General features: G+C 31.2%; 2 protein-coding genes across 3 annotated transcripts; one reads left to right on the forward strand and one right to left on the reverse strand.

The window, feature by feature from the left end:
• Positions 1-30,248: 30,248 nt before the first annotated feature.
• LOC112281392 (aminomethyltransferase, mitochondrial) lies at positions 30,249-32,492 on the reverse strand. The gene is made up of 4 exons (XM_024517854.3): positions 32,394-32,492; positions 31,809-32,246; positions 31,372-31,640; positions 30,249-31,081 (listed from the first exon to the last, which is right to left on the reverse strand). Exons 2-4 carry the CDS (start codon positions 32,235-32,237, stop codon positions 30,517-30,519), a joined length of 1,263 nt encoding a protein of 420 aa, XP_024373622.1. The 5' UTR covers positions 32,238-32,246; positions 32,394-32,492; the 3' UTR covers positions 30,249-30,516.
• Positions 32,493-38,875: 6,383 nt separating this feature from the next.
• LOC112281621 (uncharacterized) lies at positions 38,876-48,039 on the forward strand. 2 transcript variants are annotated; one of them, XM_024518295.3, is made up of 21 exons: positions 38,876-39,700; positions 40,161-40,282; positions 40,471-40,606; positions 40,881-41,069; positions 41,247-41,456; positions 41,643-41,801; positions 42,046-42,132; positions 42,267-42,390; positions 42,840-43,022; positions 43,214-43,352; positions 43,637-43,723; positions 44,040-44,124; positions 44,375-44,524; positions 44,722-44,765; positions 44,887-45,151; positions 45,272-45,460; positions 45,672-45,812; positions 46,235-46,645; positions 46,755-46,982; positions 47,204-47,293; positions 47,626-48,039. In XM_024518295.3, exons 1-21 carry the CDS (start codon positions 39,455-39,457, stop codon positions 47,812-47,814), a joined length of 3,474 nt encoding a protein of 1,157 aa, XP_024374063.1. In that variant the 5' UTR covers positions 38,876-39,454; the 3' UTR covers positions 47,815-48,039. The 2 variants fall into 2 exon arrangements, with proteins under 2 accessions (XP_024374063.1, XP_073389591.1); XM_073533490.2 differs by having other exon boundaries at positions 39,368-39,700; positions 40,464-40,606.
• Positions 48,040-53,921: the final 5,882 nt, after the last annotated feature.

Below are 53,921 nucleotides of genomic sequence, written 5' to 3' on the forward strand. Positions count from 1 at the left end.
TTTAATTGATTGATAGATTAGAAACTTAGTTAATTAACTAATCACATATCACATATATTAGTAGCTTACACAACAAGCTAATTATGTAGCATCCATGTAAAAAACTTGCTTTAAAAGTCAAGATACATGTCATAAAAAGTCAACACATTTTTGGAGGTCTTATAGAACGTGGCCACATAGATCCTAGGTAGATAGTATATATAGAGGCAAGACTAAATCCTTCTTCATTCTTGTCAATTCTTTTCTTTATTTCTAGTCTAGATTCAAGAGTCTCTAGTTTCTTTGTTTTTTTGACAATAGCCATTTTAGTTTCTTTTTAATATACATACTTCTTTATTTTTTGTTTTTTTTACCTTTTTTTTTACATGAATTTCATAATTTTATGCATCTTCTTTCAGTTTATGTTGTCGTAATACATGAAGTCTTACTTGAGAATGCTTCGAGTACCTGGCTGTGGAAGGTAGAATAGAAATTGCAACAACAAAATCCTAACTTTAATAGAATATTAACTAAATTCTAATTAGACCATAACAATGTTAAGCAAGTTTTAATCAAATTCAAAGAAACCTCAAAGGAATTACAAAGAAATAACAAGAAATCTTAAAGAAATATTAGAATGATCACAAATATATCTCCAATACATCTCAATTCAATCTTAATTTAATCCTAGTTAAAATCCTATTGGATTTCATTCAAATTTCAGGCCAAAAATTAATTAAATTTTAAATTCTAAATAAACTCAAATAAAATCCTAAATCCTAAATTAAATCCTAATCAAACCTTAAATCCTAAATCAGACCCTAATCAATCCTAAATCAAACCCTAATCCTAAACCAAATCCTAACCAAATCCTAATCCTAAATCAAATCTTAACTAAATCTTAAATCCTAAACCAAACCCTAATCCTAAATCAAATCCTAACCAAATCCTAAACCAAATCCTAACCAAATCCTAACCCTAAATCAAATCTAAAGCAAATCCTAATCAAATCCTAACCCTAAATCAAATCTTAACCAAATCCTAAATCCTAAACCAAATCCTAATCTTAAATCAAATCCTAACCAAATCCTAGCCTTAAATCAAATTCTAATCAAATCCTAAACCAAACCCTAACTAAATCCAAATCCTAAATCAAATCCTAACCTAGTTTTCTATCAAATCCTACTCTCTAATTTACAAAAGAACCTTCGGGTTACTGTAGGTACTTGTTTTTGTGCCTCAAGGTCTGATTTCAACCTAGGTTGCTAACCGGCCCTCCTTGAATAACAATATCTAGTTTTTCTAGGTAATTTTTGCTAGAATTTACTTTTAATTTCTTCTTTAAGATACTTATATTATTTATTTTTCCAATCTATCTTATTTTACCTTATTTATGACTCTAAAAAGTAAATAGAAGTTACTTTTGTAAAAAGACAGTACTACTACTAAAAGTTTTACTATCTTCCTATCTTTTATTTATATTTTTCTACTTTATCTTTTAACTTGGCTCTTCTATAATAAGATCCATATTATCATCTTTCACCATATAGTCATGTTAGAATACGACAATGTCTTTGATAAATTCACAAATATATACTTACAATATTACAACTTTGTCTTTTTTTGATTAAGAATAGATTATTCGTTTTTTTTGATAAGATATAAGTATATTAGAAGTTTCAAATTATCCTCTTCTAAACTAATATTATTCTTAGAATTTTTTTTGTTTTCAAGTCGTTTTTTTTTTTTTATTTTAAGTAATATTAGATATTTTTTTCTAAATTTTATCATGGCAGAGCTTCTTGAAATGAAAAGTGCAATGGCACAAATACAAGAGCAATTGAAGGAATTAATGCTTGTGATACATCAACCCAATCTATTGCCATCAAAAGCAACAAAAATAGTAGGAAGTGAAGATACAAACATGAATAGAGCTACTTCAATATCTACACTAAATTATATCCCTTTTCTTATAGTAGAACATCTTTCTTGTGTTAGAAAATCCAAAGTTGCCTTACTTGAGAAGTTTGATGGCATAAGATCCAAGTTTTAAGGATTTATTAGTTAAATATAATTTTTGATTAAAATTTAATTTCAAAGCTATTCAATGCCAAGATTACATGTTAAATTCATTGATATACTTTTTTAAGATTTGATATCATCATAGTTTATATCTTTTCTTTAATGATAAAATCCAATATTGGATAATTTGGAGGCTTTTTTGGTAGAATTTTGATCTATGTATGAAGAACATGATGCAATTTGTATTGCAACTAATAAATTTTGTATCTTGTAATAAAAAAATTGATTAATGATATTATATGCATTATAATTTTGATAACTAGAAATTGATATCAAGTAGGATGATGCTGCTTTTATCAATGAATTTTTCTATAAATTATAATATGAAGTAAAGAAATTGGATCAACTTATTTGATCCTCAGACATTAAGACAAGCAATTGACTTTGCTGTGAAGTAAAACAATCAACTTTTTGAGTTTTAATCTAAAAATCATGTAAGAAAATCTTTATATTATTATAATCCGATGACAATATTGATGGCCTCTTAATCAAAACATTTGAAAGTAGAAGATATGAAAATTAATGCGGTACATTTTAAACCTCTTATTGAATAAGATAAGACTTGTTGACATTTGCGAACACTCTCAATTCTCGATAAACAATGTATTATAATTCTCTTAGTCATATCCATACTTCACAAATATCTTTAATTATCAACTTTCGAATTCTCCACTTATAATTGAGTATACAATAAATTCAATTTCTCATTTGACATCATATAAATCAAATCTTTCTTTTATTAAAAAATTTTAATTCACATTATTCAAAATCTATCCATTTCTTTTTTTTTATATAAAAATAAAAAAATGAGAGATAGCACCACGCTTACCTTAGCTCATGACTATCATAGTTTGGACATGTCTACTTCTTCTTCAATTGATTTATACTTACCTCAAAACAAAGATTCCAACCAATATTTCTTACTTAATCACTTTTTTTGACTAAATCATCCATTCTACTTCTTGAATTGACTACACTCTGGATGATTAATCAATTTTACTAATATCTAACTAATATTCTATAAAAATCAATTTCTACCTATTCTACAGGAAGCTAAACACAATGCTCAATATTATTGAAAGAAACAACACAACTACAAAATAAAAAGTACAAAAGGCAAAGATGAAAAAATATCAATAAATAAATTTATTCAACTACAATAGGGATTATGCAGCTAGAATCTCGTACAAATGAAGGTTTTATTCTCTCCCCAAAATCATCTCTTTGTTTTATAATAGAAGTACATTTAGGATCCAATAAGGACAAAGCCTCTCCCTTGATAAATTGATGAGCCTCAGCTTGTTTCTTACATGAATAGTTTGTTAAAAGCCATAGAATACCATTAATATAAAAAACTAAATCCGTACATGTAGAAGTCATAGATGGCCATCCATTATCTTTTAGAGATATTATTTATAAAATACTTCCTATAGATGTAGGAATAAATGGTCATAATAGTTGTATAATTTTTAACATAATTAGATCTCTCTCTAATTTAATTATTTTAAGTTTATTGTGGCTAAGAAAATATTATCTTTTAATAGATTAGATTTGTTATAAATTTGAATTTTTTTAAAAACATTATTAAGTATTTTATAGAAAGTCATGAGTTTAATGTAGCCAAACGTTTACTTATAGGCGCAAAAGTTTTTTTGCATACTACAAAATAAGAATTGTTTTTTTTTTTTATTTATTTATATCATATCTATTTTTAATGATAGAAAGACCTCAAGTAAAATTTCAAGTCAATATCAAGATTTATAAGATGTTTTTGAAAAAAAGAATGGAGATATTTTTCAAAGCATTATCCATATGATTGCTCAATTGACTTTAAAGAAGAAAGTCAGCCACCATTTTGTCTAATCTATAGTTTATCACAAAATGAGTTGACTGAATTTAAGAAATACATTGACAAGAACTTAGCCAAGAATTTCATACGCCATTTAAAATCCCTTGTAGGAGCTCTTATCTTATTTGTGAAGAAAAAAAATTGATCACTACGAATGTGCATAGATTATCAAGGACTCAATAAGATTACCATAAAAAATAGGTACCTTTTATTCTTGATATCTAAAATTTTTTATCAACTAAATTAAAGCTAAGATTTATATAAAAATAGATCTATGAGAAACATACAACTTGGTATATATTAAAAAAAAAAAGATGAATGGAAGATTGTATTTCAAATAAGGTATGGATACTTTGAATATAATATCATGCCTTTTGGACTCATGAATGTACCACCTACTTTTCAACATCTTATGAAGGATATTTTTTGTGAGTTTTTAGATGATTTTTTTGACTATTATTTAGATAATATTTTAATCTATTTTAAGAATATAAAATAGCATGAAGTTCATGTTTGTCGTGTATTACAAAAACTTAGAGTTACAAGATTATACACCAAATTAGAAAAGTGTATATTCTACATTACTCAATTTGACTTCCTAGAATATATCATTTCCAACAAAAGACCTATGATAGATCCAAAGAAGATTCAAACTATTATAAATTGAAACATTTTAAAAATAATAAAAAATGTGCAATGCTTTTTGAACTTTGTCAATTACTATCAAATCTTCATCAAGATTTTTTTTCAAGTAATGACCCTTCTTACATGTCTTACTTGCAAAGACAAACTTAATTGGAATAAAAAAATTGAAGTATATTTTAAAGCCTTGAAATTAGAATTTATTTTTGCACCATTTTTGTATCATGTTGACTTTTTTAAGGTATTTTTTATAGAAATAAACACATCAGATTTTGCTATGGATGTTGTTTTGTCATAAATAGGAAAAGATAATAAATTCCACCTAGTTACTTTCTATTTTAGAAGATTCTTTAGAATCAAAATTAATTATAAGATCCACAATAAAGAACTTCTTGTAATTATGGATTATTTTTAAGAATAAAATCATTATCTAAAAGATGCTTCTAGTCCAATCAATATATATATGGATTACAAGAACCTTGAATATTTCATGTCAATACATATTTTGAATCGTTGCCAAACTTGTTAGAGTATGTTTTTATCAAGATTTAAGTTTAATATCACTTATCGATCAAAAAAATAAGGTTTATTCGATGTCCTTTCTAGATATTTTTATCTTGTACCAAAAAAAGGAGATGCAACTTTTGATCAATAAAGGATAATTATATTGAAGCCAAAATAATTTCATCTTTGAGCAATGAAATCAACATTGATTATTGATTCAACTTTTTTCAAGCAAATTCAATTAAGTATATCCTCTAATTCTCTTATTCATGATATCAAGAATATTTGTTCTAAGTCTTGTGATACTTTCAAGTTGGAGTTTAAGAACAACCTACTTTATTTTAAAGGATACATATATATTCTAAAAAGAGAAGCACGTTTATATGTTCTTCAAGCATGTCACGACTTTCGAGCAATAAGATATTTTGGATACAACAAGACTTTGGAACTATATCTAGAGATTTTTGGTGGCTGGAAATATAAAAGACTATAAAAGTCTTTGTTCAATCATGTGACATTTGTTCAAGGTCAAAAATTCCTTGTCATCAACCTTATAGACTTCTTCAGCCATTACCTATTCTAGAACAACCATGGTCTTTTGTTTCTATGGATTTTATTATGGATCTTTCAATTTTGAGTTTGCATGATTTTATATTTTTGATAATAGATCATTTTATCAAAATAGAATATTTTGTACCATGAAAAAAATCTATCACAAGTAAAGAAACTACTAAGCTTTTCTTTGACAATATCTATCACTATCATGGATTGCCAAAAGATAATATATCAGATAGGAAGACTTAATTTGTATCAAGATTTTGAAGAATTTTTTTGAGATTTTTAATGATAGACATAAAACTTTCTTTGACCTTTCATCTTTAAACTGATAGATAGAAAAAAAACATAAACCAAGTTTTAGAGCAATACTTAAGATATACCATCAATTATCAATAAGATGATTGGACAACTCTCTTACCATTGGTAGAGTTTGCTTATAAGAATATGATACATTCTTCTATGCAACAAATACTTTATTTTTTACCAATTATGGTTATCATCCATGACTTGATACTTTTGACTTTTTAAAAGTTGATAATCCTACAACAAAAAATTTGGCAAATTATTTATCAGAGCTACATGCAACAATGAAGGTCCAATTAAAGAAAGCTCAAAAAAGACAAAAAATCAAGAGAGTTGTCTATTGAAAGAAACAATAACAATTCAATGTAGTTGGCAAGGTATGATTACTTTGTCATAATATCAAGTCTATTTATTATTGTGATAAGTTGGACAATTGTACACTTGAATATTTTTCTATTTGTGGATAAATCAATCTAGTTACTTATTGATTATATCTACCAAAGTCAATGAAGATCCATCATATATTCTATGTGTCTCTTCTTAAACCATACAAGGCTGTGAACATACTAAGAAGAAGACAAGTCCCACTTCTCCTTATAGAAGTCGACAATAAAAAAGAGTTTAAAGTAGAAGAAGTTCTAGATTCTAGGTGGTGCCAAAATAAGTTAAAATATCTTGTCAATTAGTGTGGATATAATATTAGTAAATGTACATGGAAGCCAGCAAAAAATCTTATAAATATAGTAGAAAAAGTAAAAGATTTTTATTAATGACATTTATCAAAACTAAGATGAAGGATAGCAAATCTTTGCTATAAAAAAAATACAATTCAAGAAAAATTGCATTCTATCTTCTATCTTTATTTGTAGTTTTTGTATAATTGTGGCATTAAAAAAATAGAGAATCAACTCAAGAGCCGTTATTTGATGATTGAACAAATAAAACATAGCAATTATCACAACTTTCAAGATAACAAAATAAAGATGAAGATCTTGAAGAATAACATATATTTCCTTGAATAGATCGTAAGATACAATGTGTTTGATATCACAACCTAAGAAAAGACTCTTGATGTTTGGTGATTTTATTGGAGATAGGCATGACTCTTGATGGAGTTACAAACATTTTTTTTGAAAGAAGTTATGAAGGTATCAACAATGATCAAATCACAGGGTGGTCTACTTGCCATAGAATGGAATATTACTAATCGTTGAGAGGACCTATCAACTACCTTCAAAGAAAACAAAGATTAAAGTATGTGACAAATATAATTTACTGCATCTTTGACTTCTTCAATATAGGATCACTACCCCTTATGGAACTCATGCCTAGAAGGAAAGAAATAATATTATGAATATATATGTATATATATATATATATATATATATATATATATATATATATATATATATATATATATATATATATATATATATATATATATATTTAATTTTTACTTAGATAATATAAATAGATAAAAGTATGTAAAAGTAGATTAATTTCATAATACCTTCTAAAAAAACTTTCTAAAAGCTTCTTAGATAATATTTTGACTTTATATGTGTTTATAGTTGTTTCATAGGTTAGAAACTTGATCAACAAGCTAATTACATATCACATATGTTGGTAGCTTGCAAGATAAGCTAATTATGTCGCATCTATATAGAAAACTTATTTTGGAAGTCAAGATATATGTTATACAAAGTCAATGCATTTTTGGAGGTCATATAGAATGTGACCACATAGATCATAAGTAGAAAGTATATATAGAGGCAAAAATAAATCTTTCTTCATTCTTATCAATCCCTTTTTTATTTCTACTCTAGATTCAAGAATCTTTATAGACATTCTAATTTCTTTTTTATTTAAATACTTCTTTACTATTATTTTTTTTACTTTTCTTTTAACATAGATTTCATAAGTTTATGCATCTTCTTTCAGTTCATAACTTTGATAAAAAATCTACATTAATAAGTTGAGCAATTGAAAGAAGCAAGTAGATTGATCTTATAATTAAATATAAGAAGTTTTGCTTCTACAAGTACAATAGGGATAAGGATTAATATGCTCAAGAAATTTGATGGAATAAGATCAAAATTTTGAAGATTTTTGCAAAAAATCAAGTTCTATCTAAAGTTGCATTTCTTCAAATATACTAATAGATTTACTCAAGTTGTATTTATAGACATACTTCTATCTAGAAATACTCTCTTTTATTTTGTACCTTTGTTGGAAAAAAATTCACTATTCTTTTATCATTTTAATTCATTCTTAGAAGTATTTATAGCCACATTTAGAGAAAGTGATTAAGAAAGAGTAACAAAAACTAACTTCTTCTCTTCACAATAAGTAATACAATCAGCCACCATATATACTGGTAAATTCCAAATCCTCACTTACAACATGGACTAGAATGAAAAACCTTTATCAATCAATTTTGATATGGATTGAAAAATAACATCAAAGGTGAATATTTATAATGCCAAAAGAAAAATCTTTGAAATAATTTATTGTTCAAGCCATTGCATGCGATAATTGAATATTTAAAAAGTATCAACAATAAGGACTTGGCTAGAAAGGAACAAGATGAATAATGATGGTAGCTCTAAAATTTTTAAAAATTTATTCATTTAAACCAAAATCAATGCAAATTAATATGATATATTTCAAACTCCTCACAGAGCAAGAAAAGACTTGACATCTTGAAGACAATTTTTACTTATATTGTAAAGAAGCTAAGCACATTATTTAATATTTTCCAAAGAAGTAATAAAATTTTAAAATGAAGAGCATAATTACCAAAGAAGACAATGTATTAAAAAACAAGTTTCTCTAGTATAATAAAAATTTTGTAATTGAGATCATCTATAACATCTAATAAAATTCTTATTCTTTATTTAGATCTCATCTTATTTTATAATAGATATGTGTTTAGTATCTAAAAATTACAAAGTCTTTATATTATTAGATTCAAGTGCTTCAACCTATTTTATAGACAAAGACTTTATCAAAAAATAAGAAATATCTTTAATTAAAAAAATTAAATCCATACATATAGAAGTTATAGATGTTCATTTGTTGTCTTTTGAAAATATTATCCATGAGATTGTTCTTTTAAATGTAGAAATTAAAGATCATAATTACAGAGTAATATTTAACATAATAATATCTTCTTTCAATCATATTATTTTAGGATTATTATAGTTTAAAAAATATAACCCTAAAATAGATTAGATTTCTTATAAACTTAATTTTTATAGTAATTTAATCTAAAATTTCATTAATTAAGTAGAAATATATAAATCTACTATATTCAAATCTTTACCAAGAGGTACAAGAGCTTTTATGCATACTACAAAAGAAAGGTCATCTTTTGCTATATATTCTACATCTATTTTTGATGATAAAAAGACATCAAATGGTATTCTTAGATAGTATCAAGATTTCTAAGATATTTAAAAAATAAATAATGCATATATTCTTTTAGAAAATTGACCTTATGATTGTTCAATTGATTTACACGAAAGTACTCAATTACCATTTGGACCAATTTATACTACTTAAATTGACTTCCTAATATACATCACTTTCAACAAATATCTAATAATAGATCCAAATAGGGTCCAAATTATCATAAATTGGAATATTCTAAAATTAATAATAAATATGTAATACTTTTTAGAATTTTTTAATTATTACAAGATCTTCATCAAGAACTTTTCTCAAATTGCGGCTCTTCTTACATGTCTATCATGTAAAGATAAACTTTAAAGGAATAAAGAAATTGAAGCATCTTTTGATGCCTTCAAGACACTATGTATTTTTTTACCAATTTTATATTGTATTTATTATTTTAAGGTATTTTTTACAAAAATAGATGCATCAAAATTTGCTTTAGATATTATTTTGTTACAAATAGGAGTAGATGATAAGCTCTACCTAATAGCTTTTCATTCTAAGAAATTTTTAGCAATGGAGATTAATTATGAAATCTATAAAAAAAAGCTTCTTATAATTATAGATTCATTTTAAGAATGGCATCATTATCTAGAAGGTATCTTAAATTCAATCATCATGTATACAAATCACAAGAATCTTAAGTACTTCATATCAACATGTGTTTTAAATTGTTGCCAAATTTGTTGAAACATGTTTTTATCAAGATTTGATTTCTAGATCACCTATTGACTTAAAAAACAACAAGGTTTGTCAAATACTATTTTTTAATATTTTTATCTTGTACAAAAGAAAAAAAAAAAAAAAAAAAAAAAAAAAAAAAAAAAAAAAAAAACTTTTGATCAATATAGAACAATTCTCTTAAAGCTAGTGCATTTTTATCTTTGAGCAATAAAATCAATATTGATTGCTGATTCAATCTTTGTCAAATAAATTCAATTAAGTATGTCTTTTGATCTTCTTATTCATGATATCAAAAATAATTCTTTTAAGTCTTATGATACTTCTAATTTTAAATTTAATAATAAACTATTTTATTTTAAGAAATAATTATATATTTTAAAAGGCAAAGTACAATTATGTGTTCTTTAAGCTTGTCATGATTCTTTAGTAGCCAAATATATTAGATAAAATAAGACTTTGGAGCTAATATTGGTGGCCTCAAATGTGAAAGGCAGTTAAAGACTTTGTACAATCATGTGATATTTGTTTAAGATCAAAAACTATTCATCATCAATCTTATGGACTTCTTTAGCTATTACTTATTTTGAAACAAGCATGGTCTTTTATTTCTATGGATTTTTTTATGTATTTTTTAATCTCAAGTTTGTATGAATTTATATTTATAACAGTATATTATTTTATCAAGATAGCATATTTTGTACTATGTACAAAATCTAACATAAGTGAAGAAACAACTAAGTTTTTTCTTAATAATATCTATCACTATTATGAATTATCCAAAGATATCATATTAGATAAGAAGATTCATTTTATATCAAGATTTTAGAAAATTCTTCTAAATATAGATATAAAGCTCTCTTTGGCTTTTCATTATTAAACTAATGGACAAATAAGATGGATGAATTAAGTTTTGAGGTAGTAATTGAGGTGTACCATCAACTATCATCAAGATGATTGAACAATTCTTTTTTCATTGGCAAAATTTGCATACAATAATTTGATACATTCTTCTATTTAAAAAATATTTTTTTGTCAATTATAGTTATTATCAATAATTTAACACTTTTGACTTTTTAAAATTGATAATCTTATGGTGAAAGATTTGAAAAATTATTTATCAGAGCTATATGCAATAATAAAAGTATAATTAAAGGAAGCTCAAAAACAACAAAAGATCAATGCACATACTTATTGCAAACAACAACCATAATATAACATGATTGAAAAGGTATAATTACTTTGTCAAAATATTAAGACTGCTTGTCTTTGTAACAACTTGGATTATGATAAGTTTGGACCTTTTTCTATTTGTAAATAAATCAATCCTATTGCTTATTGATTATATCTATTAGAATCTATGAAAATCCATCATATATACTGCATGTTTCTTCTTAAGTTATATAAGATAGTAAGTATCTCAAGAAAAAGGTAAATGTCACTTCATCCTATAAAAGTAGATAATAATCAAGAGTTTGAAGAAAATAAAGTCTTAGATTCAAGGCAGCACCAAAATAGAGAAGAATATCTTATAAATTAATATGGATATGATATTAATGTACGCACATAGAAGCCAACAAAGAATCTTGCAAATGCAACAAAAAATGTTGGAGCTTTTTATTAATCATATCTATCAAAACTAAGATAAATAAAAACAAATATGTACTATAAAAGAGATAAAATATAGGGATGATAGCATTCTACTTTCTATCCTTGTTTATAGCTTCTGTGTATTTGTGACACTAGAAAGATGAAAAATCAATGATCAATAGATTTAACTCAAGAGCTATCATTTGCAAAGTTATTAGATGAAACATTGCAATTGTCACAACCTTTAAGATGACGTAATTGAGATGAAGATCCTCAAAAATATCATGTTCTTCTTTGAATAGATGGCAAGTTATAATATATTTGATATCACATCCTTAAAAAAGATTTTTAATATTATGTGATTTTATTAGAGTTTGAAATGACTTTTGACAATATTTTAAATATTTTATTTGAAGGAAGTTATAAAGGTCTTAATAAAAATCAAATAATAGGGTGGTCTTTTCGGCTTGGTATGAAACACTATCAATGGTTAAGGAACCTATCAACCATCTTTGAAGAGAACAAAGATCAAGATATGTGGCAAATATAATTTGTTTATTTTGGATTTACTGAATATATGATGATTGTTATCATATCACATGAAGTCTTACTTGAAAATGCATCGGTCACCTAGTTGTAGAAGATCAAAAGAAAATCACAACATTAAGATCCTAAAAATTCTAGTAGGATCTCAAATAAACTCCAAATAAATCTTAACAATTCTAATTAAGTTTTAATTAAATCCAAAAAAAATCTTCAAGAAATTCCAAAAGAAACATAAAGAAATCCTAAAGAATTTTTAAAGAAATTATAAAGAAATCATAAATAAAATAATAAGTGCATCTTAAAGAAATCTATAAGAAATCTTTAAAAAATATTTTAAAAATCTTAAATAAATCTGAAATAAATCCTAATCAAATCCTATTTTGATTCTAATTGAAATTCTAATGGATCTTAACTAAATTCTAGGTCAAATCCTAACTAAATTCTAAATCCTAAATCAAATCTTATACAAATCTTAAATCCTAAACCAAATCCTAGACAAATCCTAAATCTTAAATCAAACTCTAGACAAATCCTAAATCCTAAACAAAACCCTAGAAAAATTCTAAATCCTAAATCAAATGCTAGACAAGTCCTAAATCTTAAATTCTAAATCAAATCCTAGACAAATTCTAAACCCTAGACCAAATCTAAATGAAGACTAAATCCTAAATCAAATCTTAACTAAAACCTAATCAACTCAAATCCCAATATCTATTAATTAAATCATTGATCTTGCTTGAAAATTTTAAAAACCTCTCAATCTCTTATTTAAAACAAGTATAACAAATTTGAAAATAATTGTATTTACCAAATAGAAGAAAAATCCTAAAAACTGCTCAAGAGTTCATTGGCCTCCTATTTTAATTTGAATATTGAACTTCCAATCCCAATATCTCTTTTTGAACCATTGAATTTCTGCCAAATTTCACTTAAAATCTTGCAAATCAAGTCTAATCTCTACACACACACACACACACAAAAAAAAAAAAAAAAAAAAAAAAAAAAAAAATCACTTCAATCTAATTTAAAAAATTCTAAATATCTTTAAAATACTCATTAATCCTCAAATTTTAATTTTTGAAACTTCTATCCACAAAAACTTTTAGAGTCTTTGATCTAACTATTTAATCGACCTTAAAAGTTGCATACACATTCAAAACTAACACACCAACATTCTATCCAAAATTTATCTATATACATATCACAAAATTTAAGAAATCCTCAAATGTGTAAACATAGTTTTATTTCTCAAAATCTAAACCAATCAAGAAAATTACTAGCTTTAAAAATACCTCTAAAATTAAGTATTAACTCAATTGACATAAATCTAATACTTAAAAATCTTTTTACAAATTTGTTCTTAAATCCTTGTGAGTCATCAAATCGACTCGTTAGTTATTTTAGAATAAAAAGATACATTTAGAGTACTTAGAACCATAATATATAGTGAATAGTATAGAAATATTTATACAAATAGAAAATTAAAATGTTAGTTGTAAAATTGGAGTCTTAATAAGTCTTGGAAGCAATTATCTTAATTGATTTAATATTTTTTATTTATTATTGAATTTTGAAGATTATTTACTATGGTCAATATTTATGTTGGCCTTATATCTATACATATTACTTATAAAAAAATATAAATTTTAATTAGTAGTTAGAAGAAGCATGAAAAAGAATCTCATGTATTTTTAGTTATTTATATAAAATATAGGATTTATAGTAGAATTAAATTAATTTTATTACTATAAAAAATATTTAAGATAGAAAATTATAGCTTTAAATTGATATTAGTATTATAAAACCATTATAGAAATTTTTAGAATTTATTTAGAATTTTTAGAAACTTTTAGAGTAATTTCCAAGGCTTTGGTAAAAATAAATTTTATCACTTTAGGAGCCATTATGAAAAAATGGAGCAAGATTTGAAGGAAATATTTAGTTTCTAGGCTAATTAGGTATTTTAAAACACCGTGGTGTAGTAAAAAATCAAAAATTATTGGTTTTATTGGAAAAAAATAGGAGGACCAACAGCTAATATGGTCCTTGTAAAAAAAGAGGTGCATAAGTTTCATATGGATTGTAGCACGTTGTCGTGATGTAATACGAATATAAAGTGAAATTATAATCGAAATTGAATTTCTAATTAATATCTAATTATCTTAGTTCAACTATAATTTGAAGTGTCTAAACATGGCTTTTATAAAAGCCTCTTAGGTTATTTTCTTATCTTAATAGTTAATAAGTTGAAAGTTAGTTTGTAATTTTATCTTCTAGGTTATAGAGACTCTTCTACTACCTTAGGAAGACCATAAATTGATAAAATCAGGTTAGAAAAGGTAAATAATTAGTATAGTTGGTACTAAGATTAAGTTGAGAGTAGGATTGGGCTAAAAAATCCTTAGAATAGGTTAGATTAATATCCAGGGATCGGCCGTTTGTGAGACATGGTCGAAATCAGATCTCTGGCCACAAAAACGATGGTCTAGGAAAAAATAAGGATTAATTTGAAGATCAAAGGATAGGATTTGAGAACTAGCTTGAAGTTCTTTTCAAAGGCATAAAGATTGTTTTTGGAAGGTTTTTGAGGACTTAGCAATTGTTATTCAAAGTCAAGGTTTGTATTGGTGATTTGGATTTTATATAATATAATTAAGGCTAGCAATTTTGGCTAGTTCATGCAATTGATGTAACATCTATGGTTGAAAAATTGAAACTGTTTGGATTATTAAGTGTACTAAGTATATACAAAAAAATTTGATAATCTAACGGCATAGTTTAGAGATATTTGGTTTTTAGCACAAGAGGGTTTCGGAACTTGGTAGTTGAGGTTGGGTAGGATTTCTATGATATTTGGAGATCTATTAGTTGGATTAAGGTAAAATTTGGCATGGTATTGAAGGACTTAAAGATCAAGCTGCATACCAATTTTGAGTCAAAGTTAACAATTAAAAAGGGAGAAATCACTGCTAGGATTTCTACTTCACTTTTCAAGTTGGCGGCCAAGTGACATCAGTGCAATTTTTGGAGGTTTTTTCACAATTTGTAAATTGGATTGGACTAGAAATTCTTAAGCATATAGAAGACTTACATTGACAATTGCATGCAAAATTTCACATCAAATGGACGATCAGATTGGATGTTATAGCTTATTAAAGCTCACTCATTAGGATTGGGGCTTACAAGAAAAATCTAAACTGCTTAAATATGAAAGTAACAAGGTAATTGAGATTTATGTATGGTTAAGGCTACTAAGAAGAGTGTTTCTAGTACTTTTTAATTAAAATTCAGATTATATTCTTTTCATATGGATGAAACCTATTAGGATTTCTTGGATACTTGTAAAACACAACTTCACCTTCCACAGCTAGATGCTCGGTGCATTCTCAAGGAAGACAACACGTAATACGACAATGTTGAAGATAGTTAGGAAGATAAGTCTAAGACCTCATAGCCTTTCTAAGACACCTATATACACTACTTGTGAGCCTTGGTGAGGCTCGAACACTTAATCTCTTAAGCAAGTTATCTTTGAGGTAAAAATTATTTATTTAACTTTTATTTATTTATTTGTTGTTTTTAAACCTTTATAATTTACTTATAATAACTCGGATTTATATGTTTCTTACACCATTAGAAAGATTAAAAAATCACCTTTTTAAAAATATTTCTTTATTTTTATTTTTTATTTTTTATTAGATAAAAATTTAGTAAATAGACTATGACTAGTTTTATAATGTACAATTATTTGATTGCACTTGTTTCACTTATTTTTGTGTTGTACTTTTTTTGTTCTTATTTTTGCTACTTTCACTTCATACCACTAATTATAAGCAATTCTTAATTGAGGCCATCTTGTAATTTGGATTGAAGAGTGAATTTTACACTCACAATCTTATTCTTTGATCTTCCAAAGAATCCTAGAATCACCATCAATGTGTGGTTTTGTGCCTCGAGGTCTAATTTCAACCTAAGTTGACAACCTGTCTTCTTTGATTATCAATTTTTTTCTTCTTAAGATAAATTTTGCTAAAATATACTCTCAATTCCCTCCTTCACATGCCTATATCATTTTATTTTCGAATTTACTTTGTTTTGCCTTATTTATGGCCCTACAAAGTAAGTAGAAGTTTATTTTGTAAACAAATGGCAATAATATCCTTTAGTTTTACTATCTTTTTAACTATTATATATTTTTTTAAGATAATTTTTTATAATATTTTAAAATAAGATCTTCTACAATATAATATTTTACTCTTTCTTTCATTCATTAGATATATTACATGACAACATCATTCTTTCTAGAATTCATTTCTAAAAAAAAAAAAAATATATCATGAATATATATATTTATTCTAATAAATATCTATATAATTAAGTAGAAGTAATTAAAAGTAGATTAATATCATAATATCTTCTAAAAGAGCTTGTTACAAGCTTCATAGATGTTGCTTTGATTTTATACATATTTGTAGTTAATTGGTAGGCTAGAAACTTGGTCAACAAATTAGCCTTGTGACATGTATGTTAGTAGATTGTGGAATAAGTTAACTATGTTGCCCATATATGAATAACTTGCCTTATAAGTTTAATCATATGTCTAGCAAAATCAACACATGTTGGAGGTCCTATAGAATATTGTTATATAGCTCCTAATTAGAGAGTATATATGGAGGCAAGAGTGAAGTCTTCTTCACTCTTATCAATGCTTGTCTAGTCCTTAGTTTTGTTTCAAGCCTTTCTAATCTTCTTGTCTTTGCTAATAAATATTTTAGTTCAATATGTTACTAACTTTGAATAATTTTTTAATATTTTCAAGTAATATAAGAATATATTGAGTTTTTTTTTTTGAGATTTATTTTTTTGGAAAAATCTAAAAAAAATGATTGAAAAAAATAATAAAGGCAAAATTCCTATCTTTATAATAAAAATCACTATCAACTACTATTTTTGCTGCTAAATTCCAAAATCTTTGTTTGAATTAGAATTCAAATGTTAAAATCTTTATCAATTAATTTTAAAAGATAATGTCAAGATTTTATTATTAAAAATATTTAAAGCAAAATCTTTGAAATAATTTGTTATTCAAATCATTTCAAGTGAGAATTAATTTTTAAAAAGATGCAAAGAACAAATATTTGGTCGGAAAAGAACAAATCAAGTTATGACTAAAATTTCTAAGTTTTCTTATCAAGACCAAAACTAATAAAAATTAATATGGTACTTTCTAAATATCTTATTAAATAAAAAAATACTTTAGGTCATCAAAAAATATTATACTTATATTATGGAGAATCTAAATATATTACTTAATACTATGTAAAGATATAATATAACTATAAAATAATGATTATGGTTATTGAATAAGATAATGTGTTGAAAAAAAACTTTATTTAACTACATTAGAAATTGTGAAGCTAAAATCTTATGTAATATTTAGTAAAGGTCTCATTTTCTTTTAAAAAACTTTACCTTAGCTTATAATAGATGTTTGTTTAGGATCTAAAAATCACAAAGTCTTTGCCTAGTTAGATTTAAGAACCTTAGCTTATTTTTGAAATAAAGATTTTATTGAAAACATGAAATATCTTTAATAAAAAAAATCAAGCTTATATATAGAGGTCATAGATAGCCAAAGTTTTTCTTTTAGACATGTTACACATAAAACTATTTCTATAGTTGTAGCAATAAATGATCATAATAGCTTGGTAATCTTGAATATTATTAGATATTTTTTAATTTAATTATTTTAGACTTATTATAATTTAAAAATTTGATCCTTAGATAAATTAGATTTCTTATAATCTTAATTAATTCAATAGTATAATTAAGATTTTTAATAACTAAATAAAAATTCATAAGTTTAATATGACCAAACTTCTATTTGTAAGTGCAAGAGCTTTTATGCGTGCTTCAAATATATATATATATATATATATATATATATATATATATATATTTATACCACATTAATTTTTAATAATTAAAGGACTATAGGTAAAATTCTAAGCTACTATAAAAACTATTAAGATATTTTTGAAGAAAAAAATATAAATATTCTTTTAAATCATTGTCCATATCATTGCTCAATTAATCTTTTAAAAATACTTCAATTATCTTTTGAACCAATATAAAGCTTATTATAAATTCAATAGCTTTATTTTAAAAATGTATTCATAAGAACTCAGATAAAAACTTCAAATATCATATAAAATATCTAACATGAGAGTCTATTTTATTTGTAAAGAAAAAATATGGATCACTATAAATGTATGTAGATTTTTAAAGATTTAATAAGTTTATCATCAAAAATAGGTACTTCTTATTTTTTATATTAAGACTTTTGATTAAAAACATAAAATTTTATAGAATCTAAAATAATTTTATTTTTGAATAATTAAATCAATATTAATTGTTGATTCAACCTTTCTAAATCAAATTCAATCAAATATGTCCTTACATTCTCTTATATATGATATTAGGAATAATTTTTTAAAATTTTATAATACTTTTAATATTAAGTTTTTAAAAAATATTTTTATTTTAAAAGATGTTTATAAGTTTTAAAAAATAAAGCATAATTTTGTATTTTTTAAGTTTGATATTATTGAAGAACAAGCACTTTGAAGACACAACACTTAGCATCAACAAGGTTGCACATAAAGAGAGTATGGAATAAGATGTCTCTCACTTCCTATACCCATTACTTATAGGTAGTGGTTGTTGCCCTAAAAGACAACTTCCACTCTTTGACTTTGACACACAAGGCCCTAGGATCTTTTTGGCATCTCACGAGCCTCGAAGGTATCCTATGATACATACTAATGACTCATACTTAATCTTTGGATATTCTCTTGTTAATACTTTATCCTTTTGACTTTGACTCTTGATCCATGACTTTGTCTTATATCCATTAGATGCCCTTACCATATACCAAGAATCAAATCTTTGACCACTAGTAACTTACCTAAGTTAATATCCTCTATAAGATAATTTATTCTATTTTTACTTTAAGACTCCCACTTTGCTATTGATCAAATGGCTTTTAATCTTAATGCCTTTGTCAACATGTGGTGTCTATCTTTTACTAATGCCTTTGTCAACAAATCAACAAGCATTTCCTCCATTGCACAATACTTCATATCAATCACTCCCATTTCAATCTTCTCTCTTATAAAGTGATGTTGAATGTTAATGTACTTGGTCCTTGAATGATACTTTGGATTCTTTGCAAATGCAAGACATCTTTGATTATCACATTCTATTGGAGTTGCTTCCATTTGCACATCTCCAATGTCCTCCAAAAGTTATCTCAACCATATTGCCTCCATTGCACCATGGCTTGCTGCCATGTACTCCGCCTCCATTGTTGACCTTGCAATGGTTGGTTGTCTCTTACAATTCCATGAAACTGCTCCCACTCCAACAAAGAATATATAGCCCATTGTTGACCTTCTATTATTTGCATCTCCAACCCAATCCGCATCACAATAACCATGCAAACTAATGTTATCACCTCCAAGATATAATTTAAAATTCAAAGTACCTTTTAAGTACCTCATGATACTTTTGATGGTTGCCCAATGGATTGGTCCAGCCTTTGACATGTCTTGGCTCACAATACTCACCGCATATGCAAGATCCACCCTTGTACCAACCATTGCATACATAAATGAGCTCACTGCTGCCTTGTATAGAACACCTTCCATTTGACCTTCAACTTCAGTAAACTCTTCATCTGTAAGCTTCATCAACTTCAAGTTTACCTCCAATGGTGTTCCAATAGGCTTACATTCCTCCATGTTGAATCGTTTTAACACTTCTTCAATGTACTTGCTTTGGCTCATTGTAATCGTCTTCTTAGCACGATCTCTTACAAACTCCACTCATAAACAATATTGAAGTACTTCCAAATCACTCATTTCATACTCCTTTTCTAACTTTGCCTTCAACCAATCCATCATCTTCAATGTATTGGTTGAGATGATCAAATCATCAACATAGAGGATGACAATCAATATAAACCTATTTGATTGCATTACATATAAGGAATGGTCAACTTCACTCCTTACAAATCCTTCACTCACAAAGAATGTATCAATGCATTGGTATCATGTCCTTAGTGATTGCTTTAGCCCATACAAGGATTTATTCAACTTACAAACAAGGTGTTGTTTGACTTTTTCAACAAATCCTTGAAGTTGCTCTATATAGATGTCTTGTTCCAAACTTCCATTCAAGAAAGACGTCTTCACATCCATTTGATGCATCACTAAGTCCAATGCTGCCCCAATTGCCACAATGGTTCTAATGGTGGTGAATTTGGCCACGGGAACAAATGTCTCATTGAAATCCACACCAGTAACTTATAAGTAGCCTTTAGCAACCAATCTAGACTTGTATCTCACAATATTGTCCATTGCATCCTTTTTGGTTCTAAACACCCACTTACAACCAATTGAAGATCGATTTGGTGGAAGTTGAGTCAATTCCCATGTTCTATTGTCCATGAGTGATTTGTACTCTTCTTCCATAACATTCTCCCACTTCATAGCATTTGTGGACTTCATTAAATCACATAAACTCAATGGATCAGCAAGAAGTGCAACATTGGCATATTCTTCACTTACTTGAAGAAAGATGTGGTCCTTCCACCATTCACCATGTGGTTTTCTTTCTCTCAAAAGATATCTCTTTTTCTTTGAAGAAGACCCTTCTTCTTGCATTCCATCCTTCTTCTTCCTCAATGCTTGTCTTTTCTCACTCAAAGGTTGATATTCTTCATCATCATCATCACCTTCAATATCTTCATTGTCTTCATTGTTGGTTCTAGCAATTGAAGGCACTTTATGATTTACCTTCTTTGGCACTTGATCTTGATTTCTATTTCCTCCATCCTCATTGTCATCATCATCTTCTACTTCTTCTTCTTTCTTTATTGAACTTGAAGATGTCTCCACAAACACACCTTCACTCCCACTTGGATTCTCTTCAAAGTACTCAAAAGCACTCTTATACTCTAAAAACTCTACATCATGACATTTGATGATCTTCTTGATTTCTAAACACATAAGCTTATATGCTTTAGTATCTTCACAATATCCAACAAATATACATTTTGTACCTTTTGCATCAAGTTTGGACCTCATACAATCTGGTACCTTTATATAAGCAATGCATCTAAAAATCCTCATGTGTAAAACACAAGGTTTCTTCCCACTCCAAGCTTCTTGTAGAGTCATTGATGTAAGTCCACTTATAAGACACCTATTTTTTGTATACACCGCATTTACTACAGCTTCTGCCCAATACTCATGCCCAAAGTTTTGTATATGAAGCATACTCCTTGCCATCTCCACAATGGTCTGATTTGCTCTTTCAGCACCTCCATTTTGTTGTCGAGTGTAAAGAGTAGAGGTTTATCTTGTAATACCTTGAATCTTTATGAATTCATCAAAATGCTTTGACTTGTATTCACTTCCATTGTCCGTTCTCAATAATTTGATCTTACACTCACATTGTTTCTCTACAAGAGTCTTAAACTCCTTAAACCTTGAGAAACATTCACTTTTAGCTTTAATAATGTAAATCCACACCTTTCTTGAAAAATCATCTATAAATGTGATAAAGTACCTTACTCCTCCAATTGATGGTGTCTTCATTGGTCCACAAACATCAGAGTGCACAATCTCCAACAATTTTGTTGTATGTTGTCGTATTACGTAGACTCTTGCTTGAGAATGCACCGAGCACCTAATTGTCGAAGGTAAAAGAAAATCGTAACAAAAGGTCCTAACAATCCAATAGGATTATAGAGAATTTATAATTAAACGTTAACAATCATAATCAAACATTAAGTAAGCTCAATTAAATTTTATTGAAGTTATAAAAGAAACATAAGGAAATCCTAAAGAAATATAAAAGAATATTAAAGAAAATTTAGTCAAATCTTAACAAAAATCTAATAGAACCTTAAATTCTAACCAAATCCTAATCTTAATCCAACCTTAATCAAATCCTAGATAAATCCTAAACCTTAAATTAAACCCTAATCCTAATTCAACCTTAATCAAACCCTAGATAAATTCTAAATCTTAAATCAATCTCTAACCAAATCCTAAACCAAATCCTAAACCCTAATTCAAACCCTAATCTAAATCCTAATCCAAATCCTAAATCCCAAATCAAATCCTAAATCAAATCCTAAATCCTAAATCCTAAACCAAATCCTAAACCATATCCTAGCCCTAACAAATCCTAAACCCTAAACCAAATCCTAACCAAACCCTAACCCTAAATCCTAATCAAATCCTAATCCAAACCAAATCCTAATCTTAGATTTGAAAATTAAATAACTAAAGATTGAACCGTTGATTCTAATTAAAAATTTTCACACTTCTTGGAGTTTAAGTTAGAAACTAGTATACAAATTTTGAAGAAAATCGCACTTACCAATTAGTCGACGATCTCAAAATTCCGCTCAGATATTGGCTGGTCTCTCCTTCTCCAATCTTGATGCCAACTTCCAACATTGATATCTCCCTTTTCTACTTTTTGATTTCTTCCAAATTTTACTTGCATATAAGAAATCAAGTCTTCTATTGACAAAACCAAAAATCTCTCCAATCTATTGGCAGATTGCTAGATATCTAAGAAAACCTTACTAGTCCTCAAAATCCTAAATCCCGAGACCTTAGCCCACAAAAACCTTCATATGTATCGATCTAGCCATTCGATTGACTTCAAATCTCTTACACACATTCAAAACAAGCATACCAATAAGTCTCTAAATTTTCACCCGTAAAAATACTACAAAAGATACGAAATCTAAACATTTGTAAACCGGTTTTATTTCTCAAAGATCTGAATTCACAGAGAACATCACTCGCTTTGAAAATCCCTCAAAAATCCAATACTAATCCAAACGACACAAAATCACTTCTCAAAAATCTTTCCACAAGTCTTCTCTCTAATTCAGCTCTCTTATCTTCCAAAGAACCCTTGAATCGCCGTCAGAGCATGGTTTTGTGCCTTGGGATCTGATTTCGATCTAGTTTGATAACTGGTCTTCTTTGGGTATCAACTTTCGTCTTCTTGAGGTAATTTTTACTAATTTGGACTCCTAATTCCTCCCTACATATGCCTATATCCTTTATTTTTTTAATCTACCTTGTTTTGTCTTATATATGGCCTTACAAAGTAAATAGAAGCATAATTTGCAAAAAGGTAGCATTAGCACCTTTAATTTTTCTACCCTTTGACTAATATCTATTTTTCCAAGATAATTTGCTACAATATTTTTGAAGTGAGATCCTCAAAACATGATATTTTCTTCACCCTTTCACTTATTAGCCATGTTAAATCATGACAACGTGTTGCAACTCCACTTGGAATTGAAGCCCTTTGTTGTTTGTCTTGTATACATCCTTTATAAGCAAGTGTCATGGCATTGTGGCTGAATTGACCAAGATCTAAGCCTCATACTATGGATTAGAGCTCTTTCATGCATTTGGCATTCAAATAACCAAGTCGTTGATGCCAAATGCCAAACTTATCTTGATCTTGTGGAAAATCAGCAAATGTCGCCACTTCAACTCCATTCACCTTTTTACAATTGATGAAGTAGAGATTTCCATCTCTAAGGCCTTTGGCAACATGTTGGCCATCCAATGTCTTGAAAAAACATCCATTCATATCAAATTGAATCTTATAACCATGTGATATAAGTTTGCTCATCAAAAGGTGGTTCTTCTTCATTTTTGGAACATGTAAAACTTCCTTCAATGTGATCCTCTTAATTTGGTCCTTCACAACAATCTCCACCACAATGGAGCCAATTTCAATGGCTTGTACCATGCCATTGTCTCCCAACCACACTTTTGTTGCTGAAATTTCTTCATAAGTGTTAAGTGAACACTTGTATGGTGTCATGTGCTTAGTAGCACCTAAATCTATAATCCACTTTGAAATAACAGCCATAGAGGCTCCTTCCCTTGCCATGAAAGCATACTCATCTCCACCAAAACTATCACTAGCATTTTTTGCATTCTCTCTATCTCCTTTCTTGTCCTTGTAGCAATTTCTAAAAAAATGACATAGTTTTCCACAAATATAGCAATTTTTTATATTACTTTTTGAATTATCATGTTGGTGAGAATAGCTAACTTTGCCTTGTCTTGAAAATAGAGCCGAATCATCACTTGCAAGCTCCTTTTCTTTCCTCTTGGTCTTTTCATTGCCAAGTCTTGATGCGACATAGTTCATGGTAAGCTCCTTCATATTGATGGACTCCAATGCCACAATGAGGTAGTTGTAGGATTTGGGAAGACTCATGAGTAATGTCAACACAATGTCCTTATCATCAATTAGTTTATCAACAATTGCTAGTTGGTTAACAAGTACTTTTACCTTGTTAACATGAGCCATGAGGTCATCTCCTTCTTCCATCTTTACTGTCAAGAACTTCCTCCTTGTCCAAATAATATTGGCAAGGTTTTTACTCTCATAGATGTTAAAAAGAGTCTTCTATGCTTCCGTTAGTCCATTCTAAGCTATAACATTTGAAAAGTTGGCATCATCAAGGTTTGTTGCAATCATCCCAAAAGCCTTTTTCTCACGACATGTGTACTCCTTCTTTACCTTGATATCAGCATTGTCACTTGGAGGGTCTTTACTTTCATCAACAATGTCCCAAAGGTCCAATGAAGCCAACAAAAGCTCCATTTTCCTCTTCCAATGGTAAAAGTTGTCACCTCTAAACTTTTCAATCACTCTCAAGCTCTCACCCTCACTTGAAGCCATGTCTAGAGAAGGGATGTGAGAAAGAAAATCAAAAAAAGAGAAGATGGAACTCTCAAAATCAACAAGAAGGTGTTGTTGCCTTAGAAATCCAAAATGCCCTTTTTGTAATTATACAAGTGATTTCACTCTTGTATCACTCTTAACTTCACATATAAGACTTCTAACAAGTCTTATACTCTATCTTAACCTCTTGCATAAGCTTTTCCACTCTTCAATTATCCCTCTAACCTCACAAAACACTTCTTATAATAATAGGAGAATCTCTTATGAAGTTAAGTATATGAAAGCACAAAGTTAGAGCACCAAGGATGAAACTCAGCAAAGAAATACAATACTTAAGTTCTAAAACATCATTAAATGGATTCTAACAACAATCAAGACTATCAATGCACTTAACAATAAATAAGAGCAAAAACTACATCAACAACTAGATGCATAAGAAGGGTTAGAAGAGAGCAAACTCAAACTTCAGCAACAACCATAAGATCTATTCCTCACAATAAGAAAGACTTTAAAGTACTTCAAAACTCACAAGTAAAGGTGAGTGGACCCATAACCTATTGAAGAACAAGTACTTTGAAGACACAACACCTAGCATCATCAAGGTTGCACACAAAGAAAGTATGGAATAAGATATCTCTCACTTCCTATACCCATTACTTATAGGTAGTGGTTGTTGCCCTAAAAGACAACTTCTACTCTTTGACTTTGACACACGTGGCCCTAGGATCCTTTTGGCATCTCACAAGCATCGAAGGTATCCTATGACACATACTAATGACTCATACTTAGTCTTTGGATATTTCCTTGTTAATACTTTATCCTTTTGACTTTGACTCTTGGTCCATAGCTTCGTCCTATATCCATTGGATGTCCTTACCATATACCAAGAGTCAAACCTTTGGCCACTAGCAACTTACCTAAGTTAATATCCTCTATAAGATAACTTATTCTACTTTTATTTTAACAGATATAATTTTTTATTTTTATAATATTAATATTTTATAATAGTATATATATTAATATAATATTATTTTTTATAAATAGTATATATGGCATATTTTATACTATTTACAAAAAATATCACATATAAAAAAATAATTAAACTTCTTCTTGACAATAGCTATTGCTATTATAGATTTTCAAAGAATATTATATCAAATTAAAGACTCAAATTGTATCTAGGTTTAGAAGAATTCTTCTCAAGTTATTGTTAGTAGAAATTAAACTATCTTTGACCTTCCATCTTTAACTTTATAGATAAGATAAATACATAAATTAAATATTAGAATAGTATTTAAAATGTACTATCAATTATTATTAAGATAATTAAATAATTTTTATTCAATAAGAAAAACTTGTAAAAAATAATATGATACATTCTTTTATTCAATAATAATATTTTTATTCTAATTATGATTATCACCTATAATATGAACTTTTGACTTTAAAAAAGTTTATAATCTTATAAAAGATTAGGCAAATTATTTATCAAAGCTACATTCAATAATGAAGTTATAATAAAAGAAAGCTAAAGAACAACAAAAGATCAACATAGATATTTATCACAATAAACAACCTTAATTTCATATTGGCAACAAAGCATAGTTATTTTGTCATAATATTAAGACTATTTGTCATTATAATAAATTAAGTTATTATAGACTTAAATTATTTTTATTTGTAAAGAGATTAATTTTATTGCATATTGATTACACATATTGAAATCTATAAAGATCCATCATATAATCCATATGTATCTTCTTGAGCTACATAAGACAATAGATATATTAAGAAGAAGACAAATGTCACTTTTCTTTTCTTTTTTTCTTTTTTTTTTTTTTTTTTTTTTTTTACAAAAATAGAAAATTTTTAAGAATTTGAAATTAAAGAAGTCTTAGATTTAATGTGGTGCCAAATTAGATGAGAATATCTTATACATAGGCATAAATATTATATTTACAAATGTACATATAAACCATCTAAAAATATTGTAAATATAATAAAGAATGTTGATGCTTTTTATTTGTAATATCTATCAAAACCAAAATGAAGAGTCATAGGATTTTTTGCTATAAAATAAATGAGATTTAATATCAATATTATTTTATCTTTTATTTTTTATTTTTTTATATTTTTCATGTTAATGAGATGAAAAATCAATAATTAAGAAATTGAAGTCAAGAGCTATTGTTTGCTAAGTTATTGAAGAAAGCATTGAGATTGTTTCAACATTCAAGAGAATGTAACAAAAATTAAGATCCTCAAGAACATGTTTTTTTCAAATAAATCGCAAGATAAAAGGTGTTTGGTATAATAACCTTAAAAATAACTTTTGATGTTTAGTAATACAATTACAGGTAGTAACTATTCTTAATGGTATTCCAAATGATTTATTTGAAGAAAGTTACAAAGGTCTCAACTGAAAGGCCTTTCTTACTCTTATCAAGGCTTTTATTTTTCTTAGCCTTGTTCCAAGAATCTCTAGTCTTCTTATACTTGGCAATAGTTATTTTAATTTCTATCTTATGCATAAGATATAATCTAAAGAATAAAAGTAAACAAATATTACTTTTATAAATAAAATTTGTGATTTATATCTTAATATCATGCTAAGACAAGGAAAATCACTCAAATTAATAAGGTTATGTCAAAACTTCCTCTAATTTTGGCAATTTATGATATTTTTCTTGCAATTGCTAAAATGACAAGAAAATAGAAAGAGGAAATATATACTATATCTAAGATGACTTTGGAGCATAATATTATGCATATATGGCAAAACATGTGCTACCATGTTGTTGAAAATTGTCTATTTTGATATATGAAATCCACAAGTATGGAAGTAAGTTATTACTTCACTTTTACTGAAAAATTCTTTAAAAAAAATTGGATTTATATTCTTAAAGCCAAGAGAGAATATTTTCAGAGATTTAAATAATTTAAAGCTTTTTTTGACAAATAAAGTGAGTCCAAGATCAAGATATTGTATATAGACAATAGAAGTAAATACATGTCTAAGCAATTTGATGTTTATTTGAAGAATAAAGAAATTCTTAAACAAACCATAATTCCATATATTTTGTAATAAATGGTGTTGCTGAAAGAATAAATTATACTATTGTAGAAATAGCAAAAAATATGTTTCATGCTTAAAACCTTAATTATGAATTTTGGAGCAAAATTGTTGTAAATATTGTATTTACAAGAAATAGATGTCAAATTAATACTTTAGTATCAATGACATCACAATAAGCTTGGAGTAGAAGACTACCTTGTATTTTAGATATGCAAAACTTTTAGATGCATTGTGTATGCAAAGATACAAGATCATATGATATCCAAACTTGATGCAAAAGATACAAAATGTGTGTTTTTGGATTGATGTCAAGGTACCAAGGTACATAGGTTAATATTTTAGGATAAAAAAAAAAAAAATCATCAAAAGTTGTGATGTTGAGTTTTTGAAGCTCAAGAATGCTTGTGAGTGCTTTGAGATGTATCCAAGTATATGTATAAGTATATTGAGTTTTGATTGTCTTCAAACAAGAATCATCTTTATTCTTATTTTTTTAGCTATCTCCCTTCTTACAATAAAATTTATCCTTCTCTTTTCCAATCTTATCTTTTCATTTCTTATCATTCTTAGCATGCTCCTTAGGCTTCTTTACATTGGCTAACTTAAGCTTAGGATGAAGGATCCAACATTTAGTTGCAAGATGAATAGAAGATCTATACTTTAAGCAATATTTTCTTAAGGTGGTTTAGGTATTACTTCACTTCTACACTTACTAGTTCATAATATGTATGATATAGCTTCTTTAGTACAAAGAGACTTATCCTTTTCTATGGATTTAGAGGCTCTGTTTATTAAAGGCATAACCGCCTATTTTCTTACCAAATTAATTGCAATAGAATTTGTAGCCAAAAATACATATTCCAAAGTAAGTGGATTGTTAGGAAATAAGTTCAATACTCTAGCTCTAACCAAGTTTTTGATCTCTAAGTCAAGAATATTATATCAATAGTATGTAGCTTAAGAAATAGTGACTCCTTCAATATTCTCGACTAACCTCTAAAGCCAATGATTAGCAGCATGGTAAGCACAATATTTTTTTAAAAATAAAAACTACTCTTATTCTTAAATTGTACTTAAAGATTGAAACTACAACTTTTATATTGTTAAAAATATTATAGTAAAGAAAAATTAAAAATTAATGCAATCTTAATAATTTATATATATATATATATATATATATGATGTTCTAAAAAAATAAAAACGCCTAATCAAAATTAATTTATTTTAATCTATAAGGTAAGATTGTTCTAAATATTTTAATCTATAAGGTAAGATATAAATATTACAGTTTTCACAATTATCTAAATGTACTTGTGTTATTACTATTTTTTGAAAGGAAACATAACCACTGTGGAAAACAAGGAGAAAAACTAAAAATGTTGAGCAAATTGCAAAAACTTTTGCCTTGAGTATATCATTCAAAGAACTACACGGTTTTTTACATTTTACAGTCTATAGTTCTTCACAGAACTGCTTAAAAGCAGTGGACGGCCATAGCCGCTTTTGTGGAGGTGAAATGTGCCATGTGTCACTTAATGAGAAGGAATGTCTAATAACTAAAATTGATACAAAGAAAATCTAATATCAATGTATCCACATCAAAGATCTTATTCATGTGTGGATCATAGCTGAGAATGTGCTCCAGACGACTTTCTCCTCAAATTAACCTTGTGAAACAATACTGTGACTGCATATCTCAATGAAGATATTGTCAATGACATTGAAAACAACACAGGATATGACAGTTGTGTTGCTGTGATGATATGATACAATAAAAATAGTCACTTCCTCGTTCTTCTAAAATCTTATTCTTCAGGAATATTACGATTTGCGTGCGTTGTCATCCACAAGTTGCGACACAAGAACAGTACATTCCGTAGATGAGGAGGGATATTTTCACATTCTCTGCACATTGCCAATGCTATGAGCTCAAGAGCCGACTCTGTGTAAGAAGATTACGAATGTGCTATTCGGTGCCTGGTCGCCCCAGACGTCTCAATTCCGTGACGCGAGCTGCGCATGGGAAGCTGAAAACAAGCAGAAGTTAACTTTGACAAAACACCATGAAATGGATCCAAACCATGCAGTGAAGATTGTGTCTTGCAACGACTTCAAAGCAAGTGCGTTAGAAAGATTGGATGTGTCGCTTGGAGGCATAAGTCCCACTTCACGCAGCGATGGAGTAAACAGATTTACAGCTCCAAACGATAGCTAACGAGACAACGTGGAAACTGTTCAGACTACGATGCACATCACACAAGCTCACAGTTCGCAGAATACAGCAAACTGTAACAGAGTTGAAGTCGGTTCCATAGAGGAAGAGTCCTCCAATTTACGTCTGCAAGTCGGAAAACGGAATTTACTTTCAGACTACTGCATAATCACAATGCGACACAGAGTGGGCTGAAGAGGATGAGGTGAGGGGATATCGGCCGATTTCACAAAATCAGCTCTTCGCTGCTTCTTGTGGTGGCTTGTAGTACTTGGAGGGCACGAACGGCATCTTTGTGACAGTGGCGTCGTATGTCTTGGATCGCACAGCAAGCTTGACCTTGGTATTGTTCTTGTGATGACCAGTTGCGATGTAGCCCATAGAGATGTTCTTCTTCAGGCAGGGGCTGAATCCACCACTGGTGATCTCCCCGATATTGTTTCCTTCAAGGTCAAGGATCTCGCTGTGTGCTCGTGCTGGTGCGCCGGTGGAGATGAACCCAACTCTGCGCTTTGATACACCATCCTTAATTTGGCGTAAGATGGTTTCAGCTCCCAAAAAGTTGCCCTCTGCTCGGCGTCTCTTGCCCACGGTCCACGCAAGCCCTGCTTCAATGGGAGAAATGTGTTGCTCTAGGTCGTTACCGTACAGGCACAAACCGGCTTCCAAGCGGAGACTGTCCCGAGCTCCCAGACCAGTTAGGCGAATCTTTCCCTGACCCTTGTCCATGATTGCCTTTGTCAAATCGAGCGCAGATTCATCTGGCACTGAAATCTCAAAACCGTCCTCGCCAGTATACCTACATCCGCAGAACGTTGTGTTCAAGGACGACTCAATGTGTAGCAAAACTGGTTGAGCAGCTTATAGAATCAAGCTGGGTAATGCTAACTTCTCTGTTTATTTGGAGTAATACTCCAAATTCTAATAATGAAACCACAGACTCAGAGGTAACTCCAACTGAAGTTGTGCAACGGACGACAGACGATTTCATGCAACCTAACAAAAAAACAAAATAGGTTTGTCTAGAATATGATTAGGTAGCACAAGTGCAGCGAACTCTGCAAAATTTTGGAGGGGGTGACGACATACCCTGTGCGGGTGAGGAAACACTCGGAGCCATTGATGTCAATGACCTTGAAGTCACTGAAGTACATCTTGCTGAGATCCTCCTTAGTGAGAGTCTGCAGTATGTCGGCCGCCAGAGGCCCCTGCAAAGCCAATAAGGAGCGCTCATCGTGAATGTGCCACCCGACCGACTTACCGGTATCCTGGAAGGGTTTCAAATGCTTCTTAAGGTGGGCCAAATCTTTCTTACGACAACCCGCATTGACCACCAAGTAGATGTGATCGTCTGACACCTGAAATCAGAAAGGAAAACAAAGTGTGACCTCAGCAAAGGAATAGTGGAGCTGCCCAATGATTCCAAGGACTGAATTGCGCATCAAAGATTCGGTAAAAATAGTCACAAGGCGAAAATTGATTACACCGATCAATGCTGACATAGCATTAAGGCACGAGTGCGGCACCTTTGTGATGACGGTGTCGTCAATAACGCCTCCATTCTCGTTCGTAAACACGGAGAGCGTGCCAGTGCCAGGTGCGAGGCCCTTAATGTCGGCCACGACGAGCGTCTCAAGGAAGTCGATGGCATCAGGGCCCTTGAGGCTCAACCCACACATGTGCGAGACATCAAACAAACTGCCATTGGAGCGGCAATTCGTGGTGGAGTCCATGATACTGTCCTTGTACTGGATAGGCATCGACCATCCGGCGAAGGGGACCATCTTGCCACCATTCTCCACATGGTAATCGTACAACATTGTCTTCTTCAGCTCTCCTGCCGCTGCATCGTCCGCAAAGCATCGTCGCGGAATCTGCCGCACAGCACCGCTATTCTGCTGCACGAGGGTCCGCCGCACAGCATCCCCCAGCAGAGACGCTGCCCTCCTCATCATGGTCGCCCCCTAATTCCACGCAAAACTCCCAATGCGTCACACTCCACTCTATACACACCCTCGAATCACAAAGCAAACGAACAAATCCCAAAAGCGAAATGAGAGGAAAGGAAGCATTCAATTCGTGACCCTCAAACCCACACTACGACCCCACACCTGCACAGGCTGCCGCGACGGGCGAAACACGCCACAGAGCCCCAGGAGGGCCTGAAGAAGCGAGTGAGGTTGGGATTAGGCGATGGCAGTGATTGGTGAGAAAGAGGGAACCAGAGGAGACGGTAACAAGTGGGGCAATAAGAAGAAGAAGAAGGGGATGAATTCGGCGGGGAGAATGGGTGATGGAAGAGTGACTGGCGAGGATTCCTCCGGCGAAGGACTTGCCCGCGCTTGAATGGAGATCGGAAAGCTAGCTAGCTATCCATGGCCATCGTCATCGTCATTGCCATCTCCTTCTTCCTCCCCCTCGCCCTCGGGCTGCCCTTCCCTGCCCTGGCCTGGCCTGGGCTTAGGAGGGGCTCCGCGCCGCTTTCGTCTCCGTTGCCCGCGCTGTCCACCCCGCATCGTGTCTGTGAACATGTACGGATATGTAGTTGTTTGTGTAATCATTTATGATGGTCTTAGTACTATCTCCTTTCTATTTTTTAGAATAACTTTTAAAGAACTTTTCTATGAGTTTATTTGAAAATGTCACGCTCTTCTTGTGTAATGAGTATTTTGTAACATTCAAAGATGAGTGAGATCTTAGAGTGTCATTTCAAACCTGTGGCTTCTTGATGAGGGAACTCATGAGAAACTCTGGGTTATGTCAATGCAAGGTTGTAATGTGTGGTCTGAATAAGGAAAAAACTCATAAATATAAATATATATATATATATGGAATTGATAAGGCAACACCCCCATGTTGTTAATGCAACATCCTCTTTGGTTCTTATAATTAATTTAATCTATCCCATATCTATGTCCCTCGTCTCCATCCTTATCCTCATCTCCTAATCCTTGTCGGAGTCCCTCATTTTTCCTAATTTTTGCCTTCCATTCTTTATCATTGTGAATGGCAATAATAACCTAAAACAAAGTTGTTTTCTTATAAAATTGTTTTGTAACTAAAACATTCATTGATTAGAAATTGTATAATTTGTAGAAATTAGTTAGGAATTGATATCTTTCTCCCAATTTGTGGAAATTGATTAGGAATTGATATCTCTCTCCCAATGTTCAATTGGAACCTCCCAAGAATTCCCTACAAAGTTGTTCTTCTATTACTCCATTTGATCAATTTTGTCTACTTCTTATTTCTTACCTCTACACCACTTAAAGTACATTCCTAGCTTTTAAATCTTTAACAAAAAGAAGGGTCAATAGTCTACTTCTTAAGTAATAGTCTAATAGAGGAAAAATGGCTAATCCACACCTTATATTGATTAGTATTTAAAGTAACCTTTATTGAACTAAGGTCCCTTAGTCCACTTTGGCTGATCTTAGGATTTTGAGAGAAAATTTTAGTAGATGAATATAATGGATCTTAGATTGATCAAACAAAAAAACTTCAAAAACAACTTCCAAATATTTTCTAATAAATAATCCTTCCATAATTTTCTCATCTACAACAACAATTCAAAATTGTATGGACAAAATCTTGTTGATAGCCACAAAAAATGGACTCTAATATCACACAATGTGATATACCTAAGTTTTGCAAGACTCGACCCTTGTTTCCCTTTGGATGTCTCTTTTTGGTACTAATACATTATGCAATCCAATCTAGGACATTGTTGACTTCCATTGGCTAAGATTGTCTCACTTCAAAAGATAAAGAGGTTCTCTATCTTTATTCCAATCCTAAAGTAAATACACACCTTTATTTATGATGGATAAATGAAAAAGAGAGGCAAAAGCAGATAACAAATTTCAACCAGATCCTAGAGGCTCACACATAAAAGTGAAGCCAAAGAGAGTCAAAAGAAGAGAAAGAGAGAGAATTAGATTCTTGATATTGTGTAGTAACACAACCATTAAGTAAAAGAGAGAAGAAAGTATTTTACTATAAAAGAGCCTAATTAAAAAGATATAGTAAAAAAAACATAGATAAAAGATAGGTAGTTAGTAAAATCTTATAATATCAAATTTTCTTTTTATATAAAAAAAAATCTATTTATTTTGTATGGCCATAAATGAGACAAAATAAGATAGATTAGAAAAATAAATAATATAATCATATGTAAGAGGAAGTTGGAAGTTGATTTTATCAAAAATTATCTCAAAAAAATAAGAATTGGTACTCGGAGAGGACTAGTTGTCAATCAAGATTGAAATCAGATCCTAAAATACAAAACAAAGTACCTATATTATTTTTGAGGTTAATAAAAGAGTTGGATTTGAGAGAAAACTAGAGAAGAGATTTTTGAAAGTTGGTTTCATGTCCTTTAAATTAATATTAAGGATTTGAAGAATTTTCAAAGTTAGTGATGTATTTGGTGGATTTAGGTTTTGAGAAATAAAAATAAGTTTAAAAATTTGAGGTTTTTGTGAGTTTTATAGTATATTTCTAGGTGAAAATTTGGCAAGTTGTTTTTGTAAGTGTTATAAATTTTGTGAGAAATTTGAGATAAATCAAGCAGTTAGATTGGAGCATACAAGAGTTTTGTGGATAATAGATTCAAAAATTGGAGTTTAGAGGACTAGTGAGGATTTCTAAGATATTTGTCAATCCGCTCATTACATTTGCTCAAACATAGTTAGCTTGACTTCCAATAATTGTGCAAAGTTTGGAACCAGTTAAATGCTAAAATTAAGAGATCATGGATTAGAAATATCATCATCAAGGTTGGAAAAGGAACCTAGTCAACATCCAAGTGGAGTATAGAGATTATCATCCATTTAGTATGTACAATCTTCTTTAAATATTTTGTGCTTATTTTTAACTTAATTGTTGTAAAGTTTATAAATTTTGAGTCAAAATCAATGGTTCAAGTATTAGTTATTGAATTTTTAATTTGCCATAGGATTTGTTAAATATTTGTTTAAAATTTAGGATTTGATTAAGGATTGATTAGGATTGGCTTAAAGTCTAGTATTTGGTTTAGAATTTAGTTAGGATTTAGGATTTTTCTAGATTTGATTAGGATTTAATTAAGTTTTAGGATTTTATTAGAATTTGATTTGGATTTGATTAGGATTTAGGATTTCAATAGGATTTGAAAAGGATTTCATGAGAACTTTAATAGGATTTGATTTAAAGTTTGATTAGGATTGGTTTAGAGTTATATTAAGATCTGATTAGGATTTAATTAGAATTTATTTTTTTAATATTTATTTAATATTTATTTAATATTTTATTATTATATATATTTTATTAAGGTTAATATATCATTTCTTTATATTTATTTTATAATTTTTTGACACTTCTTTTGAATTTAATTAAAGATTGATTAGCATTAATATAGTTTAATTGGAATTTGTTAAGAATTCTATTAGAGTTGTTAAGGTCATCTTATTGCAAGTTCCATTTTTCTTTCTACATTTATGTATCCATTGCATTCTTAAGTAGACTTCACATAATATAGTACCAAAAGAGAATCATAGGTGTTGCAGTCTTTTAAAAATGTGACCAAGAAAGAAAAATCAACAAGAGCATTACACTCATAAAACAACCATCACTACAAAGGAGTTGAGACAATATAATATTAAAATCAACTTAGAATTCTTCTTCGTCCTCTCTTTCCTATACCCACTTTGCAAACAATATCTATAAGTTTATTAAATGAATTTTTTGTATAAATCATATTGAATCTATGCATATCACAAAAACATGACACTCTTTAAAGAAACAAATACAAATGATGGAGAAAGAAAAAATATCTACTTCTCTAGCACTCACCCAATGCAATTTAGATTGTGTTGCAGGTTGCTACTTCTCCACTCCTATTAATTCAATACACCTAATTCCAAAGCTTGCAAATCTAGAACCCTTCAAAATCTAGAATTTACCTACTTATTTTTTACACTTACGTTACATTAGATGCAATAGTCACAAACTACAATTATAGTGAAGCAACACAAACCACCTTCATTTTATTCACCACCACTTATATATGGATTTTTGCCATGTGGCCAATGCAATTTTGAAGATCAAGAGCTCACATATTAACTATAGTATGAACATAATCAAAGTAGCCACTGATCCATAAACATTAATGCAGAAACTACTTTTTGGTTGTAGTTGGAAATCTATTATAATAAGAATTTAACCTATTTTTGCTAGGCCTCCAATCTATTGTTGACTACAAAATGTTAGACTTGGTGGACAATAGGTAGCCAACCTAGCCAAAATAGAACACCCTATAGGTTGAAAATGAAGGAATGGTTGACAATAGATTAACTACCTTAAGAATTTTCTTTTTATTTTTTTATTTTTCAAAAAAAGTGATGAATAAAGCCAACAAAGTGGTGCTTTATCTTTCTTAACAACATAAATTTTAAGGCTTCAAAATTTTTTTATAAAATTTTAGAATTATTGTGGATGATTCATGGTAGGACTAAAATATTATTATAAGCAGTTGGATTGACTAGTGAACTAATGGTATAGCATTTGAATTATCCCTAAGGAGTGTAAGCTAATAAAATTTGCTCATGGTGTTAAGAAATAAATATAACTTGTAGAATCAAATTCTTAGAAAAATCCATAATCAGTAACAATATTATAGATGATCCTAGGTCTGTTGTTTCCAACCCAATGAATATGATGTTAAACAATGATTTATCAAAGAAACATATCTGAATATGTTAATAGAAAAAGTATTCTTTTAAAATTATAAAATATTTTAACTGGTGTGTTTGTAAATTGTAAAATTAAATGACATTTTTTTATTTATGTAAATAAAAACATAGAATGTGCAATGATTTGATTTTGATTTCATTTAATATTTAACAATTTTATATATTTATTATGGTGCACTCAATTAAAGAACATATTAATTCATAGAGAAATAAATAAATGAATATATTTATACTTTTTTTATGAACTTAAAAAAATAATTATGTATATTATTGAAATAATCAAATATAAATATGTCTATTGATGATATCATTAAATACATTTATTTCAAAATATGGTAAATATACTTATCACAAGATTTTATTATTCTTTAAAAAACTAAGAATGGTTTCTTTAAATAAAATTTTATTTATTTATAATCTATATATTTGGAATTTTGTGAAAGAAAAAGTTAAATACTAAAAGTCATTAAAATATAGTTATTTTCATATTGAGGTATTGACATAATGCCAAAATAACCACTATACATATTGTTGCATAAATGAGCCAATCCTTTTTCAATATACATCAATTTAAAACATACAATTACATTTATATATAATTTTTATTATTCAAGTTGTTGTTTTTGAATAAAAGATATATTTTATTGCCATAATGCATGCTAATTACTACACACTTTAATGTAATACACATTTACATGAAAAACCTTGGGCATATTTTTATTATTTTATCACTGTTTACATATGTTCTCTTTTTTATTTATTCATTTAACTTGAAACAAGGGTTAATTTACATTCATCCAAACTTAAGATGCTTTACACACCTCAAACTTGCTAGAACGACATTCATCCATACAAAACTATTCATTGCTCTGAACATTGAAGTCTACGCTCTGATTTCTTTGTTGGAACGGGAATTAGGGTTTGATGATTTTCGGAACAGCCAATGTTGTTGTGTATGATGCGGACTCGGGCGGGATACCGAGTGCCGCTTGTTCCACATCACATCACTTGTTGAGATTCGGTTTCGGTGAATGGAGGCAAACCATTACCGTGTGCGCATGTGTGTGTGTGTGTGTGTGTTTGTGTATAGTCTTGTGATTTTAGGATTAGGTAGTGTCAGATTTTCACTGCACTGAACGTGGAACTAGGCACCACACCCTATCTCATGTAACAGCGTCGTATGCAAGAGCATTTCATGAACGGGAGAAATTTCAAGCACTTATACAAGCCATAATTTCATTGAAAATGTAATTTAGAGCTTGAAAATCTTAAAGGTCCGTCACCTCAGAACGCCAATCAAGAGCACTGTAGCAATTACACTCGGGAGTATAATTAAGAAAAGGTAAACTGCATGCCACTGTCTAGTTTACAACAGATATTTTGATTGGCAGTTTCAGACTTAAGGAACAGAAAAAATTCCTCCAACCTGCAAATAAACATGAGCCTCGTCATTGAAACTCCAAAGAAATTCATTATACGACTGTGGTTCAACGCAAGCTAAATGATTCTTCATTGAGAAGAAATTGCAAGAAACTAACGAACATCAGTCGTACTTTCGGCGACAGTGTGCAATATCAAAAATCATTTCTTCTACTTTGGTTATGAGGAAAAAAAAATCTACTGAATCTCTGTGATCTTAGTTTTGATTCCTGGAGAAAGTGTTATTGTTACAGGGTTCAAATGGCACTACGTTTCCTTTCGGCACACTTGAAGTACCTAGGGTAATTCTAATCAATAGAACTAAGTTTTGCATCGAAATACTGCTGAAATTCCTTCAGATGTGACATGAGCTCTTCGGTGGAGGGAATGGGAAGAAATTTAAATAGACCTAGCCATGATTCTGTGATTTATACAATCAACAGGCAGCTCTCCACCCGGTTTCAATTCTCCGCTCGGATTTTATTGCTTGTTTTTTCGCCTATACATTCTATTCTGAATCGGTGGTTTGTGCATTTAGAATGGCTGATTTTTGTTGTCTGTTCATTGCTCGTTACCACTGCATTTTCAGTTTTGGTCCTTGTGGATCAATATCGTAGATGATATAGAACTTTGACCTAAGAATTAAACATTGACTAAGCTGTATTTCGCGGTGTTCAATACCTGCTCCTGGGATACAGTTCGTCATCTAAAAAGTTGATCTGCTTTTTGAGTTGCTGCGCAAATAGCACGCGATGAATTGAGTCAGGCGATTCTCTAACACTCCAGAGTGTGCTCAATACCTGAACGTGTGTGTTCCTGGATGAGATGCACTACTTTCATCTATCTCTTTCGGCAGTAATATGCAATGTTTTCTCTGAGAGTCTCCAAAACATATTTGAGAGGCCTCCCCCGAAGTGGAGTTAGTTGCAAACAGAGCATGGGCTAGTTTGTTTAGGGCCGCATAAGGTTTCTGAACTACACTGCGATGAAATTTTCGTGAAATCGCAGTTGTATTGTGAGCAATGCCCGCGGCTGCCATGGCGCCGCTGCTGCGCTTCACTGATGTGCGTCCCTTTGTTTCCCAGGTTGGGGCAAGGTACGCCTCGCGGATTTTGGCAGCAAGGCGCTATGGTGACCAAGTGCGCCTGCGGGTTACCAATCCGCTGCAGGATGCTCGCAGCTGGACTGAAGCTCATAGATTATGTAACGGGAAGGCAAGGAGCTTCTCTGCTGGTCCGGTGTCTGCCAGAGCTCTTGTGAAGCCAGTGGTGCGTGTCTCTACGGATTCTCTTAGCTCTGAATACTATCTTTGACAGCTTTGGAACTTGGATTGAATTGCAGTAGTGCTGATTTCGTAACTTCAAAGCCACTTTTGTTTCTTCCTGGTGTTGAGAAGCGGGGGTTTGGGTTTTGTGAGTTGCAACTCCAAATCCATCTCTTGTGCTCCATACACACTACTTTTGAAAATTCAGTAGAGACTTCCAATGTGTAGTATAGTTAATATTCTTGTGTAGCAAGTACTGATTGGCTACTAAATGTGGCACTAGACTTGCTATTAGCTTACTTGTGATGCCGAAGGTCTTTCGGAACTCAAATTCTTCGCATTGCATAATTTTTTTGGATAGGTTGGTAGGATTCGTGTGCAGTCTGTGTGGAGTTATTTTAAAGAAGAGTAATATGATATTGTATGTGTTTATTTTTTTTAATGCTAGCTATTGATGTTGCTAGGTAGCCGACGTATGGGCCAAAGCAGAATCATGGGTGGTATTTTCGGATCTTCACTTGAGTCGACGCACATGCGACATCTGCCTCCAAGTTCTTCAAACTGTGCATGCTGCTGCTGTTGCAAGGTAAGATGTCACCACTTTCTCCTTCACTATAGGCATTCTTTCGACTATTGGCTGTTCCTTTTGCAACAGTTTTTGCTAAAAAAAAAGGCAGGGCTAATTCATTTCGTATTGATTGCTGCTGAGATTAAGCAACGGGATACGCAATCACTGTGTCCAATCAGATGATGATAGTGGAGTGAAGGCTGCAGGAAGGCAGGTGTTATATTTTTGGGAGACTTTTGGCATTCAAGAGGTGCTCTACCCGTAGAGCTCTTGAATATGGCAATTATGGAGTTGCGAGTGTGGCAGTGTCCTGCTATTTTCATACCTGGCAACCACGATCAGGTTTGTGGTTCCCTTTTACGAAGACACTCGCAATTTGAATAATTTCCTTTTAATTTCTCCTTAGTCGATTTAAAATGCTAAAAAAATTACCGAGTTTGATTTCTACGGCAGTCATAGTATCGGTTGTTGTCTTCTTCTCTTCAGATGGTACTGTATGATTAATGTTCCACTATGAAATTCTATTACTGAGAATTTAGTATAGTAATGATACTTGAGGAATGGATGAAGTACCTTGCTTTCAAACATGATCTGGGTGTGGTGGTACGACTTTCAGGTGAATTTGGAGGGATCAGTACATGCTTTGCAAGTACTTGAAGCAGCCAACCCTTATATCAAAGTGATCTCAAACCCAGTGGAGTACTTAGGCGCCCTATGGCTACCATTTCGTCGTGACCATTTGCTCATTGAGCAGGCTGTGCAACAGCATGGGCAGATAAACGCCATTTTTGCTCACCTGGACATTGTAATTTACACTTTACAGTTCTTTTTTCCTTACCCTCTGCTTTTCACACTTCTAATTTTTAGAATGCGGCAGAAGCAGTACACAATGTTCAGGATGCATTTGGAAGTTCTTTACTTTTGAAAGTAGTTGTTGCTCTCTTCATTCATCACGTGTACTAATGTGGTGACGTTCACCTAGGTGGGAGCTTTTTTGAATGAGGCAAATCAAGCAAAGGATGGGATTGAGCCATCCGTGTTTCCGCAAAATGTACCTGTATACACAGGCCATTATCACAAGCCGCATGTGGTGAAAGGCTCTCGCATCGAGTATGTGGGATCCCCATATCAAGTTTCAGCAGCTGAATGCGACCAGCCGAAGCGTTTTCTCGTTCTTGATAAGCAATGGCAGGTAAATATCTGGATGTTTGCGACAAGGAATAAATGGTATGCTCGTATTTTATAATATTGGTTCAGTTACCAGACCTTTACGCACACAATGTCTATGAAGCGAATTTGAAGCAGCGCATTTCTTCTATGTTCAACGTATTTTTCAAACCAGATTTTAATTGTCTATGTGTGATTATTGATGTCGCAGAAAATTGACGAAATTCCAGTAAGTATTGGCCCTAGGCACTTTGTTATTACACAGGATGAAAACTCTCCCTCTCAGATCTTGGAGGGCGTTCGAGCAGGTGATAGAGTGCGCTGGCATCTCCCCTCAAGTACTTTAGAGGACTCTGTGAAATTGGAATTGGTAAGCTCCAATTTACTGTGTCATCTCTGTGTAAGTCTCTAGGTCTTGATCCAATGTAGGGGATTTCGGTTTGAACGACTGTCTGCAGATAGTAGTGTTCTTGTTGATAGAATGGGAATTTGGAGTACGCGAAGAAATTCTTGATTATCTCTGACCTTCATTTTTTTTTTTTTTTTTTTTTTTTTTTTTTTTTTTTTTTGTTTCTCTGCTTTTTCCCCCTTTTTCTCGTTGTGCTTATGCTTAGGACGAACTTCAAGCAAGAGGAGTTTCCGTCGACACAATTTTTCCGATTGTTGCATTTAAGCCACGGATTAAAGAAGCTGTAAACCTTGTAAGTAGTTTCCTCATTGTCGTGACTCTATCATTTGTTATTGAATTTCTGCAATATGAGTTATTGAATTCGTGTTTGATCGAAGTCTGTTTTGTTATGTGTCTATTTTTGAGACTGTAAATTCATGTCTGCAGAGTGTCTTTGATCTTTTTGATCTGTACGCACAAAGCGTGGAAATGAATGACAATGTGGTGAGAATGGCTAAGGACATGCTTCGCAGCCTGAACCTGCCCGCCAAGCTTATACAAAGGCCTCAAGGTAACCACCTTAATTTAATCTTAAGCTACTCCTCTTTGTGCTCGTCAGATTTTATGTTGCAATCTTCCCCCAATTTTAAGCTTAAATGTGACAGTTTGAGTAGTCTTATGTTTGGGGTCACTAGTTACCGTGTCGACGTTCCTCTCTGGTAGCAACTGGAATGGGATGGGATGACGTCTTCCGAATGTTTTGCTCTGTCAAGTTTTATATTTGTGTTCGATTATTTAGACAAGTTGTAATGTCTGCTTTTCCCGAGATGTGTCATCCCATCCCTCGATTCGACAGTTATTCGAATTTCTATTGAATTGCGTCCAATGATGTATCATTTTTACAAGTCACAGTTTATGATGTGTTGTTAAAAAAGTCTCTTGGCGCAGTAGGTTTGCCCAGATTCTTTCAGTGAATAGTTTTTTCACCATAATCTTGATCCAGTTGGTGGGTCTTTACAGTCCGCTGTGAATTAGAGCATGTCGAATTAGAGGGTTTTGGGGTGTTTCTGACCCCTGCGAAGTATCCGCTCGCACAGAGAGGTGTACGGATAGTCTCTGGAAAGAATTTGGATTCCATGGGCGCTGACAGCAATGGTGCTGGGAAAACCACACTTGTTATGGCTCCCCTTTGGGCACTCACAGGTACTTTTCTGATACAGTGAAGTTGTACTGTATCCCTAGAATATACTCCCTCAATATTGTTTAGGGTAATCGGATGACATTCTTCGGCTTGCTTTTTCAACAGCATTTGTTGAATTTGAACGTGTATGACCACAATGTGCAAGTTTATTGCAGTGCATTCAAATAATAGATTCAACGAATTGGAGTTTTAGGTTCAACGGATACACGACCAGATTCAGTTCGGGGACTATCTTCAGCTGAAGTGGTGCATCATGCTGCGAAGCGTGCGCGTGTTCGAGTTGATGGGACAATTAATGGGAAATCTTTTGCTGTGGAAAGAACAACTGGCAGGTACAACCTACTCCATTTTCTAATTTCTAAGTACTACTCTTTCTGCATGTATGAAATCAATCCTGAATCCTTGTTCGTCATATTGGTTTTAACATTTTTTTAAAGTTTTAGTTGTCCAATTTACTTACATATGACGGAGCAACCCTACGCCCGCCACTTCTTGCGTAAGTTACTTTCGGCTATGTTGGGGTTAGGGTCTATCTGTCATTCACCTTTTCATCTCACGCTCTGACCTGAACTTATACCCGGATATTTGTATTGCAAATTTGACCATTGAATTGCAGGAGAGCCAGTCTCAAGTTCTTCTATGATGGAGAGGACTTGACTTGTCAAGAGATGCGAATGACACAGTCCCGTATTGATGAGATCATGTAAGATAATGGCATCTTTTTATCTCAAAATTGATCTTAAATGTTGGTGGAAATCATACAAATATTGTAGGAAGTGCTGTCCGGTCACCAAAATTATTTGATGACGACCAATGATTGTTTTGCATCCCTTCGTATATGGACGCTTATTCGATTTGGGCTTATTTGTACTGTTCTGGCGGAGATAGTCGTCTGCGTTGCTCAACTTAACAATTCTGTTTGAGGTTTAATATTGTTATCTTAAATCCAAGACCACTCGCCTACATTGTTGGGTTTGAAGAATTTGGTTTTAGCGACTGACATGTTTAAAGTCTTGTAGTGACACATCCGTGCTTTATCGGACAGTATTTCAAGGACAGCATGGAGGTGGAGATTTGTTGGAAGCTTCCGACAAAGAGTTCAAGGTATGTAGCTATATGAATGACTGTTGGGTGAAAAACTCCATAGTTATCGTTGAACTGAAGATTTCTCCCTTCACGCACATGGTAATATTCATAGACTCTGCATTATCGGACTCGAGAGGTCAATTAATAAATTCTCCTTTTCCAAAGGAATTGTTCTTCCCATTAGCTGTCTGGATCAACGTAATAAATACCGACTTACCAATGGTCAATAGACAAAAATTCTCCATCACGGTTTAGATGCGTTGTGCAGGAAGAATTAAGCAAATTTATGGCGATGGAAGTCTGGATGGCTGCAAAGGAACAAAGTTCTCAAGAACTTCGCAGTAAGAAGATTGAGGTTGAGCAATTTGCGGGTGCACTCGAACAGCTTCGCGGACAGTGTGAACAATTGCAGAAGCAGGTATCACTTTCTTTTGGCTGTGCTTGTAAAGAGTTTGACTGCTGAACTTTAATATGCTTCTTAAAGGTTTATATTAAGTCGAGGTTACTTTGAGATCCAAGATATGATTGAAGTAATACCTTCAGCTTTGGAATAATAAAAATGGGCGGAGTAGGAACATGTCCCTAGGTTTTGACCCTCAAATATCATGTGTGTAGGTGGACTCCTGCATGCAGCGTTCACAAGATTGGGAGATTAGCAGGTGCTGTATCTTTGTTTTGTGTTAGTATTTTACCTATTGAAATGAACTTACGTTTTATAGCTAATTCCGCTGATATTTTATTGGTGTTCTTTGAGGTCTTAAAAGAGATTCTTATATGCAGGAGTAGCAAAGTTGTAAGCATTGAGACAGAACTTAAGGCTGCCAAAGAGACACTTCAAGCCACAAATGCAAGCTTTGCAACCACGTATTTGCAGGTGTCATCTACAATGACTGCATGGGAGAGTCGAATGAAGGAGTTAGAGCAGACACTAAAAGATGGAATGGAGTCTTGGCCACTGTCTACACAGAACATCGAATTTCAACAAGAAAGAGGGAATGTTCGTTTTGAGAAATTGTTGCAAAAACATGCAGAGCTTTCCCAGCAGGTACGTCACTGTATTATGAGCAGAGCTGGGCATTGGTCAATTTAAGCTTCATCATGTTCAAGCCACTTGTAGATGTCAGACCGCAACTCTGGTTTTTATGACAAACATTCTCTTAATTAGGTTCGAATGGTGGAAACCTCCTTCGAAATGAAGGGGAAAGCCCTCGAAGCTTTTCAGAGAAATGTGGCAACATCTGTAGTTTGCGACAAATGCTTGCAACCTATCGATGCAGCGCACTCCTCACAAAGCCTTTTACAGCTCAAATCTGAGTTGACTACAATCTCCGACCAACGTGAACATGTTGTGAAGGTGAGAGGCTGCGTAAAGTCAGTATGTATGAATCCAGCCTTGAGTACTTATTCAAAGTTGACAGTGTTCACACCACCTGAATGTTTCTTTAATCCGCTTATTGGAAGAATTTCCAGTTTGTTCTAGTGCTTCTTAGTTTTCTATTAAAAACAATGCATGCTTATTTAAATTTCTCATCCCTATTTTCGGTTTGATCTAATTTTTTTGATAGGAGCTTGAGAATACTGAGTTAGAGCTGAAAAAGATTCGGAAAATAATGGAGCAAGAGAAACTAGCTCGGGAGGCAGAATCCGCGAAACAAAAACAATTGCAAGAGGCCTTGAAGCAGTCCTCCACAAATATTCTATCTCAGGTGGTTTTTACTATCGAAGCTGCTTAGTTGCCCCGCATTTACGGTCATCTTTTTGCTGGATCGCGTCAGTGTAGAGATTAAATTGAATTCAAGTGTTTTTTCCTTCGAATGGCTGGATCTATTTTCAGACTATCACAAGACAGACTTGAGATAATTCGAGGCTTAGTCTTGATGGCTATGACACAGAAGATTTCTTGTGTTTGGGAATCCCGTATTCAATTCAGCCCTTATCCCTGTTGTTTACTTCCAGAAACCTTCTTATTCACTGCCCATTGCATGTTTATTGATTAGGTGATTCTATATTTCATGAGTAACCGAACCCCTAGTTATAATCCATGTTGTACTTTGGCTTTCTTCCTTTTTTTCTGTTTTTTTCAACATTTTTCAGTTATCATCCCTGATTCATCTCATTTGTCTTGTAGCTCAACCGTCTACGTCAACATGTTTCATCAGCTCAAATGGTTCTAAACACTGCGGTCCCTCTTGTACGTGCATCGAATGAGGATTCTTCCTGTACTGTCGATGAAGTTGCAGAGGGTAAGTCTGAAGAATTTGCAAGTCAAGAGCGCAGCTTTCTTGGCCATATTCTGAAACTTAAAACAGATGTACAATCGAGACTCTCTATCGAGACCAGGATCAAGGAACTTGAGATGAACTATCATACAGTCAAAGGCGAGAGAAATCGCTACGAGGCGGAGTATGATGTTCTTTCATCCTTGTGCACGAAAGCTGGCATTGAATACCAGGAGAAGCAGACGCTTCTGAGTTCTCTGCGTGAGGAGGCTGGTTGGCTCAAAGAAATTGATATCGCTTTTGGTCTTACTGGAGTTCAGGTGGGTTTAGGCCTGGTGTTGCTGGATTTTGTTAGTCACATGACACACCTAGACATGCATTAAGAGTATGACTTTATTTGTTGATTTATGTGTTAACATTCACGTGCAGAGTTACATTCTGGAGGGCGCCCTAGCAGATGTCCAAGAGAAAACAGCTTTTTACCTGGAAATGCTATCAGGTGGTTCTCTTGGCCTCCTGCTGCGACCAACAAGGATGACCAAGAGTAGTAAAGTGACCGTGGAGGCAATAGATAAAGTTGCGGTGGTTCGTCTCTCCAACGGGAGTTTAGAGAACCGATCTCTTCGCCAACTTAGTGGGGGTGAACGCAGGCGAATGGCTAGTATTCTGAATCCTGTGTCTCATATTTAAGATTGCGCTTATCTTACGTATAGAATTCATTAGTATCTTTATTTCTCTTCGTTTCTGACTAGTCTTGCAGTTTCTTCAAAATACATATATTTCGAGAACCTAGAAATTGCGATTACACTGCAGCCATAGTCTGGCAAGAGTCAATTATAGCCTATTATGAAGAGCGTCTGTTGGTACTGCTGCGACAGGCTTTGGCTCTGGCATTAGGATACTCACAGTTTGCTTCTCAACGAGGAGGAATCCAGTGTAATCTACTTGTTTTGGATGAAGTTCTACAGGTATGTGTTCCCCTTTACCTGAGTATTGTTTTTTAAATTTCAATTTTGAACCACCACTAGTAAGTCCAACACTCATCACTTGTATCACATGGCTCAGCCAGGGTCAATCAAATTACTAGACTTGTTATTTGTCTTAATCGTTAAAAGAGTTGTTAAAAGAATTGTTGTTCGAATTATTAAATTCACGTTACAAAAGCGCGAAATGTTGAAACTGAAATTCTCCCCAGTAGCGCTCCTGAATTCTGCGACAGGGATGGCATGTTAAATATTTTCGGTTTAAATTTATGTTTTTGTCTGCTTCGTAAATACGTGGATGTCTGTCTGCGCTGCAGCATCTAGATGGAGAGGGTCAAGCAAGGGTCGTGGCAATGCTGAAAGGTTTACCACAGAGCTCGGTGTTGGTAGTGTCTCAAGCCCATAGTCTGCTGGCTGGAACTTTTGACCTCGTGGACTGGGTCATCAAGCAGCGTGATACAGCCACCGTGGAGGTTGCTGAAGCAAGTGTACTTCGGGCCGTTTGAGCGTGAAACCGATACGTATGTACCGTGAACATTCTGATATACCTTAGACAATATGGTCACAGATAGCACAACATATCTAGAGAAAAAACCAGTATAATATTGGTTCTAGATGGACTTTCATTAATTTATGTCGCAAGTGGTATTAAACATCACTTCATCATCTCAATCTACCCATGATAATTGACGTCCTATTAAGTTTCAATTAATTAAGCAATGGTTATCAGATATGTACCACCTTGAATCCATCGCTTTGTTTGGTTTCTTCCCCATCACTTAACGTCAGAGAAACACACTTCTATTAGAAAGCAGTAACTTTAAACTCAAAAATCGTAGAATTTGAATGACCACTGTTGCCAAGTCTTGCAGAGTGCCAGAATCGGAAAGCGCTCATATTAGCGGACAAGTAGTAAAACGGCTGGGCGTTGTCAAATCCCATTTGAACTCTTTGTTGTTGAACTGATGCGATATTTGCCAGTTGGGTGCTCTCACAAAAGCGAAAACACACAGATGTCAAAATGAAAGATGTGATAAGATTTGGAGTCTGGACTCACCTGATGGCGGAGCCGTTATTCTCGAAAGGTTGTCGTCTATGGAAAGAATCGGCGTGACCGCGTCAACGCATTCAGAAAGACAAATCCATCAATATTTTGAACTCAAGATCATGGATCTGCGTTGAGTGCCGTGCTCTCACATGACTGACTATGCAACTTGTGGGCTAGAATCTTCCTCTGACGATGCTAGCATCTTCTTTTCAAAAAGATGGGGGAGTTGCTTGGGCGTGAAAATCAAGGCCGGTGGAGGCTTCCCACCTGGCACGTCCACAAATCATTCTCATTGCACAGAAAGTTGCATTTTATCTTCTGAATATGGACACTTAGCTTTGGATCAAGGTCCAAGCTGGATGTCTACCTCTGGCTATTATGGATCATTTTTCAGTGTTGTACGTTTCAATTCTTGCACATTCACTATAGGACGTGGCCTTTCTAGGAAAGGAATCCACCTCCTGGTATTGTAAAAAAACGCGAAAAAAAAAAACACACAAAAAAAGAACAAAGAAAAAGTAATGATAATAACAATAACGATAGAATGTGGCCTTCACAAGAGCCACACATCATGATGTCATTCCTAAAGTTATTTTCATTTTATTGCACCAGAACTGATTGCATTATTGTTCTGTGCAATTTAAGAGCAACTTAAGATAGCTAGAAATACACACTACGGCACACTTCTTGCATTGGAAACTACAGCGTCTACACCCTTATTCTTCAAAACCCAATATTTCACATTTTGAAAGTACATGACTTATACAGTGAAAGAATTAGATAACGAGTTTGTTTCCGTGTCATGTTACAAACATTTGATGTTATTGTATTTAGCATTTTTGAAAGAATGAGGTGATTTGGTTAATGATACCACTGGAATACCAAAGTTATGTATTGTAAATCATGTAATCAATAAATTTAGCAAAGAAATGGGTACTTCTATTTGTCTTGTTATAGATTTATTCCTTAATTAATTGGTGTTTAAACTATTAATGCCTTTAAAATATCAGTAATAAAATAAGAAGCATCATTGTAAGAAGCAGTAGAACTCTGCACCTTGCAATCACCACAAGAACGATCTCAAGATACATTGTCATTGACATTTTATCTTTTATTGTTAAAATTGCAAAATGTAATTATTGCATATTATTACAAAAACAGAAAGTATAGCATCCTTATATCTTCTGAATCGCATGTCCTTACACTATCACAAGCTAGTAGTTAATTTTTATTGAAGCAACAACATACTCAAAAACATGTACCATAAGTTTTTGATATATCCCTAGTAACACCTTCACAACAAAAACCACAAGTTCAATCAATAAGGAACAATAGAAGGTCCTATTATGCATGCTTTTTCTTTCAAGTCTGTTCCAGTAGAAGAAAAGATCATAAAAATCATCCAAACTAAAATGTAATCTTATTAACATGTAAATAATTAAATTCGTTATTAAAAAATGTTTCAGTTGCATTATTTTTATCGTTAATAAATCGCTTTCCAACTAAAAGGAATCAATTTATTTTAAATAATGTTTTACCATATTTATGCATAAGATGTTGTGTATGTTACTTCAACTTTTCTATTAAATTTATGTTATCTACTGGTATCCCAGTCAACACATGTTGCATCATTTAGGTGACTTTGAACAACAAACTAGGCTTTTTTGTGACAACTTCATGGTTATAATATATTTTCTAACCTATACCCTCTTTATAAAATATAAAGAAATAAGAAACGTTTTTTCATTCTACAATCTGATATCTACCTAAATACCACCATCTTCCAACTTCAATACCACCAAAAATCTTGGATTTAAAGGTGATTGTTAGAAAGCCTAATAATATGCCATTACACCAAAACAACACCTGTAAAATTACACAATTAAATTGCGATAAGTGACAAAATTGAAACATAAATCAATCCTGGATTTTAAAATATTCCTACAAAAAATACTAGGAATTGAAAACGAATTTTAAAAAACAGATAAATAAACTCTAACAATATTTTTGATATCATCTTAAATATGTTTTTTATTTTTTAAATAAGATACTACAAAAAAGAAAATTGACAAATATTTTGTTTTGAGATTTGAAGCAAAGTGCATATGAGTTTTTCAACAACTATTATAAAACCATTGTAATTTTAGTAATATAATTTATTATAATATCTATTAATTTTTTAATTCACCTCTTTTTTTATCAGCTAATTTTTTCAAAATTTTATGAGTAGTAATGATCAATTTATCAATATGTACATATTGATAAAAGTAAAAACATGAAGTCAATAAGAAGTAAGTAGATACTTCAAAACTCATCAAATTTATATTTAATTATATCCTATATAATTGATAAGCTCACTAGATTGAATTTTTTATTAATCAAGTAAGATTATAAATTAAGCAGGATAGATCATAAGTGATTGACATATAATAGCAAGGTTGACAGGTAGAGATTGATATCTAATTTAGTAGTATGATTCTTACTTAGAGTACTAGAGGTAGAAAGTTTGATTCTCTTCAAATCATCTTTTTATTATTTCTTTTGCTTCCTACTCCTATGGAGTTTTTGCGTTCTTATAGAGCTTCTTTATATACAACTTCTCTTGCATAAATCTTCTAATAAAAGATTATTTTTTCTTATAAAAGTAACGTTGAATATATAAATTGTGTAAAAAATTACTGTCAAGGATAAGAAATTAATAAAAGTAAATATTTAAATGAGACTCACTCAAAGAAATATGACAAAATAGAATTTAGAAAAGTATGTAAATTAAAAGGAAACTAGAATGGCTATTGCCAAAAGATAAAGAAACTAAAAACTCTTGAAACTAGATTAGAAATAAGAAAGGAATTGACAATAATGAAGAAGACTTTATTCTTGCTTCTATATATACTATCTACTTAGGATCTATGTGGTGACGTTCTATAAGACCTCCAAAAACATGTTGACTCTGTATGATACATATCTTTATATACAAGGCAAGTTTTCTATATAGATGCCACATAGTTAGCTTGTTCTATAAGCTATCAATACATGTGGGACATGAATAGCTTGTTGACCAAGTTTCTAACGTATTGATCAACTACAAACATATGTAAAGTCAAAATAACATCTAAGAAGCTTCTAAGAAGCTTTTTTAGAAGATATTAAGAAATTAATCTATTTTTACCTAATTCTACCTCTTCATATTACTTAAGTAACAATTAGAATAGATATTTATCCCTGACAATTGCATGGTTGGATGTTGTTAAATTATATGTTGTTTCATTTGAAAATGCATTAAGAACTTGGATATAAAGGTAGAATTGAATTTTGAAATTGTTGAAGAAACTCTAATAAGTTTTGATTAACCAAGAATAATGTTATCTGATTCCAATTTAAGATATTTTAATGTTAATATAAAGTAATAAAAAATATTCTTTTTAATTATCATAAACATGTACAAATTTTAATTTTTTTCTGTTACTTTTAATCTTTTGTAATTTTTGTTACAAATTTGTAATTCTTAAGTATATGATTGGATTGTAATTTTACAAATTTGTATAACAAAGCCAATATATCATACTAATGTCTCTTGACTGCTATCTTGAAAGTTAATAAAGAAATTCTAACAACAATTTTTTTCTTTCCAATTGATACTTATGGCTCAAAATTGATTTGTAGCTTGACCATTAAGGCTTCTAATTACGTACAAAGTCTTCTCTCATTCCAACTAAGAAATCTTTATATATTACAAAAAACCTAATCAACGATAAAATTCCTTAAATATAGGACTTCCTTATAATTATGATTATATATTTCTTAATTACACTATTACAATGGCATGAGTATTTACATAAGTTTATTATACAAAATTAATCATACACTCAAAAGATTCCAACTATATGTGTTGCTTGGAATGCATAAATCAACCAAAAATGCTACTTCTAATTTTATTGTATAAAATCCAAATGGCGAAAACAAACTATGACTTGCAAACAAGCTTCTCTCAAACATCAATTCAATCAATCATTGGATTTTTTTAACATAACCATATACTTAACTTTATTTTAGAGTCTATCATATCAAGTATTTACCTGATCTATCTTATTTTTACTATTTTATGGCCTTTTTAAGGAGATAGAAGTATTTTCATAGTAAATTACATCTGTGAATGAAAAATTACTAATTAGCTTTAATGTATTAGATATGAAGACAAACAAATAAATAAAGAAGCTTTCATAAAGTCTTGTTTAAATGGCTTGAATTCTTATTGAATTAAGATGGTAGAATATTAATTGAAAAATCATTTTTCGTTCATATTTTTATTATGTAATTGTATTGTAACACAACAACATTATTAATCTTTAATGTGTTGAATATTGATATCTTTGGAAGATGCATCAAAGACTTCTTTCTTAGACCATATTGAAAAAAATTGACCAACACAGTATAAAAACTTCATCAAACATATGATGACAAGAGGAACAAGTAAAAAAAATTGGTGGCAGTTTGTCATAGATATACACATGTAAATCAATAATTATTTATATAATTTAGATAATAGTAGGTAAAAGTATGTCAATTCCATAATATCTTCTATAGAAACTTTATAAAAGATTCATAGATGCTGCTTTGACTTTATAGGTGTCTTTAATTGACTTTTTAGGTTAAAAACATGGTCAACAAGTTAGCCATGTGCCACACGTGTTGGTAGCTTGAAGAACAAGCTAATTATGTGGCTCACATGTAGAAAACTTGTCTTATAAGCTAAAGCATGTGTCTTGCAAAATCAACACATATTAAAGGTCATGTAGAACATTGCCACATAACTCTTGGTTAGATAATATATATAGAGGTAAGAGTAAAGCCTTCTTCACTCTTGTCAACTCCTTTCTTGCTTTTAGTGTAGATTTAAGAGTCTCTAGTTTCTTTGTCATTTGGCAATAGCCATTCCAGTTTCTTTTTAATATACATACTACTTTATTTATATTTTGCCACTTTTTCTTTTGATACAAAATTTTTAAGTTTATGCATCTTCTTCCAGTTCATGTCCTTGACACAATCAAAACAAATTGTAGAACTTCTTTGTTTGTGGATTTGAAATTTAAAAGTGCTTGCAATTATCACAAAAAGATATTGGAGATCTTTGTCCTGCTAAATATCAATTCTTTAGATGAAAATTTTGACATGATGCTAAATGGTCATGAAACAACAATCATGTATAACTATTATGAGTGAAATATTAAAAAAAATTTATTAATAAAATACTTTTCAATAATCAATTTATATTTAGTACACACTTGTAAGTTTTACCAAATGCATTAGAAATCAAACATCAAGTTAGGACCACCTAGATTATTAATAGTTTTATACTTAATTTTTTTGAAATAAATTATAAAACTTTATTTTTTATTTTCTATTATTAATTATACAAAATTTAGTTTATAAGTTTTGAAAATTTAGAAATAATCTCTATTCTAACAAATTTTATTAGTTAAGAAAGGAATATTAATTAATAGATATAAATTATAGAGGGTAAAATTGTACTCCAAATTATGGAAGAACCAAAGCAAGATTACTACA

The sequence above is a fragment of the Physcomitrium patens genome, chromosome 4 (genome assembly GCF_059467195.1).
Source record: "Physcomitrium patens ecotype Gransden chromosome 4, ASM5946719v1, whole genome shotgun sequence".
NCBI lineage: Eukaryota > Viridiplantae > Streptophyta > Bryopsida > Funariales > Funariaceae > Physcomitrium > Physcomitrium patens.

Bases quoted from the DNA above. Each gene is read 5' to 3' on its own strand.
- LOC112281392 (XM_024517854.3), bottom strand. From the start codon at position 32,237: ATGATGAGGAGGGCAGCGTCTCTGCTGGGGGATGCTGTGCGGCGGACC. The intron at 31,641-31,808 runs GTGCCGCACTCG...TTCTGATTTCAG, and splicing joins ACGACACCGTCATCACAAAG to GTGTCAGACGATCACATCTA. The intron at 31,082-31,371 runs GTATGTCGTCAC...CTGCGGATGTAG, and splicing joins TGTTTCCTCACCCGCACAGG to GTATACTGGCGAGGACGGTT.
- LOC112281621 (XM_024518295.3), top strand. From the start codon at position 39,455: ATGCCCGCGGCTGCCATGGCGCCGCTGCTGCGCTTCACTGATGTGCGT. The intron at 44,125-44,374 runs GTATGTAGCTAT...TGCGTTGTGCAG, and splicing joins CTTCCGACAAAGAGTTCAAG to GAAGAATTAAGCAAATTTAT. The intron at 46,983-47,203 runs GCTAGTATTCTG...CTGCTGCGACAG, and splicing joins GGGGTGAACGCAGGCGAATG to GCTTTGGCTCTGGCATTAGG.